We start from the raw sequence: 72,089 nt of genomic DNA, 5'->3' as shown, positions 1-72,089 counted from the left end.
GCGCTAAACTAAACTGAACTTCTACACCTTGGGACTGCACAGGCTCTTAAGGTCCTTCAACTTAAATGCCCTTACACGTGGTCATACATAACATAGAAATCACACTTGGAAAGGGCGGACAATTAGCTAGAGCAACGGATACTGTAGTGAAACTAAATACAACTTCTAAGCCTTGGGACTGCACAGGCTCTTAATGTCCTTATCCTTGAGATACCATTCAGGTATTATTTTGGAAGCATGGGGATAGAGATCCTTGTATGCATTCTTGATAGTCCCTTCTGCAACTGTGGTTGCAATTGAGATATCTGCATGTGCAACATCAGTCAAACTACATATACAGGGCTAGAATAAACAGCAAATATTTATATATCTAGAAAGCATCTTCAGCATATCCAGATCATCATTGTTTCTTGCACAACCATAAAAAGAAGGTAAATGCCCAAACCTCGCAGTGGTTTCTTTGCATCCGTAAGCTGTGTTAGCATGTATATTATTGCTGCAGCAATTGATATAGGACTCCTCCTGCAAAATAAGGAATAAACATTTATGTTGTTATTTAAGCAATGAGATAGGCACATAGAAGCCTTTGGCTAGTGATCTAAGTGATGACACCCATTTTCCCTCATTTCTTTTTTGCAATCAGCTGTTTAGAGCTCCAATTTTCTCACTAGAAAGCCTTAGGGAGCCTTTGCATATCTTTCCCATTAAAGATAAAGAGTTAAGCATTGTTTTAGAGGTATTGGAAAGAGTGGAAGAAGTTCAACACTGAATCTTGAACTCACATAACAAAAGCCTCTATCAATTATGCAAGACCCACCAGCAGTTTTCATTTATTTCAAAAACTAGTTCTCTAAAATCCAGAAGGGAATGCAATTTGCCATTATCAAAATAAAAAGAGGCACTGATGTGAAACAGAACCATTCTTGTCCCGCTGCAGAAAACGGATTTTCACTTAGAAACTGAACATTCATATCAACAGTCGACTTAACTAATTATTACTAGTGGCTAAGGCACTGATAGTTAATACCTTGAGAACTTGATTAAACAATAAACTGCAACCAAAAATACTTCTGTACCTTATATCAAACTCTTCTGACTTCTTGACCGTTTCTTGGACAGCCTTAATCTCTTCATGGTTCATACCAATGTTAGAACAGAAACGTCTCTGACATTCATGCATGGTCCATGTCAGATAATACACAAACATTTATATTGTATTGAAGGCACTCACAAAGAGGAGCAGACCACAACAGTTGGTCTCACTCACCAGATAGTCTCCAGCATGTATAGTCCCCATCTCCATTGATTCTCCCATTTCAACCTTCAGTTGTTTCACAATGAATTCTTTTGCTCGGCCAATATCCTTCTTTGTAGGTCCATTGGCGATTGAGCATATTTCTAGTTAACACCCAAAGGTTCAGAGAAGTTTATAATGAGGACTAAACCATTTATCTGCATAATCAGATATATCATGGCAAATACCTTTTACAGTACGTGCTTTGCCTTCTTGCCGACACGCAATGTAAATACAAGCAGCCACCAAGGCCTCCAGATTCCTTCCTCTCGTACACTTCTGGTCTTCCAACCTTTTGTATATCTCACTTGCTCGGTCCTGCAGAAGATTAAGGGAAAGATGCATGTTAAAACGGCAATGAAAATAAGACTTAATCTTACATAATGAAGGAGCAAATATGTTCCAATACGATAGGGTTTGATAAGGATAAAATTAAAGATTGATTCCCATAGAAGGGATTAAATAACTACTGCCTTGGTCCTTAATCCACGCCTATATATTTCACTTCCATATATTCACCCCTTGTTGTTAAAACTCAAATGCTTGACAAAAATAATAGTGTCACATACCATGGGATAACAAGAGTAAAAAGTGAGCAAATTGGATCCATCATCACCACCACCAGATAGGTTTTCATCTTTTAACGATCTTCATACTCTTTCAGGCATATGAATCAGAAATTAAGGAACTAATAGTGACAGAGAGGTGTACAGCTACTTAGTCATATTTATTGTGTTTCAATTGTGGCATGGGAAGGGGCAGGTCCAAGAGAAAAAAATTAGGGGCCACTGGAACTTTCCATCTCCACGATAATCAACAGTATGACAGAAATTATCATGGATGCTAATGGTTGTTGTCAAGGAAGGACGGAAGGACAGCTCCCTCCCAGAGATGTCCTGTGGTCCTGACAGCGGTGGCTGCATAGGACGCCTAGCCTTTGCGTTATGATTTTCAAAATATCATATGCAAGATCATCGTACGCATGGGCAGAGACCATCAGATTGTGATGCGAAAGTTATCTTCTTCAAAAGCAGAGAAGACTAGAGGGAAGAAGGTAACAGTACGGTACCTGGAATTTCAGTATAAGTTTTTGAAAGACTTGGATTAGCATTTACCACAATAAGAATTACCGACACCTTAGGAAAGTATTGTGTTGAAGATGAAGCTCATCTAGTAAAGTAAAAATATAATGCTAGGCAAACTAGTAAGAACCAGAGATCTAAACAAGCAAGCAACAGCAATTTGAAAATTGCCCTCGAGTTTCTTATGCAAAAAAAGAGAAACAAGAAAAATCTAACAAAACAGAAGCACACCTTTATGGTAGAAACAAGGCTCAACCTGCAAAGAAGGAAAAAGAAAATTAGTTCAGCTGATGCACACAACGATAGAAAAAACATTCGACTAATTCCACAGAAATATCAACTGCATTCTTAATCTTAAACTTCTCAAATATAAATCATGCAAAAGGACAAAACACAACTGTCTTAAGATTATTACTCATGCTCTCAGAACAATCCCAACAATAAGTAATCTGAAATCAATATAATCACTTAGCTAGCAGTCCAAATGCCTAAGAATGTAAGGCATGCACAATGGTTATCTCAAATCATCGGGAGTCATGTATAAATGAAAGAGAATTGTTATGATAACAGCAAACTAATCAAATCATCATATCACATCTTACAAAGGACTTCCCTCCAAAACATAAAAAGCAGAAGAAAAGATTAGCTGCTCCTCTTTTAAGCCTTGTTATAGTGTTGTGGTTAGAGCTGGAAGCAAAAAACAGCAACAGCGGCCTTTGGAGAACTCTATTAAAAGAGATGGCGCCACTAAGGTGGTCCATTTAACTTGGATTGCTATGCATAAAGTATGTCTTACTCATTGTAGCAAATGCACATTTGTGAAAAGCATTACTCTGTATCCTGGCAGTTTTGGTGTATTTCCGAATCTTTTTGGAGTGGATGGATTAACGCCAAGCAACTAAAAAGGAGGCTATCAGTAGCTGGAGAGGATAAAAGATGAATCCGCAGCTCAAAGTTCTGCAGACCACCATCTCGGTGTGCATAATAAGGACTGTGGAGATAGTATATACCTTAGTGTTTTGATGTAATATGATAAATGTTAATCATTGTAATGCCTTATTGAACTTTATTGACTCCTTGCACTATAGCAGGCTTTAATCATATACAACTGCTTTTGGATGGTTAGCCATGGATGGTTTCAGAAGAGGTAGGGGTAGGCCAAAGAAATATTGAGGAGAGGTGATTAGACAGGACATGACGCACTTACAGCTTACCGAGGACATGACCTTAGATAGGAAGGTGTGGAGGACCCACATTAGGGTAGAAGGCTAGTATATAAGTCTCGTTATCTTTCCTTATTAGTAGGCGCATTAGCGCATTATAATTTCTTGTGCTTTGATTTATGTTATTATTTGCTACTTTCTGTACTTTGATTACTCTATTTTATCTGTGCCGCTTTCGTGATTTGCATTTCCATATCGCTTTGAATTCCTTCATTATCCTGTTTTACTGTGTCGCTTGCATTATTTCATTGCAATATCATTTTAAATCTTTTAACCTTATCTGACCCCCTTTTTATGCTTCTATTGAGCCGAGGGTCTCTCGGAAACAGCCATCCTACCTTGGTAGGAGTAAGGTCTGCGTACATTATACCCTCCCCAGACCCCAAGATGTGGGATTTCACTAGGCTGTTGTTGTTGTTGTTGTAACTGCTTTTGGCAATAAAAATAGCTTTTAAGAAAGCTAACTAGGAGAGTCTCAAGAAAAAAGAAAGCTAACTGGGAGAACAGAAAACTAATGTCATTATTTTATTTTATTTTATTTTATTTTATTGAGAAGGTAACATTTTCTGTGTATATAAAAACATCAGCACAAAGATTGTGCTAGCAACAAAAATAAGCTGCTGCATCAGGTCACCAAAATTCAAGAAAGGGTAAAGCCATTTTTGGTCTCAATAGCCAATATCACACAGCACAGCAGTCCAATCAACCATCATACTAATATTTTCTTACATTTAACTCGGCCTCCAACCAGAGTTGACCGCTTAAAATATCAAGAAATCAAAACCCAAATGAAAGTACCCTCTCCCTCCCAATTTTTCAGGACCAAATCATACTAGTAATTCATTTGTTCACAATTAAAACTTAAATATTGCAAACTAATAAGTACTCGAAGTGTAGTTTACATACAGATGTCTAATCTAAGCTAAGCCAACTAGGTTAGTTACAACATGGGAACTGATTGTCACTAACTTCTAGCTAATTGATATTAACCAGCTAACTAATTAACTTAGGATAACTATTGCAATCCTCCTCTATCTAAATAGTAAAAAAGGAACATTTATAAATGTCGGTATTAAAGTTCAATTAGTTTACACATCAGCCATATTAGCAATGGCCTTAAAAGCCATACCGACTGCGTGCTCAGGATCACCACCGCAATTTCTCAAGACTATATCAGACTAGCTTTATTCATTTGGTCAGAATTAAAACTTAAATATTCCAAACTAATACTATAAGTTGTAATTCTCCTTGTACCAAATGCTCCTTCCGTCCCAATTTAAGCGACTTACTTTCCTTCTTGGTCTATCCCAAAAAGAGTACTTTCTATATTTACTAAGTTGATAATTCATATACCATACATAGCAAGTTTAAAACCACAAAATTCATATGACATTTTAGTACTACATTACACACGTCTTTAATTTCAAACCACAAGGTTGAAAAGTATCCTTGCATTTCTTAAACTCTATGGCTCTGTGCCAGTCAAACCAAAACACTTAAATTGGAACAGACGGAGTAGTAAAAAAATTCAATTAGTTTACATGTCAGCCATATTAGCAATAGCTTTAAAAGCCATAACAAGTGCACGTTCAGGATCACCACCCCTATTATACAACCAAGCTAGAGATAACTAAAACCACAAGATTAAAGGACAGTTTGGTACATTCTACATATTATTATTGTTTAAGACCACAGAATTCAAAAATCTTTCTTTTACTTTCTTAAACTACGTGTCAAGTCAAATTCAGACAAACAAATTGAACCGGAGGGAGTAGTTAAAAAAAAACTCGTAACATCTTTAAATATCGGTTAAAGTTCAAATTAGTTTACCTATCAGCCATATTAGCAATAGCTTTAAAAGCCATAACAAGTGCACGTTCAGGATCACCACCTCTATTCTGCAACCTAGCTAAAGAACCATCTCCATTACTCCCATTAGGCCCTTTAGAAATAACAGTACTAAGACCCACATCACCAAGTAAGGGGTTAACGGGTCCACCAACACGGTTAGGGTCATGATCACCCGATTCATCAGCAAATGTACGCCATTCAGATGTCTCATCAATTGACCGAGCTTCCAATACCAGTCCACACTCCGAACATACCGTATCGCCCGCCGCATGGTCAACTACTACCTCCGTGTTACGCTTGCAGTCCAAACAGTATGAATCGCCCATTTCACCCGACCCGACCCGACTGTAGTTGAGCTACGAAATTCGATTTTGGGATCTTTTGTAAAGTAGCTGTGGATTGGGGTACAGAGAGAAGGGATTATGTGCTGTTTATGGAGCTGATTGCGACCCGACCCGAGTTGAGTACGAAAATTGGGAAGATTCTATTTGGGAACTTTGTAAGAAGCTGTGAATTGAGCCAAAGTGCGTGACCCGACCCGACCCGATTCTAGTTGAGCACGAAAATTGGGGAGATTCGATTATGGATTTTTTTGTAAGGAGATGTGGATTGAGGTTAGAGAGAGAGAAGGATTGTGAGTTGTGTTTATGGAGTTGATTTTCTCTTTCTCTCTCTAAAAAATCTGTGTTGCTATCTAATGGAGGAGAAAATGTGGTCAACTGGATATTTATAAACCGAAAAGCTGAAGTGGGTCGGTTCGAAATGGTCGGGAAGTCCTTCATGCATTAAAAAACGTGGAGAAAGGTTGTTAAAACCAGGTGAAGATTTGAGGGGAAACAGTGAAAAAGAAAAGGACAAATGTATAAATATATATTTTTTAATTTTGCGATTTAGAACAGATATATTTATTTAAAAAATAATGTATATATACTCCTGTCGTTATAAAATAATGCAAATATATCTTTTTTGCTAACGGATTTTTAAAAAGAAAAATTATTTAGCTTATTTTTCAATTAAAAAAATTCCATGTGGCTTTGAAAAAAAATCTACACATTTTTTTTAGCGCGGTAAATTTTTTTCTGATGGGTAGGGTCTGATTCATTTGAAAAAATATCTCTGTGGTTTTAAAAACGAACTAAACTCGATCCATCAGGCTCAAAAAATTACCTAACCCATAAGGAAAAAGAACATTATCTACTCACTTAACACTTAATAAGGACAAATCTAAAAAAAAATAAAAAATTAGACACTCTTTTTTATCCGAAAGGACTACTATTTTGTCTTCTGATTATCATACTTCAATGTGCTATTACTTGTTTGTATTGAATTACCAAAGTACATAGAGGAAATTGCTCAGATATTTTCCGGAAGATAAAGAGAAATTGGAGGTCGAAGCTTGAGCCCATTAGGCCACCCAGCCCAGTTCAGTTGAAGTTGGGTTTACGCAAGAGCTTATCATAGTTGGGCTGAATTAGCACAGACCTGAGACAATCCCCTATCCAATTAACCCAACCAAAGCCCGTCTTTCAATTCTACTAGGGCAATTTGCAGGATTACCCTTTGCCGGGGGTGGTCTTTAATTTTTGTCCTTCAAATTAGTGATCTTTAAATTTTGCCCATCTCTAAAAATGTTTTAATTTAGGGTTTGAACCTCCGCTCAGTCAAAAATTTTAAAAAAATTAACAAGATAGAGTTTGGATTCGCAAGGCAAAATTTTAGCCTTAAGGCAGAATTTGTCTTGCGAAACCAAACATCTGAGTTGCAATTTTTTACTTTTGCAGAATCAAAGGTGGCCCTAGTTTACGGTCAGATGAATGAACCGCCGGAAGCTCGTATGAGAGTTGGTTTGACTGCCCTAACTATGGCGGAATATTTCCGAGATGTTAATGAGCAAGACGTACAGGGAGGAAATACAAAAAAATAGAAGAGAAAAGTCATACAAAGTTATATACAAATCACTACCCCCTTTTTTGTATTTCCTTAATTGAATATAGCTTCATAATAATTCTGCAAAGCTTCCGCGTAATTTCCTTCGGATTGAGCCGACATCCGTTACGGTCGTCATTCAATTGAAAGAATCTCCGTTCCAGAACCGTACGTGAGATTTTCACCTCATACGGCTGATCCCATGATCGTGAACCGATCTTACCTGGGATCGCAAATCCCAAGTTTGTCTATGAAGAGCGGATCTAATTGTATTAGTGTCTATAATTGATTAATCTACAGCTATGATGTATCGTGATATGTATAATAGTGGGGGATTATGGGACAAAAAATAAATCCACTTGGTTTCAGACTGGGTACAACTCAAAGTCATCATTCCCTTTGGTTTTCAAATTGGGATTCGGACTCACAACTTTGGAGTCTTGGGCGAAGGACAAAATTTAAAGACCACCAATTTAAAGGGCAAAAATTAAATACCACCACAAATAAAGGGCAATCCGCGCAAAAAAATGATTCTACTATAGTGTTGGGCCTTGAGTTTGCTCTTGTTCCCTTTTGAAGAAATTGGACGGTTTTCCATTTTAAATGGGCTGATTTTTAGCTTTAGTCCTTCAAAATCGAACTTATATCTAGCGGGATATAAGTTCGCCTAAGTCTTTAAAGGCATGAAATATAACTTGTGGTCCTAGAATATTATGATGCGAGAACATAAACTCAAGCTCCAGCGAAAAGTTGTTTGTCTTGAGGGACAAAAATTAAAGACCAAACACAAAATAGGACAATAAGTGACAATGAACCTTCTCCTTTTGTTATGAGGTTGGGTTAGATTTTTTAAGTGGATCACTGGTTTCTACTTCAGCAAATTGAGGCTTTTAATCCAGTGGTACAAGTGGAAGTCTCTCATATAACAGTTGTAGATTCAAATACCATAAAAGATGTTATTTTGTATTGGATGTTAGTAAGGATGAACATGAGGAGGTTTTATTGGATTACTTAACTTTAAAAAAAAAACGAATATATATGTTTGGGCGGAGCGTGCTAAACCCGATACGAAAAACGAATATATATGTTTGGGCGGGGCGTGCTAAACCCGCTATGTATCACACTACTAGGCGGCTCGCCTGAATGCCGAGTCTTTCTCTGTTGCCACACTCTCTTTCCTATTGCACTCTGATAAGTGTTATTTTCCTTTCTTGTTGCATGATTACTGTGAAAATTAAAAAAAAAAATGGTCATGCTTGTGATGATTCCCAAGGATTCAATATGACTATTTAGGTCTACGTTGCTACAATTCATTTGCTCAGAATTCAAACTTAAAAATTCCAAACTAATACTATAAGTTGTAATTCTCCTCGTACCAAACAGTGTTTTAAAAGGCGGGAGCGTAAGGTGGGGCGTTTTACATACGCCTCGTCCGAGGCGTAAGCCTCGAGGCACGGGGCGTAAGCCCCATGGGTATTTAATTTTTAGTATTTCTTAAAATAATATAATTACAATAAATATTTTTAAATAGGTAAAATTACATAAAAAAAATAAAAGAAAACTGTAAATAAATGAAATATATATGTATGTATATGTATATGTGTGTGTGTGTGTGTGTGAGCGCGCGCGCGCTTGATCCTTACAAAAAAATTATCAAAGCAATCCATTATACACCGCTTATAACTTGTAATTATATATAACATAATTTTACAAGTATAAATAATACAATGAAATAAAAGTTATTATGAAATGCAAAACAATTCTAACATTTTAACTTTCAAACACGGAAAAAAGCACAGTTTCTTAAAACACTATTACTATCATACTATTCATTTTATCTCCCTATAAGCAAATAATCAATAAAATTTATCAAGATTACAATTAAAACATAACTTCTTCATGAACAAAAAATAAAATTATATGATAATTCTGATACATAGGACTTATGACCAATAACAAGTGAAAATGTACAATTCCGCTATGTGTTTTTTTTTTAAAATTAAGTGATATTCACCCTCACGACGTTCTCAAATAGTAAATATCCAATACTACGACTTGTTATATGAGTTACACCCAATCTTCTATTTCTATAGATGAAAAACTATTAAGTATCATTATTTTGTTAAACAATTATGAGGGTGAATGATTTTAATTAAGGAATTTAAATTATAATTTGTGTAAGAACTGTTAGGCGAGCCCTGGGCGTTGGCGTTAGGCGTGTTTAGGGCGTACGGTTGGGCGCTTAGGGCGTAAGCCTCATAGGAACTAAGCCCGGCACGTTAGCCCCAGGGCGTTTTGCCACTGCCCTGCCTTGAGGCGAGCCCCGGGGCGAGTCCTGACACTGCCTTTTAAAACAATGGTACCAAATGCTCCTTCCGTACCAATTTAAGGCGTCTTATTGTTCTCCTCGTACCAAATGCTCCTTCCGTACCAATTTAAGGCGTCCTACTTTCCTTCTTGGTTTGTCCCAAAAAGAGTATTTTCTATATTTACTAAGTTGACAATTCAAACACCATACATAGCAAGTTTAAAAACATTTTAGTAGTACGTTACACACGCTTTAATTTCTAACTAAGCTTGGCAACCGGTTCCAACCGGAACCGGACCGGTAACTAGTTAGGGAACCGGTTTACCGGTTTGAAACTCCAAACCGGAACCGGTCCGGTTTTAAGTGGTTAAAACTTTTTTTTTTGTATTATATATATATATATATTATAGTATTTATTAGTATATTATAGGTATATTTACATATGTTATACAACTTTATAATTAAAGTTTAAATATTTACTGACTAACAGGCTAATAGCAAGTCAACAATACGGAATAGTGTTTTTCGTATACATATATATGTATAACTTAATATACTTATATATATGTATAACTTAATATATATACTATATATATGTATATATATGTACTATATACTATATATACTTATATATAGGTATAACTTAATATATATATATATATATATATATATATATATATATATATATTATAAGTATATTTTAGGTATATTCCTAACTTAATAAAAGTAAAAATATGAACACAAGTAAATAGAAGAAAGTTCAATGAGCCATATATTTTATTCATTCTTGGATAACATTTATTTGCAAGTTGTATTTTTTTTTTAACTTGCAAATAATACATGAGTTGTACAAAAATAGTAGAATAATAAAATCACCAATTTTGAACCATTTCGTTAATTTCCCCCACATCATATTCGGTCATGGAAATATCTTCAAAGTCTTCCATTTGGTCCGGTCCACTAGCTATCAAATCTTCAATTTCTTCCTCTTCGCCTTCCTCCGCTTGTAAGTTTTGGTTGCGTCGCTCCGATCTAATCCAATTGCGACTGCACACTAGTACTTGCAAACTAAAGCCGGATAATGAATGTCTATGGTCTCCAATTTGCTGTCTTCCTTGGCTAAATGCGCTCTCCGAAGCCACGGTTGATACTTGAGCCATAAGGATATCTCGAGTCATTCTTGAAAGTACCGGATAGTTTGCCTTGTACTTCTTCCACCATGCTAAGACGTCCAAATCATCTTGTTGGTTGATACCCACATTTGGCTGCATCAAATAAAAGTTATATTCATCAAAGTTTGCAGTAGAAGAAGAAGTTGGCTGTGAATGTAAAACTTTTAAACCCGACAAGCCTTTTTTGCTACTCTGAGAAGTAGTAGGGCGTGGAGCAACGGGTGTAGCACGTTCTTCCAAACTAGAATAATGAGTAAAAACTCTTCTAAACTCATCATCAATAGCGAGATCGCCTTCAGCTAAAGATGGTTGAACTCCCTCTTCAATTTCTAAAAATGTGTAAATTTGACTAACCAAATTTTTAGTAAAAGACAGTTTTAAACAAAGATTTAAAAGAGAACCCAATATAAATAAAGTTGGGATGGGAAAAAAATACTTCTTAAATTTGATTATTATTTCAAAAATAACCACTTGATAATCGGGTTTATATTTATACTCTTGTAAAACTCTAGCTATTTCCGCTAAGTAGGCTAAAATTCCGATTACCGTGGGATAGAATTGTCTAGAAAAAGCAAGAGTTGCATTATAAAAAATTTCTAAGAGGTCAACACATTCTTTAACATCTTCCCAATGCGCATAATTTAACCAATCATCACTATCAGTATTATATTTGTTGTGAACTTGTTGTATGGGAATCTTATACTCATATGCTTGTTGTAGCATAATGTAAGTGTAGTTCCACCTAGTCTCAATTTCTACTTGAATTTTCTTAGGTCTAAGGTTATTTTCCACACAAGCATTCTTAAAATCTCTAATTCTTCCCCTATTAGCATTACAAAAAAGAAATGCAACCGCATCTCTAACTTTTTTAACAGAATCATCAAAATGCGCAAGATCATCTTTAACAATTAAATTTAAAATGTGACAACTACATCTTACATGAAAAATATTTCTTAGCGGAGGGTTTAGTTATCTTTTTATAAGACTTATCGCCTTTGTATTATTAGAAGCATTATCTAAAGCAATACAAAGTGTTTTTCTATAAATGTTAAAAAATCTCATATTAGTAGACATTAAATCGGCTAAAAGTTTTCCATCGTGACGACCTTTTCCTTCGTCATATAAAAAAGCTATAATTCTTTTTTGCATAACCCAGTTGTCATCAACCCAATGACATGTAATAGCAAAAAAATCTAAATGGTTAATACTAAGACCCAAATCAGCGGTAAGACAAACATTACAATTTAAAGAATTAAATACATGACGCAAATAAAATCTATATTTTTTAAACAAATCTATAACATCGGCTCTACAAGTACTTCTAGGAATACCCTCAAATAACGGATTATAACAACGTTGAATGTAAGTAACAAACCCCGAACCCGAGGGAAAGGAAAATGGTAAACAATCATAAGCTACCATTTTAGCTATTTCTACACGTTCTTTTTTTTTGTCATACTTAAAATTTCTACTGGTTCGTGGGTCTATCGTCATTTGAATCCCCCCACATTTGAATCTGTTTGCTCTCCCCAAATATCCATATCTTTGGTTCTCATATGAGCATTTAGTATACTCGTTCCACCATTCTTACCAGTTCCTTGCTTAAAACTAAATACTTGTCTACATATGTTACATGTAGCTGATTGGTTTTCCCTATTCTTAGTCATAAATTTCCAAACTTTAGTTGTTGGCTTACGAGTTCTAGGCGGTTTGTCTTGTGTATGTGATTGTGCAGGAAATGTATCTCCTATGGGATTTTCGGGGGGGTTGTGTTTCATCATCATCATCTAAGTCTTCATCAAAAGTGTCGGTAAAATGTTGTTGCATTGCCTCATGACCTAAAAGTGGATTATTTCCACCAACATCAATACCTAAATTAGGTGTTTCTTCCACAAAGGTTTCCTCATTAAGCGCACCCCTAACAATACGACTACTACAACCGGCACCACGTCTTAATCTCTTAGACATTATTAAATAGAATTAATTTAAATCACAATCAAATAAATCACAAGAAAATAAATTACAACAAATTAAATTGCTAGAATTAAATTGCGTAAATTAAATTGCGAAAAATAAATTGCTAGAATTAAATTGCGAAAAATAAAGATAGAGTTGGAACGAAGGTACCAAATTGCCGGATTAATTTCCAACAAAATGAAGGCGGCTAGAATTGCAAATTCACCAAAGCTACTTCGGATTGTTGCAAAATCACCAACTCCACCAACAATATTATAATTGCAAAATTAATAATTGAAAGTTGAAACTATAATAAGACTTTGTAGCTAATTATTGCAAAGTAATTATAATTGAGAGATTGAGATTTGAGAGAATGATGAAGAAAAGTGAATTGGTGTGAATTAAAATGAAAATGAAGAAGGGTTTATATAGGGGTGGAGATGGGTTAAAGTGTTAAAAAAAAAATTTAAGGGCCAAAAATTAACAAAATGACCGTTTGGCAATGGCCATTTTTGCAAATGGACCGTTGCCAACGGTCCATTAACGGACATTGTGCGGCCCAACGACTCTTTTTTTTTTTTTTTTTTTTTTTTATAATTTTCACCGGTTAAACCGGTCCGGTTCCGGTTTCCAAAATATCGGAACCGGACCGGTAATAAACAACACGGTTAACCGGTTCTACCGGTTCCGGTTTAACCAGTCCGGTTACCGATTTTAACCGGTTAACAGGTTTATTTCTAACCACAAGGTTGAAAAGTCTCCTTCCATTTCTTAAACTCCGTGCCAGTCAGACCAAGACACTTAAATTGGGACAGACGTAGTAGTAAAAAAGAAACATTTTTAAAAGGTTTAAAGTTCAATTAGTTTACACGTCAGCCATATTAGCAATAGCTTTAAAAGCCATAACAAGTGCACGTTCAGGATCACCACCCCTATTCTACAACAGAGCTAGAGATGACTAAAACCACAAGATTAAAAGACAGTTTGGTACATTCTACATATTATTGTTGTTTAAAAGATCACAGAATTCAAAAATCTTTCTTTTACTTTCTTAAACTGCGTGCCAAGTTAAAATCAGACAAACAAATTGAACCAGAGGGAGTAGTTAAAAAAAAAAAAAACTCCTAACATCTTTAAATATCGGTTAAAGTTCAATTTAATTTACCTATCAGCCATATTAGCAATAGCTTTAAAAGCCATAACAAGGGCACGTTCAGGATCACCACCTCTATTCTGCAACCTAGCTAAAGAACCATCTCCATTACTCTCATTAGGCCCTTTAGAAATAACAGTACTAAGACCCACATCACCAAGTAACGGGTTAACGGGTCCACCAACACGGTTTGGGTCATGATCACCCGCTTCATCAGCAAATGTACGCCACTCAGATTTCTCATCAATTGCCCAAGCTTCCAATACGAGTCCACACTCCGAACAAACCGTATCGCCCACCGCGTGATCGAATACTACCTCCGTGTTACGCTTGCAGTCCGATCAGTATGAATCAGCCATTTGACCCGACCCGACTGTAGTTGAGCTACGAAATTCGGGGAAAATTCGATTTTGGGATGTTTGTAAGGAGCCTCTGAATTGAGCTAAAATGGAGCTTGGTTTTGATCCGACCCGACTTTAGTTGAGATACGAAATTGGGGGAAATTCGATTTGGGATCTTTGAGAGAAGGATTCTGTGTTGTTTATGGGGCTGATTGCGACCCCGACCTGATTCTAGTTGAACACGAAATTTGGGGAGATTCGATTATGGAATTTTTGTAAGGAGATGTGGATTGAGCTAGAGAGAGGAGGATTGTGAGTTGTGTTTATGGAGTTGATTTTCTCTCTCTCTCTCTCTCTAAAAAATCTGTGTTGCTATCTGTGGTCAACTGGGTATTTATAAACCGAAAATCTTAAGCGGGTCGGTTCGAAATGGTCGGGAAATGGGGACAACATTTCCTTCATGTATAAGAAAACGGGGAGAAAGGTTGTCAAACCAGGTGAAGATTTGAGGGGAAACGGTGAAAAAGAAAGGGACAAATGTATAAATATACCTCTCAATTTTGCGATTTAGAGCTGATATATTTGTTAAAAAATGATGTATATATACTCCTGCTGTTACAAAATGGTGCAAATATATTTTTTTTGCTAATGGATTTTAAAAAAATTAAATCATTTAACTTAATTTTCAATTAAAAAATGCCACGTGGCTTAAAATAAAATCTACCCAATTTTTTTAGTAGACATATTTTTCTAACGCCACATGGTAAATTTTTTTCTGATGAGTAGGGTCTGATTCATTTAAAAAATTCTCTGTGGTTTTAAAAAAAAAATAAGTCTACTTATTTTTTTAAACGAACTAGACTCGACCCATCAGGCTCGAAAAATTACCTAATCCATAAGGAAAAAAAAAATTGTCATGTGGTTTTAGAAAAATATATCTATTCAGAAAAACGTGTAGACTTTTTTTTACAAAAGCCACATGGTATTTTTTTAATTAAAAAATAAATTAAATGATGTTTTAAAAAAATTTCGTCTGCAAAAAAAGTATATTTATACTATTTTGTAATGACAGGAGTATATTTACACCATTTTTATAATGGGGTATATTTGCACCTTTTCCCAGAAGAGATGAAATGAGGGGAAAGGTGCTATGAACTTTAGAGGAAGACTTCAGCCTTAAGGTGCTAATAATTGGATTTAAGATTTTGTGTATGAATAAAAATTATCGAGTTCTATCAAATTTGTATTTGAATTTCTACTTTCTACCTCTACCTTGCACATAATTCAAAGCTTCAAGTCACAATAAACATTCTGAAATCCATAGGGAAAGGAAAATATTTGTAAAATCTTATAGAGAGAATCACATTAGATATTGTAATGAAAATGTGATTAAAACGAAAACAATAATGATAAAATTAGAGATTCTCAAATATGGAAATGCAAGAAAGTAGTGTACTGCCTATAGTCTATGACTTTGTAATACTCCCTCCGGATCAAAAAGAGTGTCCACTTAGTCATTTACAGACCTTCTAAAAAAATATTTACTCCTAGACAAAAATAGATAATTTAATTAAACTATCCCTAATTATAGGTATTGAATTTGATCACATAACACTTAATGGGGGTAAATCTGAAAAAATAAGATTAAGTGGACACTCTTTTTTATTCGAGGACTACTACTTTGTCTTCGGATTATCATGCTTCAATGTGCTATTACTTGTTTGTATTGAATTACCAAAGTACATAGAGGACATTGCTCAGATATTTTCCGGAAGATAGAGAGAAATTGGAGGTCGAAGCTTGAGCCCATTAGGCCACCCAGCCCAGTTCAGTTGAAGTTGGGTTTACGCAAGAGCTTATCTTAGTTGGGCTGATCTGAGACACTCCCTATCCAACTAGCCCAACCAAAGCCCGTCTTTCAATTCTACTATAGTGTTGGGCCTTGGGTTTCCTCTTGTTCCCTTTTAAAGAAGGGAAAACTACGTATATATACATATTAAGGAGAAATATTTACGAAATGTGATGATAGTTTTCTTTATTTACAAAATATAAAGAATAATTACAAAACTTGACAGTGTATGAATATGTATGAATATCGTATGAAATCAAGTATATTGATACCAGATAATTTTGTTTTTTCTCTGCAGAGTGTATGATTAGTGTATGAATACAATATGTATATTCATACAATTTTCATACACGATTCACACATATTTTTCATGCTCACCGGAAAATAATAAGATCTGGTTGTGTTTGTCCATTCTGGCGTTTCGCCGTTGAAGCAACACCATTTAGAGCACCACGCCGCCACCCCCACTATCCTCTTCCCTCCGCCACCAGATCTCCGGCATTGCTCCGGCGTTTCGCCGTTGAAGTACTGCTGCCACCCCCGCTATCCTCTTCCTCTCGCACCAGATCTAGCCGGTTCTCTACCAAAATTCCGGTGGATTCCACCTTCGAAGGATGGACAACACCCTCGCCGCCAAGAAGACCATTAAAAGTGGTGTCGTTTGGATTTGTAATGTTTTTTTTTGTTGGTAGAATGTGTATGTGTATATGTATTGTAATGTTATGTTTTGTAAATAAAAAAATATCGTCATGTTTCGTAAATATTCTCCCTAAATACGTACATATGTGTAAATTACCCAAGAAGAAATTGCATGGTTTTCCCTTTAAATGGGTTGATCTTTAGTTTTTCTCCCTCAAAATCGAACTTATATCCCAGTAGATATAATATCTAGTTGGGTATAAGTTAGCATAAGTCTTTAAAAATGTGGAATATAACTTGTAGGATATTATAATGTGAGAACATAAACTCATGTCCCCGCAAAAAAGTTGTTTGTCTTGAGAGCCAAAAATTAAAGACCAGCACAAATAGGACAGAAGTGCAAATGAACCTTCTCCTTTTGTTATGAGTTTGGGTTAGATTTTTGAAGTGGATCACTGGTTTCTACTTCAGCAAATTGAGGCTTTTTATCCAGTGGTACAAGTGGAAGTCTCTCATATAACAGTTGTAGATTCAAATACCATAAAAGATGTTCTTCTGTATTGGATGTTAGCAAGGATGAACGTGATGAAGTTTTAGTGCATTACTTAAAAAAAAACGAACATATATGTTTGGGCGGGGCGTGCTAAACCCGCCACGTATCACACTACTAGGCAGTTCGCCTGAATGCCGAGTCTTTCTCTGTTGCTACGCTCTCTTTCCTATTTCACTCTGATAAGTGTTCTTTTCCTTTCTTGTTGCATGATTATTATGAAAATAGAAATGGTCATACTTGTGATGATTCCCAAGGATTCAATATGACTATTTAGGTTTACGTTGCCACAATATTGTTCTATGAAAGTGAGCAGTTTAGAAGTTCGGTCCAAAACTCTTTTGTAGGCAGCTCTTTAGGCAGTGGCTTGAAAGTAATCTCCTGCAATCACCCACCAAGATCAGAGCTGAGATGATTCATGTTAGGGGTGCTTATCGGGCGGATAATTACACTTAACGGTTCAGCTTATTGGTTATCGACTTTTAAATGTACTAATCCACTATATCGGGCGATTATCGAACGTTGTATCGGCTAAATATAAGAGACAATGAAAATTAAAATCCAACATGTATATTGCTACTATTTCTTCAACTACTTTTGATAAAATACATTTTCCTACCATTTCTTAAGAGTTTTGTCCCGCTTTTCAGTATCTAGTCAAGTTCTGGAATTTCTTTGTAGCAATTTAATTGATGTGCTCTAAAAAATTCAGAAAAAACATCAAGAATTCCTTTGCTAGAGGGAATAGAATAGGGCACTTAATGGGGCTTTAGCTTTAGAGTTTATACTTTATATCTAGGGATAAAAATGTAAATATGATAATTCTAAACGAGTTAACGGTTTACCCAATAAGAAAATTGAGTAATCCGCCCCCGCACTAATAAGCCATTAACAATAAAATTTTAATCCATTCACCAACCATTAATCCAATAACCCAATACCAATAAGCCAAATTTTACAGTTTGACTATCAGTTACGGTTTGGTTTTTAACCGCACTAATTCATACTAGCGTGATTAGGTCAATATCCATACCATCACTTCCATTTAATGTAAAATAGTATAGAAGCTCAAGGTGAGAAATATCAGTCTCTTCCTTTCCTCATTTCTTTCCAAGATTTATCAATCTAATAAAAATAGAAAGTCAAAATTTAATCAAATGAATTAGCAATTCAAAGTGACAAACCGTGCCTTCCAAAAAGATTTGTCGTTGAAAATGTAGGAAAAGGTTAATAATCTCAATTCGTGAGCGTGGATGTAAGATTAGAATTCAATAGTATAGTACTAATTAAAGCCGTAATCCAGGGGGTATGGGTATCTATCTTCTTTCAAAATTGTCTCTTTCCGGCGACATTTCAGGATGTCTTTTTTTCTCAAAATTCTACAACAATGTTGTCCTATTTGGAATTACTAGTTCTTTGTTTTCCTCTTTCTACAGAGCCTTTTTGTTTCTTTTAATTCAAACTTTCGAAAAAGAAAGTAAATCAACGGTGTAAATATACCTTTTAGTTTTGTGATTTAGAGCAGATATATCACTCTTTAAAAAAGTGATGCATATATACCCTTGTCGTTACACAAAAGATGCAAATATACCCTTTTCGTTGACAGATTTAAAAAAAAAACAATTTAGCTTATTTTTAATTTAGAAAAATCTCACATGACTTTTAAAAAAAAAAATCTACTCATATTTTTAGTAGATTTTTTTTTTTAATAGCCATAGGATATTTTTTTTGGTGGGTCGGGTCTATTTCGTTTAACAAATAATCTCTGTGACTTTAAAAAAAATAAACCTACCCATTTTTTAAAACGAACCAGACCCAACCCACACAAAAAAAAAAATTACCACATGGCTTTAAAAAAAATACGTCTACTAAAAAATGGGTAGACCTTTATTTATTTCTAAAGCCACGTGACATTTTTAAAACTAAAACATAAGCTAAATGATATTCAAAAAAAAAAAGATCATCAGCAAAAAGAGTTTATTTGCACCATTTGTGTAACGACAGGGCTATATATGCACCACTTTTCCTAATGAGGAATATATCTGCTCTAAATCGTAAAATTGAGAGGTATATTTGCACCTTTTCCCAAAAAGTAAATAGTTTTCTTACATGTTTTTCATATTTGGTACGTAAAATATATTATGTTAAAGGTAATTATCCATGATTCAGACAAATAATATGCAAATGAAGAGATGTTAAGTGTTAGAGTTTGTCCTGACCTTATTTGAATTTTACAATTACTGATTTTTTTATTTTTTTCAAAAGAAAATTATAAATCTTTTATATTTGGATAACTCCTTTCTCGGAGAAAAAACTTTGGACTTCTATAATGATGATCCTTCATTTCAACAATAGCATAATTGCATCTACAATTTAGTCGTTAGGTGAATTTTGCTTAGAGGGAGATTATTTTTTCTATAATTTTAATATTTTCGTTGATTTTAGTTTCTCATATGTAGTTCAATTGACCAAATTCTATTAAAGTATTATGCATCTTTAGTTTTTTTAATTGTCTGATTTATTGTCGTTCAAGATTTATAATTATAAGTTTTCGGAGCGCAGATTTGTTTAATCCCAACAGGAAAGGCAGGGGATGGGTGGAGATGGGTAGGATGGGGTCCATGAGGATGAGGCAATTGGCATGTAATATTACTTAAAAAAAAAAAAATTCCTAAATAAAATATTTCAACAAATTAAATATAAAAAAAAATAAAATGTTTTCCTCAATACCAAACACGCACAGTAATCAAAATTAGAGCATAGAGGGTGCAATTAATTTCACACATAAATAAACAAATGCAGTAACTTTTTCTCAAAAAGAAAAAAACATTTTAAGGTGGGTTGGAAATGCGAACTTTTGTTGTTGTGGATCACATGGTCATATACAAAGTAACGTCATGGCCAAATATATTTGTTTAGTTAAATTATTCTAATTGGACTTACTTTACGCTCCCTTCGTTCACTTTAATAATAAATGAAATGCCTAATTTATTAATATATTCATATTAATTGGTGTATATTTTTATTGATTTCAAAAATAATTTGAAGTGAGTAATTAATACTATGTGTTAATAGAAAAAAATAAATTGTTTTATCTTGATATGTTTAAAGTGATAAGTAAAAGTGAAAATGTAGCCAAAATTACCCCTGAACTTTAAAAAATAGTTCATCCATACCCTTCGTTATACTTTAGGGCCAATTATACCATTACAGTTATACTATGGGATCAATTATACCTTTATGTCTAACTGCTGCCACGTGGCATCATCCTAGCCCTTCAAAATTATTGTGCCCTCAAATAGTTTTTTACCTGCTAAAATAACTCAATCCGACCCGATTTTTTTTTCCAGCAAAAATAATACGGAATTATTTTTATTTTATTTTGCTAGAAAAATTATCCGTATTATTTTTGCTGGAAAAAAAAATCGGGTCGAGTTGAGTTATTTTAGTGGGTAAAAAATTATTTGAGAATAAAATAATTTTGAAGGGCTGGGATGATGCCACGTGGCAGCAGTTAGACATAAGGGTATAATTGATCCCATAGTATAACTGTAAGGGTATAATTGACTCTAAAGTATAACGAAGGGTATTAATGAACTATTTTTCAAAGTTTAGGAGTAATTTTGGTCCTTTTCCGTTTAGAATATTAGATAAGTAAAAGTGAACGGAGAGGAAGTATAAAAGAAACAATACATCAATCTACCGTCACAAGTATTATCAAATTGTAATTTTAGATCTGGCACAATCTACGAAGCTATACACTTATACTGACATAAGACTTTTGCTAATCGATAAAATTAATATGATTTGAAAAGTAATTAATATGATTTGAAAAGTAATTAATACTGTACAAGACGCCGCCAACCTTGGTTTTTCGATGCCTCGGTTGATGATTACTTCTCTAAGAATTTTAAAGTTTTTCCTATATTTTTTAAAACTATTTCTTAATTCATTAAAGTATCCACGCATCGTGGATTCGTGGTCTTCTATGTTCTCCTTGTGAGTTTTTTTTTTTTTTTTTTAAGTATCAAAATCCTATAAGCACATGATCACACCTAAACCAAAAGATAATTAAAGATGTCAAAAGCATATTTGAGTCGGTTCAATGAGTTAATAAATTGATAATTACCGACGAATAAATCAGAAAAGACATAACCCATAGAAGATTTCAACATATGAGTCTATTAATCCTTAACCCGTTCTCGATTATGAACGTCACACATTTTACTTATTAATAAACGAAAGGAAAATAAGGCCTTTTAGTTTTGCTCCTTTGAAAGATTAGTTTTTGGAGATATGTTTGAAAATATATTTCAAAAGACACTCCAAACGCCACTTAAAAAAATTTCTTTGCAATAATTAATGAAGCTAATAATTAATCGATATGCTAATTACTTCTCTATATTTGCTGCATATAATACTTGTGAAGAAGTCAACATTACTCGAGATTCTTATTCTTTTTCTCCCCTTTTCTTTAGAAGTTGATAATTACTATTAGGTACATATATTTGCTTTGAACAACATGATAAAACTTGTTCTTAATGGAAAAAAAAAAAAAGTGTCAACAATAATACACGAAACATGCAACTTCGTGGGATGTTTGAAATTTACAAGAAAAGAGAATTAGGTAAGTGTCTTTACTCTTTCGAATTGCTGCTTTTGTTACTTTTAAAGCATAATAATATAAATCATGTTACATTATGGTTGTCATAAACAGTTATGTAGGAATCACTTTAGATTCAACCTATATTTGCCTTTAGATATTGTTGTTCATGTATTGTTAATATACATACTCCATTTCATCAATTTTTTCTGGTATAACCATCTCATATTTGATATTCATTGATTCAACTATTCAAATTCGTATGTTGAGTATGATCTATTAAAAGGAAAAAGAGTCCTATCTCAAATTTTATCAATCAAATTTCACATTAAGTTGCAAGATTATGAGATTATTACTTCCACATGACCAACCAAATTTAACATACTTCCTCTATCCCAATTGGTGTGGTACTTTCGCTTCTCGAGAGTCAATTTGACTAATTTTTCAAGTTAAATTAAATTAGATCAACTCAATATTTTACAATAAAAATTTAGATATGGGCTTAATAAGGGAAAATCTAACTTCTAGAAGTTTTTTTTTTAAAGATATTTTGATAATTTATCCTTAATGAAAATCTGCATATTACTATTAACTTGACACATTGAAATCCAATCGCTTAGCACTTAATAAGGGCAAATCTGAAAAATAAATTAAAATAAGTGTCCACTTATCCTTTTTTATTTTCATTTAAAATAAGTGTCTACTTGTATAATCAAGAAGGAATTAACTTATTTTCGATATTCAAATTATATAAAAAATTTATCAATATTTTGAATTATATATTTTTTTATCATTTTGCATGAGACTAACTGTAAATTATAGTTTTAAAATATCTAACAATTTGCGGGATTGCCCTTCGCTGGGGGTGGTCTTTAATTTTTGTCCCTCAAATTATTAGTCTTTAACTTTTACCCTTAAAAGCCCAAATTCTGCCTATGGGCTGCCTTGCGATTTTTTTTTTACTGAGTTGGAGTTCGAACTCATAATCTCGGGATATTAAGCGAAAGACAAAATTTAAAGACTACCAATTTGAAGGGCAAAAATTAAAGACAACTCCAAATGAAGAGCAATCCGCGCGCAAAAAAAAATAAAAATTGCCCTTATTAAGCCCAATATTCTAGAAGTTAGTTATGGGCTTAAAAAAAGTCAATACTCTAATTTATTTGATTTATTTAACATGGCAAGAAGATAAAATCATACGGGCACTAATTTTTCATGTTGGAATCAAGTTGCTATTTTCTATTTTTTTTTTCTTATTTAATTTTTCTACTTTCCCTCTTTATTCTACGTAAAGAAGAAGATTCAAATGAAAATAACACCTTAAGAAAAGCATGCAAACATTTCGTTCACTAATTTTGTATGTTAGAAATCGAGTTGTTATTTTTCTCATCATTTTTCTCCTTCTCCTCATTTATTTTTTCTTTTCTTCATTTTTTTAAATCTTTTTTTCAGAGCACCTTTCCCGTAATTATAATATATTTTTTTAACTCTATTCTCTCAACAAAAAATCACACTCTCGAAACAAATATTGTGTTACGACAAATGAGAAGGTATAAGTAGAAAGAGGAAGAAAAAATGTTTCGGTGAAATTCTCATGCTTGGATTCATGGTCTATCAAAACCCAAAGTAAAAATGAATAATAAAAAAAAAATTGTTGGTAGCTTATAATTTTTCAATACTGCAAAAGAACAAACCGCACATGTAATACAAAATTCCTAAGTTATAACCCTGGAAATTTAAGTATATCTAGATCGTAATAGCTGCTAAAAGACGGACAAAATGAAGAAAAAAGAGTTGGGACACAATTAATTTCGATAATAGATAGAAGATCTTTTCAAGTGCTAACTGTTTGCCAGAGCAAGCAAAAGAACAAAAGAACATACAATCTAAAACTTGCAATAAGGAAAAAAGTGATTAGAACGACTAATAATAAAATAAATCAAATCAATATTATAAATAAAAAATAACGTTGGAAACAGAACAATCCCAACAGAAAATAAAATAATAGCACTCACTCAAATCGCTGAAAGAACAAACGAAATTATTACTTAAACTAATGAAAAGAAATGAGGGAGTAATTATTACTTAAATAAAATTCGACTTAATACCTAAATAGCCTTTTAAACTTGACATATTTTATCAAATTTGTGTGGAACCAGATACTTTAACTTTGACAAATATCTCTTTTTAAGAGTCCAACGACAAAAACATAAAAGCGCAGCCTCATAGGCATTAGGCACACAACACCTTCCTTCCAAGTTGTAACATGTTGGGAACCAGTCTAAGCCAGCCAGCTAATTAATAAACTCTTCTTTTTTAAATTCCCTTACCATTTTTACACGCTTTTGACTCTCTAAAATCAAAATATAGCACTCGCTTATATTATTTTCTTCCCTTAAATTGACAGCTCCCAATATTGAAGATTCCAAATAGTACATCACCTTCCCTTTTAAACCTTTCCTCAAGTAAGCTCAAACTTCACACACCCTTTTGTGATATACATAAAAAGTTTGTTTCTTTACCTTGTTTCAGTCCAAAAAAGTTCATATTTTTAAGCTATTTTTGTTCAAGAAAATGGTGCAATACCATAGAAATCAGCAGTGGAAGAAAGGGGAAGTTTGTTTGGATGAAGAGTCACAACCCTTTGGTTTTGTTTGTGAAAAAACTGGTTATTGTAAAAGAGCAAGACTCAAGCTTTTGTTTCTTGTTCTTCTGTGTTTCATCTCTTTTAGCTTTATTTTAGCTCTTCTTTTCTTCACATCTGCCCCTACTCTTTCTCTTTTATGTAAGTGTTTCTCTTTTTCTTTGTTCTTGTTGTTACTTTGCTTTCTTTGTTTGTACTACTTTGTTTTTTTTTCTTTTTCTGATTGTTCTGTTTTGTGGGTTTCTTGCAGATTCATTTGGTTTTGAAGATGAAGGGCTTGTTTCTACATCAGATGTATATGCTTCTGTTTGTTCCTCTGTATCTAATGGTAAGTATCACTAAGTACTTTGTTGTTTCCTCTTTATTTTTGTCTTTTTCTTAGGTATGTCTCTCTGTGTTGTTCTGATACCTCTTCTTCTTCTTCTTTATCTTCCCTTTTCTATATATTTTTTGTATATTTGTTACAGCAATACTGTGCTTTTTCTCAAAATTTCCCTGTTCTCTTTATTTCTATCTTGAGTATATTTTAATACTAGGGGTTTTTTTGTTTTGCTTTTTTGATAAACAATTTTTGGATTTTATCATATTATCACTGTCTGTGGTTATGGGCTCTAGACTTTGTGGTTGCTTCTGCAGAGGAAAGCAAGTTCCTTTTTCTTTTGTTTGGTTTTATAGCATCTATAAGTATGCTTTTAGGTTTTCACTCCCTTTTTTTTAGCTCAATATTTTTAAAAAAAGATTTAATCTAAATAGTCGTCCAGCCAACCACTTAAACTAAATATAGTCGGCGGATATATAATGTGTGTTTAACCGTGTATAATCTATGTATACTGGCTATGAAAAGTAAACAGTGAATCCGGCTGGCTATTTGTGTAAAAATCCTTTATTTTTGTGTGTGTTGTAATCTAATCATGATTTGGAAGGCTTAAACAAACTTGTTTTAAGGGGCTGCATGGCTTTCCTTTTGCTATTAAATCCCTTATGGTTTTTGATATTAATCTAACAGTTAGAGCACTATATTTAGTGCTTCCTTATTGAGAGATTTTTCTCATCAAAATGCAGGTTCAATTTGCTGTGATAGAAGCAGCATTCGTTCAGATATCTGTGTAATGAAAGGGGATGTAAGAACAAATTCTGCTTCTTCCACAATTACTCTCTACAGAAACAATGGCAATGATGAGATATTCCAACATGAAAAGATTAGGCCGTATACTCGGAAATGGGAAAAAAGCATAATGGACACCATCGACGAATTAGACATTGTTTCAAAGGGAGAGAATTCTGCTATTCATCAGAAGTGTGATGTGAAACACGAGGTACCGGCTGTGTTCTTTTCTACTGGAGGTTACACAGGAAATCTTTACCACGAATTCAATGATGGGATTTTGCCTCTTTACATAACTTCACAGCATTTCAACAAGAAAGTTGTATTTGTCATCCTTGAGTATCATGATTGGTGGATTTCAAAGTACGAAAACATACTTCCTCACCTCACTGAATATCCTATTATCGATTTTAGAGGCGATAATAGGACTCATTGCTTCCCTGAAGCCATAGTTGGTTTAAAAATCCATGACGAGCTAACTATTAATGCTTCATTAATGGGAACCAACAAAACCATCAGGGATTTTCGACACATGCTAGACGAAGCTTATTTGCCTCGAATTAGAGGTTTGATCCAAGAAGAGATGATTGAAGAAAAGCGGGATTTGAAGAAACCTAAAGTGGTCATAATAGCTAGAAATGATTCAAGAGCGATACTCAATGAAGATTCATTAGTTATAATGGCAGAAAATATTGGGTTCGAGGTGGAAATTTTGAGGCCTCAACGAACAACTGAGCTTGCAAAAATTTATCGATCTCTTAATTCTAGTGATGTAATGATTGGAGTTCATGGTGCTGCTATGACTCATTTCCTCTTCATGAGGCCTGATTCGACTTTCATCCAAATCGTTCCACTAGGAACGGATTGGGCAGCAGATACTTACTATGGACAACCAGCAATTAAATTAGGTCTCAAATACATTGGCTACAAAATTCTTCCACAAGAAAGCTCTTTGTATAATGAGTACGAGAAAGATGATCCTGTTCTGATGGACCCGGAGAGTGTGAACAATAGAGGATGGGAATTCACGAAAAAGATCTACCTTGATCGTCAAAATGTGAGGTTGAACCTTCGGAGATTCCATAAGAGATTGCTTCGTGCCTATTACTATTCTATTGCAAAGAAGAATGGTCGTCTTCATCATCAAAATCAGTAATTCGTTTCCTTCTTTGTGGTTACTGGTCGGGATTAATATCAGTAGTTATAGTTCTTAGAGTTGTACATCAATATTCACAAGAAAAAAAAAAAGTAAATTTTTTGTAAAGATCACTTGCAACTGTTTTTGTAAATCAAGTAGGAAAAACATATTCCCTTTGGTATATACTTACATTCATTTCAAAGATTAAAAAAAATGTCTTGCTTCTTAAAGTTCTATAGGTGTGATTCTTTTGCAATTTATATGTCAATGTGAACTTCTTGTGTCGTGCAGATTTATACTTCCTTTAGTTTTCAGACATGGCTATTGTGTTTCTTGAGTTAAATGTGTAGTATCAAGTATCAGATTGAAGTGATGAGAATTTAGACAAACATCTGTGCTGTAGATAATAATGTTACTGAAGTTCAATTGGCTTTAACTTGATGATTTTTCAACCCTTTGGGTTGTGTTTATTAGGAACTTTAGCCCTCCATTTTTTGTACTTCTGGCAAAGATTGGCTGTCTCATGGTTATAATTTATAACTGAATTATTTTCCCCATGAAAATGCTAGTCCTAAGTTGTTATATACATCACTGCATATGTGTAATCACGGGTCTTCATATATCTGAAAGCATCTGTTATCTCAGTTGGCACTAACAGTCCAGATAACTGGTCTAGTTTATGAACTTCCCATAATACGTATCTTTTAGTCAGCGTCTTGGCGATGTGTACCATCTTCCTAGCGGGCATCACTTGAATGCATTTCTAGTAGTGAACTCTACAATTTTGCTGCTTTTTTGAAATGTTTCCAATGGTGATGTTTCAGTAGGAACTGATAAATCTTGCAATACTTTTTTTTTTTTTTTTTTGATGAAGCTGATAAATCTTGCAATACTGTTGTAAGCTTGATAGTTTCCCAGGTTCAAAATTTTCTTGATCTCGGAGAACAGTACGTCTGTATGCTCTATGCTAGTACATTTTTGTTGAAATTTTCTTCCTTAGCGTCTGTCTTTGTTCTGACATTAAACAGATATTATGAGTTTTACAAGTATAAATTAGGTAACTAGACTTTTATGGATGGTCTATGAGTTGTGATCGAGGAAACTGTTGTTGTTTAAAGTCGTGTGCAGTCTGAAAGAGAATTTGAACACCAATGTTCTCTAGTTTGGTATTCAATACTCACTGACTCGACTAATTTAGATTCATGCCGCGTAAAACTCATTAAAGGGGGAAAATGCTCCCCAATCAGTACATTTAGAACACAAATCCGACAATGTATCAGCTGGCTATGGATCAATAAATTATTTTTATTTCCTTTTGACAAACCTTATTTGTTTATATCTGTTCTTTCTACTTTATCATTAGTATAGTTGGCATCTCATCCCACTTAACCATGCAGTTTTTAAGAATTGTCCCCAAAATATGGCAAAGTTTTGGTCTACTAAAATGGAGTAAACAATTGCCCAGAACAGAATATGTTAGCCTAAAAAGCTAAGCATTTACAATTAAAATAAAAATGATAATGCAGATACAGAGCATCTCATGTTCCCCATACGGAGGCTTATGAGTTTGCATTTGGGGCACTCAACATTTTGAAATGTGGTATGGCAGCTTTACTACTACTTAATAAAGTTTCTTGATAATAAAAATAATTGTTAATTATAACAGGAGGATCTTTGGTTGGCAATTGGCGGAAAATACTTCCAATTATGTTTCCAGAAATTCTGCTGCAGTTAAAGTATATTATTAGCGGAGACAAAATATGTTAGTGATTCTTTTTCATTTGCTTAAGCTTCCGTGAATAAAGTTATCCGATACTTATACTAATTCCAACTTATTTACCCTTTCAATAAAATGAATTATTATTGTCAAATGATCTCTAAAGATATGCTCAAGTAATTTTCTTTCGAAAAGAATAAATTTGTCCCAATAATAAAAGATTGTTAACATGGATTTGAAGGGAATATGTAGTTAATAGTTATTTCCCCCGTTTCAATTTGTATGTATTTTGATTCAGACTATGAGAGTCAAACTAATTAACTTTCAGTTGTGAATTTGAATAGAAAATCTTTAATTTTTTTGAAATAAAATTTACAGAAACTACATAAAAAAAATATTATAACTAAGTTACAATAGTTAACAATTCAAATAACTACAAAATATTTGAAAAAATCATGATCATAGAAGAGCCTTGACAATTGTGTTTTGCTTTCAAGATGCCACAATAAAATAAAATAAAACATGTAACATATAATTTTCCTTAATTAAGTACTTTTAAAATGATACCCTTTCACCCAGATTAGTTGTCATGTTTCACTTCTCAAGACTCAATTTGACTAACATAGAAGTTAAATCTGATTAGATCAACTCGATATAATTCCAATAGAAATTTAGATATTAAAAAATTATACAAAAAGTTTCCAAGTTGCAACTTTTCTCATATCACTAATAAATTTTTTTAAAACATTGATCAAAGTTTATATAATTTGACTTTTGAAAAGCGAAACATAAAAACTAATTGGGACGGGGTGAGTCTTATTCATTTAAGAATTTTATGTTATGTTCATAAAAAATGATTTAAGACATTTTTCTGGATTTACGAACGTGGTACATTTTCTACCTTTTACTTTTACCTAACAGTTGAAACTTCCCGCTGACTACCGGCTAAAAATTTTATTCTCGGCCGCCGTGAAATGGTGGAGCTAAGGCGAAATAGGGCGGAGATGGAGACAACAATTGACGACAACCTTGTACACAACATCCTGTCTCGTCTTCTGTTAACAGAATCACAGGAATCCAATAATGATTCGAGTAATTCAATAGCTAGAACAGGAATTCAATGGAAGAATTCGAGTGAATAGCTCAATTTGATGGAAAAGATAGAAATGAGAGAGAAAGTAGAGTTCTTGTATTAAGAATCAAAGTAATATCAAGGAATGATTACAATTGTGGAATCTTGAACTACTTATAGCTAATTCTACAAAACAGCTCATAACCAACTCTAACCAACTTCCCCGCCAATGACCTATTCGAAATATTTCTAACTAACTCAACTAATTAATGGACTAACTAATTGCTGATGTGGACAGTAAACCTCTGAACTGTTTCTGCAGCTTCTAATATCATGTATCAGTACTCCCTTCCTTAAAAGATCCTTGTCCTCAAGGATCAAAACCAGGAAATGTGGTCTGCAAAACTGTACTGTATTCACAAGTAACAACATCAACTGGGAAATCCACAATTTAACCAAAGCCAAAATGGAGGTATTTTCAGAGGTTATATCATCAATCTTATCTTCATAAACTGCTGCCACAATTTTGTAAATGCTTCCCGAAGTAATTGCTATGTCAATTCTATAACAAAAGATGTCATAGTTTCCAGTAACGTCAAAATTCACCATTGGCTTAACTGACTTGATGTTAAACTCATGGTTAGCAATCAATAAACCTCCAATGTTGATATTATTTTGTTTCTTGGTCTCAACTTCAAATGTTTTACACTCATCTAACTCTAGTTCCTCTAGCTTTTCTTCCATCAATTTAAACTTGCTGTTAAACCCATGGTTAGTAATCAAGATACCTTCAATGTAGCAGATTTTAATGCAGATAACACTAAGTTTCCCTTCTGAAGTAGCATGACTGTTTATCTCATCAGAGAGAGCTACTAAAGGCCTTTTAATCTCCATAACATGCTGTTCATCACGTTCCATTTCCTTGATTTCATCTACAAGCATTTCTATGTGAATTTTTCCATCAAGTGGTTTAACTCCAAATGCTTCACACTCATCTAACTTCAGTTTCTCCAGCTTTTCTTTGATCACAATAAAGGAATGCTCATCATCCAGAATGTTATTCAATTCAGGCACGCCCATACCATCAACCCACGATTCTACAATTAGTTTAGGTGTTTCTTCTGTTATTAGGACGAACGACTTCTCAATCTTTTCCATGGTGAGGTTCTCATATCACTCTCAAAGATGACCCATAAATTGCGAGAAGTCATGACCTTGGAAAAAACTAAACCAAAACGAGCTTGCCATGAGAGCACTTTTTTCCAATCACTATAAAAAGATCCTGTACCCACACCACTCCCATTATTCAAGGAAAGCCAACCAAGATGCATAGCTTCCAAAGCTGTCACATCACTCTCATTATCCACATAGAACACATCAAGAAACAAGTCTTTAAAAGCTTCTTCAGTTTCATTATTTCTTTCAATAGTGTCACTATATGGAGAATCTACATTTAAATCTCTTTTAGGCATTTCATTGAGAACCTTGAAGGTATATGATGTCTTCTTGACAGAAGTTTCTTGTGGGTAGAAATGAGAAAGACTAGAAAGTTCAAGAATAAGCAATTCATTTCGGAAATCTGCCCTTACATTATTTTCTTTAATTCTAGTCAGTTTTAACCCACAATTATTGAAAAGAGAACTGCAAGGAGAACAAGGAAAATATAATGCTTTGGTACTGTTTTCATGACCATCAATAGGGTTTGATACCTTCAAGCACTCCAATTCTTCCTCATGATCAAGGGTCGATTGAGATTTCGCAGCCGCTACTATTTTAAGTTCTTCTCGTTTGGCCATTCTTTCTAGAAGAACCATCATCTTTTCTGCTCCAACCTTGATTCTTTCTATACTCTCGTCAATTCTGTTGAAGGTCTCCCTAAGTTCTTTATCACCTGCTGGTGTGGATGAGGGTTCAGCCACGGTAACAGCAGGTCTAAGAAGCGGTGGCTCTGATACCAATGTTAACAGAATCACAGGAATCCAATAATGATTCGAGCAATTCAATAGCTAGAACAGGAATTCAATGGAAGAATTCGAGTGGATAGCTCAATTTGATGGAAAAGATAGAAATGAGAGAGAAAGTAGAGTTCTTGTATTAAGAATCAAAGTAATATCAAGGAATGATTACAATTGTGGAATCTTGAACTACTTATAGCTAATTCTACAAAACAGCTCATAACCAACTCTAACCAACTTTCCCGCCAATGACCTATTCGAAATATTTCTAACTAACTCAACTAATTAATGGACTAACTAATTGCTGATGTGGACAGTAAACCTCTGAACTGTTTCTGCAGCTTCTAATATCATGTATCATCTTCCAGCCTTAGCCTGTGCAAATGCCGCATGTATTAACCTCAATTCCCCTAATCTCTCCTCTGCTCTCTCTCTCAACCATTCTCTCCAGGTTATCCACTTCTCCTCTCAACTTATTACAATCAACCCCAATTCACTACTTTCAACGCATAGTATAAATTTATGTACTCCCTCTTGATAAAAAAGAATGTCCACCTAGTCATTTACACACCCTTTAAGGTATTGAATTTGCTCACATAACACTTAATCTGAAAAAATAAAGTTAATTCCTTCTTTATTTTGTCGGTGGACACTTTATTTTGAACCAAAATAAAAAGGCTAAGTGAACATTTATTTTGAACAAGACGAAAGAGGGAGTATAATTTAAAAGTTAGGGTCCAGACCTACTAATTATTACAATGTTAGTGAATTATTATACTACCTCCGGATCAAAAAGAGTATCCACTTAGCCTTTTTATTCTTGGGTCAAATAAATGTTCACTTAACCTTTTTACTTTGGTTCAAAATAAAGTGTCCACCGACAAAATAAAGAAGGAATTAACTTTATGTTTCCAGATTTTCCCCTATTTACTCAATGCAATAAATAAGCAAGAGTCTTATTAAGGATAGTTTAGTCAATTTTTTTTTTGGTAGGAGTTAGTATTTTTTTAAAGGGTGTGAAAAAAGTTAAGTGGACACTTAGTAGGCGTTTGGCTGTGAAAACAAAAAATTATTCACTTTATTTGGAATTTTGAAGTTGGAGTTGTGTTTGATTATAGTTTTTGCAAAGAATATTTGGTTGTTTGAATGTAATGAAAGTGAAAAGTGAAAACAAGTTTTTTGGTGTTTTTCAAATTCCAAATACAACTTCAAGTTATATTTGGAATTTTCATAACCAAACATTAATTTTCAAATAAAGTGAAAAAAAAATTCCCAAAAAAAGTGAATAATTCTCATGGCCAAACGGGCCCTATTTTGAACCGGAGGGAGTACTAGATTCAATGCTAAGAATCTTAGAGGTTGAAGACATATATAGTTTAATAGCTTGTATGGCCAAACTACTCAGAAGTGAAAAGTGCTTATTTTAGAGAATTAACGCGTTTCAATAAGCTTTAGTGAAACAATAAGTGTTTTTGATTAATATAAAATGTCGATTTTCCACAAAAGCATTTTTGTAACCTTAGCTAAGCATAAATTGCTGCTTTAATCTTGCAAAAGAACTTTTCAAATTGATTGGCCAAACACAAATGTTTTTTTTTAGAAGTACTTTTCGAAAAATACTTTGAAAAATCACTTTTTAAAATATGTAGATGTGGAACTTGGTCAAACACAATATAAATCCTAACTATGAGTTACAAAGAGTTCTTTTTTGCTTGCATTTCTCTAGAATGAATGAGTTATAAATTAAATTCTGATGTAGGGTGCTGTGAAGGAGGCTGTTGACAAGGTTTTAGCTAGACCTCTTCGACCTCAGTTCGTCATTGCTTCCATTGGTCCTTCTTTTAGCTTGCAGCTAGCTCGCCAACTCGTACGTGGTCTTCTATCTTTTAATTAATTATAAAAACCATATTTTTAAGCAAAATTGTAAATTCTCTTTATTCTATTTACATTTCCAGATGTTATATGTTGCTGTCCTGTCAAAATTTTTGTTCTTGATTACATCATTCCACTCATAGTTTTTTACATTAGAAATAAGCTGATTATGCAGTTGTATGCATGGCGTGTGCTCTTGTTTTGCAGATAACTGGAAAATTTGGCTCCAGTATTCCAACAATTACTCTAGTATCTCAAGGAATTTTCGGTCGCAATGCTGTTAGTGATGAATTTGTAGAGGTCAGTTTAGAGGCTAAGACTAAAAATAAGTTTTGGGTTAAATTTGTATGCTTTTTGTTTATGAGAACTGAAGTAGATATTCTCCTGGTTCAATGGGAATTTATCGAGAATGATGAGGGTCATCCTAATGTTGGGAATGAGAACCGGGGAGTTTTACTAACTGTGGTTTCTTGGCAGGATTGAAAGTCAGTTTGATCCCGTTGTTATCGAAAACTCGGGTAGCATTTTGCTCTAATATTACTCTTGACATATTTTAGAAATAAGTCTGGGATATTGAGAGGATGCTGAACTTTTACTGTGGAGGTTGATATGTCAAATCACGGAATTCAGCTTTATAAACTTCCTACTTGTGATATGAAACAAACTATTAGTTTTGATCTAAATGGAAATTGTGCTAACTTGATTCGTAATGGATTAAATTGATTCGGTAAGCACAAATCTCAGGGAACTCGAGCACTCATGATTGATGAACTTGTGCTCAATATCAGGGAACACTCGTCCTCTGTTTCTGGTTCTGCATCACCGGTGGCTATTATGTTATTTTCTGTAAGTCGATTGTCTCGTTATCTTTACTTTTGTCTTCCCACCTGAAAGAACAAAGTTTATATCTCTACACGTCAAAGTGATGACACCTAATGACGTTGTGGATAAAGAGGAAAAATGTATCCTAATGTCAATGGAATCCGGAGGTGCATAACACGCACGCCAATCAGTTTACATTGGATGGCGTTAAAAGTTGGAAACACTTTGAGGAATACCTAGCTTTCTGCTCTCTATCTGTAATTCGGTTTTTTTTCTTCCTTTTTTGGTTCATTTTAAATCTTATAGAAGTCATCTACATGTTGGTGATAGGACCAGGAAACTGATATGAAACCTGTTCTTCAAAAGTTGGGTGAGTTTTAACTTTCTAATCAACAAAGCTTCTTGCTTTCCTTTCATGATAAAATATATTTTCTCACATTCAATGCTATCATAAATCACCAAGGTTCTGAGAAAAAAGAAGGAAGCATTGTCTCCTCAATTTTTTTTAGAAACATTACGAAGATTCAAGTTATATTTCTGTGCATTTTTTACTTTTTGTAGATCATATCTTTTGCCCAGAGACTGCCATTGTCGGTGAAGGAGGTTCTCAGTTCTTATACCAAGGGGAAACCGCAGTAAACCACTCTAATAACGTTGAATACAGCTTCGCTAATGTTGCTCTTTCCTTTCTCAGGGATAGAGGCAAGCGTCCTGGTATGCATTGCTTCTCTGCTGAAACTTTACAATTGAGCCTAAAATTGTGAACTTCTTTTGAGATATTATTGTTTCTTTAATTAATGAAGTTAATCATTTTAACTTCTGGAAAATGTAGTGTTGATGCTTTTCTTTTCCTGACAGTTATATCAATGAAGGGGAGCCTTGGCGTAACTGGTAAAGTTGTTGCCATGTGACCAGTAGGTCACGGGTTCGAGCTGTGAAAACAGTCTCTTGCAGAAATGCAAGGTAAGACTGTGTACAATAGACCCTTGTGGTCCCGTGCTTCCCCGGAGCCCGCACATAGCGGGAGCTTAGTGCACCAGGCTGCCCTTTACAGTTATCAATAACTATAATTGAAAGTCTGTAGATGTTTATTCTACTTAACACTGCCTAGTTTTCTTGTTACTCTGTCGAATTTCTGGGATGTTTATTATTGCTTCCATTTCTTGGGATAAGCAGGTGTAGGGGAAACTCAATTTCATGTATTGCTATCCCCCGGCATTTCCCAAATTGGGCCTACATACAAGGCTGTTGCTGTCACGGAGAGACCTAGAGACTGTTCTACTTGGCTCACGGCAGAGAGGCACAATTTGAAAATCTTGATGGTCTGACTATGTTAGGTCAGATCTATGATGAGATAGGATAGAACAACTTGTAATGTAAATTGCAGTCAGTTATTTAGTTCCAACTATTTGAGTAGCTAGTTATAGAAGGAAGTAATTTACACTTGGTTTGTCCAAAATGAAAAGGAGAGGAAAGGATAGAGAAGAGTAGTATATTTGAACACCGCCTCATAGTAATTTGTCGTTTTTCCTTTTGCTTTGATACTTCCATCATAGCTAACTAGCTAAGTCTTGAAGTTGAGATAATGCTGGGATCATGGAATGTTAGAACTCTATCTCTCTCTCTGACTCTCACACACAAAGAGGCACTGGCATCAGGCGAAAGAGCACGAGAAAAGAGGGCTGGTGGGTTTAGGAAGATGCACATTGGCATATTGGTCTTGGACATGTGTGGATGAGCACATCTTTCCCCATGGCTAAAAATCAGTCCTCCATCACTTGTGTGAGTATCTTATGATAACTTAAGTAGTACTTGTATGTAGAGGAAGAAGGAAAGTTCTACGGGATTAGTAAATGGCTCTGCTACCACAGGAAGTCAAGATATATCAGTTTGCAGCATTATACTTTAGATATTGTGGTCTATTAGTATTTTAAATTTGGAAAAAGTCCAAATATGAGAAATGGTTCATCCATGCCCTCTGTTAATAGTTTGATTCAAGATTGCCTTTGCTGGTACTAATTGGCTTATATTTACCCTTATTGACTAATGGAAAACGATCAAAGACTAATTAGTCTCTAATTGGACTGATTAGCACCAGAATTTGCCACATGTCAAATTCATATCCCGCAGGAAAAAGAGCTATCCTCTTCCCCGCCCTCAAATACTCACAAAATCCAATACCATTCCACCTAGCCAGTTAGTACAAATCGAAGTTTGAAGATCCCAGACACTATTCACGCCAATGACAATGGAGGTCAGGCGATTGCTATGGAGAATTTACACCGTAAAAATGATTCTTCACACTCAAATACCCTGCCCCAAAAAACCCTCGACAAACTGACTGTCAGATGTTACAGTTTTTCTGAACCAACAGGCATCAGAATATCCTGAAAAATCCAACACCTTAAGTTCCTAAAATTTTAGCAACTTTAACTAGCCAAACACTCGGAATCGACAAATTCATCAAAATGCTTCAACCACTGGAGTTATTGTTCATTATCAATTTCAAATCCCAACCAATTTTAATACCAATTTGACAAAGAACACTGATGAACGGTGAACCTCCCCCACCTACTGATAAACCAACCTTAGCAGCTTTGTTGAAGTCATTTTCAACCTCTGTGAACAACCCAGGCAAAGCATACAACAAAGAGAGAATATCCCACAGTCAATTTCTCAAGAAATACGCTTAGTGAATTTAGCCTACAATTGCAGATTCACATTGGTAGGAAAATTCTCTAGTGGAAGATCAAGCTTGATGATGTGGAAGAAGTTTCATTTCCCAAACGACATTGACTTATTATGCCCGTGGTGGTGGACGGGGTGGTAAAAGGGGCAGGGCGTGAAAACGGGTGAGCCACATGTTGAACGCTTGGTCAATTCCTAGTGTTAATCAGTCAGATTATATACTAATTACTCCCTGTGTCCCAAAAAGATTGTCCTCCTTTCCTTTTAGTCTGTCCCAAAAAGATTGTCCTCTTTCTATATTTAGAAACAATTTAACTTTATGAGATAATTTACAATCATACGAATATCTAAGGCTTGTTTTGGACCACACATTTCAAAAGTCTTCCTTCATTTCTTAAACTTTGTGCCAAGTCAAAAGAGGACAATCTTTTTGGGACGGAGGGAGTACTAATCGTTTCCCGTTAGTAATAAGGGGAAATATAGCCCAGTTTTGAAACGGCAATGGCAGTTGTAAGCCAAACTATTAAAGGAGCACATGGATGAACCATTTCTCTAGTTCAGGGGAAAAGTTGACTCTTTTCCTTTTAAGTTTTAACATATCCACAAGTGAGACAATGTAAATTAAGGCCATAAGGACTTCATGGCAATATGTTTGACTCTTTGTCCCATGGAAAAGGTATATTCAAAGTGCAGCAATGTAATCAAATTATTTTGCTAATCTCATAGGACATTCCTAAATGGTTTAGAATTTTTTTTATATGAAGCCTAATTGCTGTTGAAGGTACTACCTAGTTGGAGATAGTTGTCTTGTTTACTTAAACATGATTTGGTTGAAGTATGGTGAAAACAAAGAGTATTTGAAGTTGAAGTAATGCATATTTAGAACTTCTAAGTTGTCTAATTGATGCAAGATACCTTATTTTTCAAAAGTGTTTAGTTAAATAGCTTCAATTCAGTGTAAAATCATTCTCAAAAATAGCTTCAATTCAGTGCATATCAAAGCAAGGAACATAATTCTCACTTTTCTTGCTGATTTAACTTCCACAAGCTTGGAGGTAATCTTTATTGTTCCGCTCTCTATATTGGAGTTGCTAAAAGAAGAAAGTGCTCTATTGGGATGGAAAAAGCAAGTTGGATATATGTGCAGGAATTCCATGAGGTTTTAAGGTAATTTATAATGCTCCAGACTTGATCCCTCTTCTGATGTGCAACTCACGATATTCGAATCTTCTAGAATACGTTCATGGAGAATTTTATCTTAACTTTTTTCAATGCTCATGCATTATGGTTCTTGGACATTCAAACACCCTTCTTGTGGTTTGACTGGAAAGGCTATTTTTGCTTTAGCAAGTATATTGTAAAATTATCTCAGCTTTGTATTCAGTTCCAGTCTTAATTTTCATCGCCTTATTTTGTTTGGGAGGTGGATAATGTGTCAAGCATGCTGGTAGATGTATGTATTGTTCTCTAGAAGTTCCCATGGTTTGTGAATAGAAGCAGGGAACCATCCTATTTTTTGGTTTACTTCTTATACCAGTGGCCCGTGGATAACTTGTCAATACTTAGTTGAAACCAAACATTGTTGAGGGCCTATTTTATGCTTTGTCTGTCCCTTTTCATTCTGTTATTTAACATAATAGTTTCTGCTGAGGGGATGCGGAGTATATATATGTTAATGGTGTTGGTATCAGAAGTGGAGATTCCTTCCGATTCTACATTGCAAATACTGATGTTGCATGCGATTCTTGCAACAATGCATCAAACAGCTTAAGATGTTTGAAGCGACATCTTGACTACCGAAATGATGATAGTCATTCTAGTAGTGCTAATGTAAATAGTCAGAAGAAGTCAGTTTTTGGTTGTATTATGTTGTGCTGTGGTCGTCGCGATTATTTTGTTCAACTTGACATTGATTGCTCACCATTCACGGAAAACTTCCCTGGGATTACTTTTGCTGGAACTTTTTCTGCTGGAGAAATTGCACGTGGAGATCTAAGCTCGTATGGACCGGCGTCTGAAGAACACAGCTCTGTACGCTGGTGTTTGCACGTGTATAGCACTGTCTACCTGGTTATGTCATACACCCCTGCATTGCCATTGGCATTATAAGTGCTGGCATTAAAATTTACAACTGTAGTGACATTTTGCTGTTTTCAGTAGGCTTCTGTTCCTCTGGTATTGGAGTAGAGGCAGAATTAATATGATGCATTGTGGTTTTACCATTATTTTAAAAGGCAGTGTCGGGGCAGGGCAGTGGCAAAACGCCTCGGGGCTAACGTGTGGGGTTTAGTTCCTATGAGGCTTACGCCCTAAGCGCCCAACCGTACGCCCTAAACACGCCTAACGCCCAATGCCTAGGGCTCGCCTAACAGTTCTTACACAAATTATATTTTAAATTTCTTAATTAAAATCATTCACCCTCATAATTGTTTAACAAAGTAATGATACTTAATAGTTTTTCATCTATAGAAATAGAAGATTGGGTGTAACTCATATAACAAGTCGTAGTATTGGATATTTACTATTTGAGAACGTCGTGAGGGTGAATATCACTTAATTTTTTTAAAAAAAAACACATAGCGGAATTGTACATTTTCACTTGTTATTGGTCATAAGTCTTATGTATCAGAATTATCATATAATTTTATTTTTTGTTCATGAAGAAGTTATGTTTTAATTGCAATATTGATAAATTTTATTGATTATTTGCTTATAGGGAGATAAAATGAATAGTATGATAGTAATAGTGTTTTAAGAAATTGTGTTTTTTTCCGTGTTTGAAAGTTAAAATGTTAGAATTTTTTTGCATTTCATAATAGCTTTTATTTCATTGTATTGTTTATACTTGTAAAATTATGTTATATATAATTACAAGTTATAAGCGGTGTATAATGGATTGCTTTGATCATTTTTTTGTGAGGATCAAGCGCGCGCGCGCTCACACACACACACACATATACATACATACATATATATATGTATATATATATATATATATATATATATATATTTATTTACAGTTTTCTTTTATTTTTTTTATGTAATTTTACCTATTTAAAAATATTTATTGTAATTATATTATTTTAAAAAATACTAAAAATTAAATACCCATGGAGCTTACGTCCCGTGCCTCGAGGCGTATGTAAAACACCCGCCTTACGCCCCTGCCTTTTAAAACACTGGGTTTTACTTCAACAAAGCGGAGGCGAATCCAAGATTTTAAGAGGATGGGTTCACCATTATAAATAAAATTTAAAAAGTAAATGGAAGTGCATTTAGTGGGGTTCGATCCCACAATCTTAAGAGATTAAACCCAATCCTTAATCAGTGCTCCACCTAGTATAGTTTGACCATGTGTTCCTTCAGTTAATATTAGATATATTTTAGGAATTATATATATAATATACCGAGTTTAGTCAGGTGACCATGTGTTCACGTGACCCAATTTTAATGCATAAATTTGCCCCTACAACAAAGCATCGGGGCATGTTTTACTGTCAAATTTGGCTGTTTTGTTGGTACCCTTTTGTTGTCAGTCATATCCTTGTAAACTAAGTAGGTGTTTGGGAATAGATTGAGTGATATTTGAAAAATTGTAGTACTGTATTTGAAGTTGAAATAGAGAATGGTATTTGGAGGTTGAAATTTTGTTTGAACATGCATTTCCCTTGAAAAAAAAAGTTGAAATTTTGTGAGTGGGAAAAAATTTCACTTGAAAAATTGGTTAAATCAATTTGAAAAATTCATCTTCAAAAACTAACCAAAAAATCATTCTTATTCTTAAGTAAAACCAAACAATATTTTGTTTAACAAAAAGAAGTCATGTCCAAACGGGCGCATGATATCTCGGAGTGTGCCAAATTTTTCTTGAGCTAACTTTACAATATAATAAATTCTTGCGTTAGTCAGTTTTGTGCAAGCAAATAATTTGTCTTAAAAGAAGATAATGTTTTTGCATTTTCAAACTTTACTTGATTTTCATCTGTTCTATTTTGTGTTTGCTTAACAAAACAAAGAAAGAAACTCAGCAAAACTTTCCTTTCCTTTCCCCTTTCCATAGTTACCAAACACGTTAAGAAGCTAAAGTAAAAGGTTTTCCGACCAAAAAGGAAATTACTATTGTAAATGAAAGCAGGCAATAATGACATACCAAATATATATGATAATCTAAACACTCTTTTATAGAAAAAAAAATCCATAATTGGGAAAACCCCACAAACCAAAAATGCAAGACGGTAAAGCCATATTAAGGTACTTTGCCACATACGGAAAATTTCTTATTTCCTTTCAATATTTTCCTTCCAAATGAAGTATTATTTCCTTTCTATTATTATACACACCCAAGAATTCAACCTAACCAACCATATATATATATATATATATATATATAAGAGATGAATCCATTTCACATTGGCAGTCACAATTCATTGTATTTGTATAAAAAAACTTAGAAGGGAAAACAGAAAAGGAAAGAGAATGGGAAGAGGAAAAATAGAGATGAAGAAGATTGAAAACATCAGCAGCAGGCAAGTAACATTTTCAAAAAGAAGGGGAGGGCTATTCAAGAAAGCTGAGGAGTTGTCTATTCTTTGTGATGCTCAAGTTGGTGTTATTGTTTTTTCCAGCACAAACAGGCTTTATAAATTTGCTAGCTCCACATCCAGGTATACATATCTAACGAACTTTGTGTTTTCGGGTTTGAATCCTAGGTATGAAAAAAATCCTGATATGCTTCTCCTTTTACGCGACATAAATTCGCATTAGTCGAGCTTCAAAATGGATATGGACGAGAAACCACAAAAGAAACTTGTGTTCTAGACTTTTTTTTTTTCCAGGAGGGGTGGGGGTAACTTTTTTGGCCAACGGGCTAAAGTAATCTTCATCCGCCTAGTTGTAATAGTTTGTAGCCGTCGTTGTATATAATTAGTGTACAATTAGTCTACACAGTAATTGTTCGGAAATTATACAGTTATTGTACAGTAATTATATACAGTATACTGACTACAGCTTGTAAGAAAATAAAAAGTAGGGTTATTTTTTATTGTGAGCTTTGTTAGACTGTTGCGTAGTGTATAACTTCATTTTTTTGTTAGTTGGAATTTTTGTTGAAATGATTTTTTTTTTTCCTTTTGGGAGTGACATCGATCAGTTAAATACGTCTCGAGTTCAAATTAGTAAGATTGTTTACATGATTTTTTATATTATTCTGTTCAATTGACCAGTTTCAATAATGTTAGTAATAAAATTTCTTGCAAATGATAGGTTTTGGCACTTATTACAAATTTATTTTGGTTTTATGTTACATTTTTTAGGGAGAGTGCAATTGCATACCACCATTTACATTTATGACATATACCTAAAGTCTAGTTTCCTATTTATTTCTTTTTCACACTATAATCCCTCTTAACGTACATGACACTATAAGGAGGTGAACTAAATTAATAGTCTAAATTTAGAAAGACATGCTGTAGTAAAATTTACCCAAATAAGCAATCTTTTTATTTTATTTTATTTTGATCAATATAATTCCTTTATGGGAATAACATTGTTGTGCAGCATGGAAAAAATTGTGGATAGATACAACAGTTGTCCAGCAGATTCTTCTGAGCATGCTACAGTAGAAAATGTGGCAGAGGTATTTTAAATACGTTATTAATCAAACATTTAAGTAATTATATGAGTGAATTAAATCAAATGTTTAAGTAGCTTGATTTTCTCTTTCAATTATTGCAGCCTGAAGTGAATGCTTTGAAAGATGAAGTTGCAAAGTTACGACTGGTTACTGGGTAAGCTCTTTTGATTTTACTTAAAGATTATTATGTGTACTAGCTTTGGTAAAGAGTTTAAAAATACACTATAAACCAACTATTTAAAAAAACGGAAAAGGGCCAAAATTACCCCTGAACTTTGAAAAATAGTTTATCCATACCCTTCGTTATACTTTAGGGCCAATTATACCCTTACAGTTATACTATGGGGTCAATTATACCCTTATGTCTAACGGCTGTCACGTGGCATCATCTCAGCCCTTCAAAATTATTTTACCCTCAAATAATTTTTTACCCACTAAAATAACTCAAAACGACCCGAATTTTTTTTTCCAGCAAAAATAATACGGAATTATTTTTCCAGAAAAAATATAAAAATAATTCTGTATTATTTTTGCTGGGAAAAAAAAATTCGGGTCGTTTTGAGTTATTTTAGTGGGTAAAATAATTTTGAAGGGCTGAGATGATGCCACGTGACAGCCGTTAGACATAAGGGTATAATTGACCTCATAGTATAACTGTAAGGGTATAATTGGCCCTAAAGTATAACGAAGGGTATGAATGAACTATTTTTCAAAGTTCAGGGGTAATTTTGGCCCTTTTCCGTTAAAAAAATTGCACAATCAGATCATTTATAATAATAAGACACTTACAAGTAATTGATAATCTATAGAACTGATAATTAATCTGCTAACACATATTCAACTATGTTAATAGTGTGATTTTTTTTTTTTCTAACACTGAGCCTATATAATTTAAATCCTTCATAAAATTAAAAATATTACTACTATGCTTAATTTTTCATGTTTTTATAGGAGGATGATGGGGAAGGAACTTGATGGTCTCGACTTCAAAGAGTTGCAACAATTAGAGCATCAACTAACCGAAGGCATTTTATCTGTTAAGAATAAGAAGGTAATTAATCGATCTTCATCACTAGTCAATATTAATTATGTTTAATAATCGTTCCATTATCTTTTTAAAATATGTATAATATTTCAGGAACAAGTACTACTGGAGCTACTTGAAAAATCAAATCTGCAGGTACACTTTTAGTTAGGAACCTTTTAATTCCTTTATCTAAATGATTTCTATTTACAAATTTGGTGCATCCAAGATTCTTACAGCTTCAATATAAGACTCAGTTTATTTTAATCATCAAGAAATTCCCCAAGACAAAATGTTCTAAAAAAACAAATAAGAAAGGGAGACAATGCGACGCTTTAGACTAAATTACACTAATAGAGTGGATGCAAAAATGCTAAGTGATTTTTTCCTATCTTTTCAAGCCCTGCCGGACAGAGTTACCCGGTTTCTATGCTAGTGGGAGGTAGCAAGTTACCTGTAGAATTAAGTGAGGTGCGCGTAAAATGACCTTGATCACCACAGTTATTAAAAAAGGGGAGCCAATGCGACAAGTTAGGTTAAGTTACACTGGTAGTATAAACAACTTAAATAACTTAAACAAGCACTTAAAAAAAAAAAAAAACTTGATGGCCTGATATTTGGATAATTTTTTTTTTCATTTTTATTTAAGATTGAGGAACTTGGACGTAATTCATGTAATCACTATCCTGAAAATATTCAAGCAGCAAGGAAAAGTTCTGGTGGAAGTTCAACAGTAGTTTGTGATTATGACAGAGAAGAAGATTCAGACACTTCTTTGCGTTTAGGGTAATGTAAACTCAACTTTTTTTACCTTATAAGTTTATTTTAATCTGTTGTAATATTATTTTCCAGGTTACTATTTCCACATTCATTTTTACGAAAGATTGCTTATTGTTATCTTTTAGATGAAGGATTATTTTCCAGGTTACTAATTTTTTCTTTTATGCAGACTATCGGTTGCTACAAGTCAGAAGAAAAAAGTACCAAAGATTGAATGCACTTCTAATTCTGAGAGTTTAATGGTTTTAGATTAATATATCATGATCACAAATTCTCTCAAAATGAAAACCCTCTCTGTTTCTTAGCTTAGATATTTTAGTTTAAGATAGACAAGTCAAATTCACATTTTTCATAATAGCTATTATTGTGTTTTAAGTCTTTATGCAATCTATCCTCTATATAATCCGTTACTAGAAAATTGTAAGACCAGCACATTGATGATTCGTGTCTTTTTTGTTTCTCACACGATGTTCGGTATTTGCTTTGACAACCAATTAATTTGCATTCGCGCGCCGTATAAGACCCATTTAAGGGAAAAGCGCTCCTTATCAGGGATTTTTTTCATCCCACATGCTCGAATCCAAGACTTCTAATTATCATGTGAATCCGTCATGTTTTTGCTAGATTCCTAAGATATTTATTTCACCACGATTGCTTTTCGACATTGATCTAAACTCATTACTTTCGATTTGAACTATGCATACATAAACAAGAAAAATAAACTGTATTCATAATAAAATTACACTATTTCAAAAACCACCAACTCTAGATCCTGAATTTGCCTCTGATCGGGTGCTAACTTAGCAAGCGGACATGGGGCAATATCTGGTTTTGATTAATGCAGAGCTTCTTTTTTGGTCATAATCTTCTAATATGACACTTGAAACATAATACCATACAATGCACTTGAAACATAATACTATACAATGCAAAGCCTGCAATATATCTGATCTACACCGACGATGAGAGTTCATAATCTGGTATTTTGCTATTCCTTCCGTAACTTTTTTGTATCAAAAAATCTTATCCTATTAACGCAAATGACAAATGTCACTATTGTTACACCGACCATCAGTCATGCAGTGGATGTTTTCTATTTACATTTCCATCTCTTAGAAAGAGCAGCTAAAAGATCGTGACCAGACAGGCGCAGGTTTAGGTTAAACCGATAATATAACATCGCCAACAAATTGGGCTAGACAAAAATTACAATATTTCCCCGTTAGTATTCATACCGCCTTAGGTTGGATTTGCTCAAAGTCAAAAACCTCAAACATGAGGCGTCTTACATCTGGCTTCCCATATATAGCATACGAGAGTCCATGAAGAGCTTGTTGAACGGAAGTTGTAGCTGGATTTCTCAGCCTACGATTGTGCTCGAATGCATCCTGAACCTCCTCGCTATATATGATATGGCGATGGAGATTCTTTTCACGCAAATATCTTCCACAGAATTTGTTCATCACTAGACGCCGGTGTCTCTCCTGCAACCATCTCCCGGGAGCATCGAGATGCTTCATAAGTAACCTTTCCGCCATTACCAAATCCTGTTATCAGCAAAGGAAACTATCAACTTTTGCTACAACCAAACTTGAAAGAAAAAAATTATGCTGGTGCAGACTGGGTTGGCATCAGTGTCCATTCTTGATCAACAAATCGTCTTTTAACTAGAGTAAACACTACTAAAAAAAAAAAGAGGAATTAGCGACGAAAAATTCTGTAACTAAACAACAAAATCCGTCGCTAATCCTATTGAGACAGATTATCAAAAAGAATGTAGCAACAGCAATTTAGCGACGGACAACGGGACAAGTGACAAAGTTCCTAACTAATTCCAGTTTTTTTTTAATAGTGAAAGTAGTACTTTTTCCTGTTGATAAACAGAAAAACGGCTTCTTTTTCCTGTATTGAGATTGTGACCCAAACACAAACGAGAAAACTGGAACCAAAAAAAGCAATGCAACCAAAGAAATCTGAGTGAAGCATTACAAGTACCTGGATTTTTTGGCCAAGATACTCTAGCCGCTCAAAGCAAAACCTTGGATGCTCAAATTTGTATTTTGACGGGTGCAAGAAAGCAAGCTGCAGTTTATATAGCAGAAAGAACCACGAATAGGTTAGAGAAGAGATTGCAACATACATGCTACATTTATGGAAAGAGACATGATACTGATATATAAGCAAATACCATAGACACCGAGACTTTAATCAAAACGGAGTAAAAGAATTTAAGGTCTTTCAAACAAGAGAGGAACAATAATATAAAGCCGGGTATTTACAATAAAATTAGATTTGATAATTGACTTCCGGCAGATAGTTAATGTTGCACTGCCACAATAAATACAGAACGCTAAAGAAGAACTGACACCGTAAAGGCATATGCAGTTTGTACTCTACTATCACTCCTTATTAGTTAAACGTCTGCTAAGTTTGAATTTCAAAACATACAAGCAATTTTTTTTTTTTTTGAGTGAGCAGGTTAACAAATCCCTAAACTATCACTGTTTGGCAAGTTTCATACCTAAACTATTAAGTATTTACAGAACTCCTTGAACTACCATGAACTCATATTAAAATACCCCCGGAGGAATATGAAAAGCTATGCAAACATCACGATCCAAAAGCTTCTCCAAAGAGTTCTAAGTGGCAGTACAAGTGGAAATTTTTTGAGTGAATAGGTTAAAACCCTCCTAAACTATCACTCTATCACCATTTTAGTTTACGAGTTTCATACCTAAACTATTGGATGTTCACAGAACCCCCTGAACCTACCATGAACTTATTGCATCACATGGATTCATTTTTAAGACTTTTTTCATCTTCCACGCACCTCTCAGCAAATTATCCCAAGCGTTTTGTCACATATTCAACCGGGGGGTTTTAATCTAAAGGGATTTATAGTCTAGGGGGTAACAAGAATGCCCAAAAGTTGAGGTATGAAACTCGCAAAATGATGATAATTTAGGGGGGTTTTAACGTTTTCGCTCTTGTTTTAATATAGTAATTTGCTCCCTTGGTGACCCGAACCCACAAAAAGTAGTGATATTTACACGTTTCGTACAGATAATTGTGTATCATCCAACTACGGTCTGGAAGAGTAAATACCTGTAAACCGAGTCCAAGTTCGATGTTTCTGGCTTCGGTGATCTCGGGAATCCTATCATTCCTTGCCAATGGGTATCCCAGTTTCTGCATAACTTGAGGTCTGCTGGTATAATCCCATACATTACCACGGAACCTATGCATGCCTGGTGGAACACACGCTCTGAAAATCCTTGGGTGTGCAAAAAGAGCATCCTCCGGAGGCTGTCAATCATAAACATAAAAATGAATAAGCAATTTGAAATCAGATGGTCATTTCCTTTCTTTAAGTTGCAGTTGTTTGCACTGATATATTTGAGGAAGCGATTCATGTTAAGGTGAATAAAAATGCATTGATATGTTTTGAAATCTTTAATGGGTCAGGGACGGAGGCTATTTAAACAACTAAAGATCCATCATCCATGGTAAAAGAATAGTTTGAGTACAAAAACAGAAAAAGTCTTAGTAACTTTATACTAATTCTCATCCAGGAACCTCAGGGAATAACTGCATTTGTATAACAGGATACGTATCATGTTTGTATGTACCGGGTACACTAACCTCTGGCATGTGATTCTCAACTTTTATAATTACTAGTGAAGGGGCACATTTTCTTATTCTTTCTCCCTACTTTTTTTATAAGGTAATTTTATTGAGTAAAAAACCGCATCAAGAGAGTGCCGAAAGTTGCAAACTAAAGTAACAACCTAAACAGATTTCTCACAGATTGTTCAGTAAGTTGATGAAATCTAACATGACTTTCAAATCACGTTCTTTCACCCTACCTTTTACCCTGTTGATGAAATCTAACATGACTTTCAAATCACGTTCTTTCTCCCTACCTTTTATCCTGATTTTCTTCAAGAGAGGCTAATATTGTTGTTTGTTGCAGTATATTAAGTTACTAGAATTTAATCCGAAAAGAACACTTACATGAGAAAGTTGGAGACATATGTTAGGAGTTACTCACTTTGCTTGGTTTAACTTATAGGAAATGCTAGGCCTATCGTTGGACACCAGGGTTCCACTTTTAAACAACAGCAGCAAAAGCATCAGCAGCAAAAGCATTCTCAAGAGTACAGCTAGAACAATATAAAACAGAAATTCGGGAAAATTGGAACTGCAGAAAGATGACAATGTAATGCCTGGAAAATTGAGTGAGTAAATTAGACATTTAGATATGATAAAAGTTCAAGTCTTGCCTTATAAACGGCAACATCTTGCCAGCTAAGCTTTCTGCCTTCAAATTCTACTGAGACATAGTCTACGTCTTCCAACTGTCTCCTCACTTTAGGCTGGCAATCTTCAGCCTCAGGATCCATTCCAAACACTTCAAATAGGACACGATAAACTTCAGGCATCCCAAAACACAAGTATATTGCTCCAAACAAAGCCCAGAACACAGATCTGCCAAGATAATCATTGAATCCAAGCCAGTATAAGAAAACGATAGTAGGTAGGCAGCTAAATAACATCACAAGAAAACAAAATTCATGCAGATAAAAAAAAATCAGGACACTTAAGAGCATCATAAAACAGGTTCTACCAAAAGACAATTCTTACATGGAATATATCTATCACTACTCTAAAAGGGGGAAGACTCAAAAGTAAAATATCGATAGACCAAAACGCCCATATAAGGTTGAAGGCCTTTTGCTCTTAAACTGCACTCTTCATTTCCTTGACATTAACATATGAAGAAAGTAAAAGTATTTTATCTTGCAAATTAGAGAATAATATATAATATTTGATAATAATGTGAAATAAAGAAAGATTTAAACGACTATATATTAGCATGAAACAAAGCAAATCTAAACTTCTAATTCACACAACTAATAACATAAAGTAGACTTCTAATATAGCACCACAATATACATTCTACAACAACTACAGTTCATCCTATTAGAACAGGCTATATAAATCACATTCAAATATATTTTGTGTTGTGAGGATTTATAGTTCAAAATAAAAAGATTTAGAATATGTGGTCCAAAATTATATAATTTTTGCAGCGTATTTGTCCAACACACGCACTTATAGACTAGTTATATTATAGTTCAAAGTATAACATAATCTGGCAATGTCTTCTTTAAAGAAGAATTCTCGTCTGTTCATTTCAATGACCCTCTTGAAGTATTCGGGAAAAAATAGTTAAACACAAAGATGTCACTACTGGTCAGTAACATGGGAAGGTACAACAACAACAGCAACATACCCAATGTATTCCCACAAAGTGGGGTCTAGGGATGGTAGAGTGTACACAGACCTTACCCCTAACTTGACAGGTAGAGCATGAACCAGAATGACTTCTTAATACATAAATAGCTTTATGCATCCTAATCTCTTAATAAGGACATAAGAAGATTCAAAAGTAAATCCGAACTTCTACTTTAATCACTACGCTAGCTCCAAACTAAATGAAGTCTACTTTACTTTTTCAATCAGTATTAATCTTTTGTCAAGCCCCTAAATATGCAATCTTCATCAAAGTTCTTCCCTTCCTAATGACGCCACATTCTTTTCTATTCCGCAAAACTGTTCTGATACTTCTTCTCCACATACTATTATCATTGCACGAAGTTTAGTCATTGCCACATCCTGCATCTAAGCCTACTTGTATCATGGAATAAACCTCATACTTTGGTAAGAAAAACTCATAGTCCATGGTGTTTTGAGGTTGGTCTATGTTCTAAAGGCCAAATTAGCAAGAGCGGCAAGGAAAGAAATTAGAATTTAGGGCTGCTATAGTGTAAGGCGTACACATGGGGATTACTAATAGATTGTTCACAAGCATGACATGATGAAATAAAACTGAACAAACACAATTAAACAGTACCACCTAAAAATGTGCACGAAATGATGAATTAAAACTAAAGGAATACAATTACTGTAATAGAATAGAAACAATTAAAGACGAAGCAAAGAGCCGAGATATCAACTTACTTGACAGGCGGTTCTCTATCCAATCTTTTCAACTTATCCATATCATCATACGGGAAAATCAAATTCTGCAAGCTAGCATTTTTAATCCACTTAGGCATATACCTTTTCCCAATCAATGCATACACTCTTTCCCTCATTGGACCGGGCGATTCCCTAGGGTACCTTTGCAAGAAAAACTCACACATAGCTAATTCAAGAACATACTCTCCTAAAAAACCCAATCTTGAATGCCCTGATCTAACATGCCTAGCATTAGTTCTCTCACATTTAGGATGTTGAAATGCTAAATACAACAAAGTATCGAAGTGTTTCGCAGGATTGTCATCCCCATAACTTTCAGTACTCTCTAAAGGGTACCCTAAACATTGTTTAGCTTCAACTAAATACTCATCAATCCAAGTTTTATCAGCATTATTTAGCCTTGAACATGGTAAACAAGAACTCAAAAGTGGAAATGATTTTAAAGACAATTGTGGACTATTTAAGAATCTTTCAGCAAGTTTAGCATCATCTAAGGGGGGTTTTAAAATAAATCTTTTGGGGGGTACTTTCCTTTTTGGGGAAACTACTTTTTTACGCTCAGCTAATTCTTTTAACAGTCTTTGTGGACTATTTTGAGGGAGCTCTTTTGGGTCTAATGCAACTGCTAAAACATGAAATTTTGGACCAAGATTGGAACTTTTTACATGGGGTTTTAAAGAAAAGTGTGATAATGAAGATGAGAAAGAGAGATCAAATGAGTTGGGTTTGAAAGTTGAACATAATTCCATGGCCATATGTAATGAAAGGGTATAAAAATTGAATCTTGAAGGAGGTTTTTGCAGGGTTTATGGTAGAAGATAGAAACAGAGAGGGGATAAGGCCAGATGATAGGCTGAGGCCAAGCTTATTTTTAGAGAATCGGGTCGGGTTTTGGATCAGGTTTCGGGTCGGGTCGTTATTTTTTGACACCTTTGCATGTCTATACAAATTTCTTTGAAATTAGGTGAGTAACACTTTTGATCCCTTAATTATTACTACTCCTCTTGTCTCAATTTATGTGACACACTTTCTTTTTAATTTTTCAATGTTACATTTCTATATTTAGAAACTATTTAACTTTATGAGATGATTTACGGCGACACAAATATCTAAGATTTGTTTTGGATTATAAATCTCAAAAGTCTTTATTTCTTTCTTAAACTCCGTGTTAAGTCAAGTGGTGCCACAAAAATTAGGTCAGAGGGAGCGGTAAATTCTAATTTTAGTTATGTGATATATTAATAAGTATATGTCACCTTCAATTACTTGAAATGTGAGTTTTTTTATCACTTTACTTAAAACTATTCAAAAAATTCTTTTCCTTGAAATTATGTGAGGAGCACTTTCGATCCGTGGGTTACTAGTAAATTTTAATTTTAGTTCTTGTGATATACTATCACGTATATTTACTTGAAATGTACGTTTTTGATCACTTTTACTTATGACTATTCACAAATTTTTAGAATTATTAGTCGTCCGTCATTTAATTATTCATTTATTATGTTAAGTTTGTCGTGTTACTCCATATTTGAGTGTAATATACGTCTATAACTAGTCCAAAATAAGGGAGAAGGGTAAAAAATATCCCTCTACCTTGGGAAAAGGGCTAAAAATGTCTTTCGAACTTATTTTGGGTCAAAAATACCTTTCCCATTATGAAACTTTTCAAACATGCCCCTCTGTTAACAGAAATATCCATTCCTCAAAAAAAACATTTTTTCACCCGACCCAAACAAAATAATAACTCCTTAGTCCACCAAACAAGACTCAAACGTTCAATTTGAGAATGGTAACACTTCAAAATCTCATGTTACAGATTAGGACAAACATTTTAGGTGCTTCTTGTTGTTAGATGAACTGGGAAAACAAGCTGTGGGCATACTACTGTTTCCATTTCGTGGAGGAAGTTGGAGAAAGAATTATCAGGTGCTGTTTGGGTTTCATCGCTTGCTTGAATAGAATTTTTGCAGTGAGAAGGAATTTATTTCTATAGTGTTATTTAAATCAGGTTCAATTTCTGTTTTATTTTTATCTTTTCATGTTCTTCTGTTTGGTGTTTGTATTGTCTCTAGAACTTTGATTTTGTTGCAGTGAAAATATGGCAATGGCTGTGTATAAAATATGATTTGCTGAGAAAGAATATCTCAAATTTCTATCAAAAAACTGAAAGTTCCAACATAAATTACATACTTTTTTAGTTCTATCCATCCCTAAGCATACTCTATTCGTCTTAATTTTGTTGAAATTGAGATAATATTTGAAGCCATATTGAAAACAAAGTTGACTGGAAAAAGTGAAGAATCAGATTAGGCTTAAAATATTTCATACAACTATCGTCACGGTTCGTAAATATTTCTGTTTAAGATGTATATATACATAGTTGTCCCTTAATAAGCTCAAGAGTGCAATTTTTTGAAACACAAAAAGCTGTCTTTTCTACATTAATTTTCTGACCAGAACAAGTACAAAAATCTTCCAACACACCCAAAATTACATGTAACTGGTCCAAAAAAGCCTCCGCAAATAAGACAAGATCGTCTGCGAAGAATAAATGAGATAAAGAGGGCTCGTGTCTACCCAAATGAATAGGACGCCAAACACCATCTGTGACCGTTTTATTAATGCCATGGGATAACCTTTACATGCAAAGCACAAAAAGATAAGGTGATAATGGGTCACCCTGCCGAACTCCTCTTGAATTACTTGCTGCCCAACTTTTAACAATCACATTAATCATGGCAGTAGGTAACCCAACCTCCACAAGAGTATCGTAAATAAAATCCCAACGAAGACGATCATAAGCTTTTTCTAAATCAACCTTAATCATTATCCACCCCCAATTGCCTCGTTTCCTTCTTATAGAGTGAACAACTTCTTGAGCAATGATAACATTATCCACAATTTGGCGTCCCAGAACAAAACTAGTTTGCGTCCTACCAATCAAAGTAGGGAGACAAACTTGCAACCGATTGGTAAGGACTTTCATCAAAACTTCAAAGACCATAAGGAGCAGACTAATGGGTCTGAAATTAGAAATAACAGAGGGACTATCTTTCTTAGGGATAAGAGTAATGATAGGGGTACACATTTTATCTTCAAATTCCTTGTCATCCACAACCTACTGCACAAACTTACATATAGAGCTTTTAACAATCTCCCAATTGGATTGGAAAAAAGCTGCACAAAATCCATTAACACCCGCCGACTTGAATGGTTTCATCTCAAAAAGAGCATTATGAACTTCATCAACCGAAACCTCTTTATTAAGAGATATCACGTACTCATCAGATATAGGAGGGAAACAACTCCTGGTAGGATAAGGAGGGGCAATTGCCGTATCTGATGTATAAAGTGCACTAAAAAAAAGTCACTTCATGCTTCTCCAAAATAATTTTATCAAAGCACCACTCAGAGTCATCAATCTTCAAACAGTCAACAATAGCCTTTCTGCGTCGTACCTTAAAACGAGCATGAAAATACGACGTGTTTCGATCCCCAGAGACCAACCAGTCAGCATGGGATTTTTGTTTCCAAAATATTTCCTCCTGATTCAGAATAGTTTCATATTCAAGACGCAAATTAATTTCAAGATTAGAGAGGTACCTTGAGTCCCTGGTCGCTAAGTATCTCTCAATACCTTGAAGACGAGCTAAGACGTGCTTCTTCCTTTTAAAAATATTTTCAAATATATTTTCAAAGACATCTTTGTTCCAAACAAAAACTTTATGAGCAAAAGAAGAGAGAGCCTCATTGATATCCGCAGAACAATCCCAATTCACCGCAATAAAATTATGAAAGTCTTTATGAAGAAGCCACGGAGCTAAAAAATGGAATGGAGCAGAGTCGGATCTCGACTGAACACCATTCAACTGCAGCAGGAGGGGCCGATGATCAGATAGAACTCTTGCCAAGTGAACAACCGAAGCATAATCAAACATCAAACACCAATTTAGACTACAAAGACACCAATCCAATCTTTCATTGACTAGTCCCTATGCCAAGTCCAAATGGGACCTTGAAAACCCATGTCAATCAAGTTTGAAGAATTAATAAAATTTTGAAAGTAAGAGCAAGGACGACTCCCTCTAATTGCTCCACCAATCTTCTCATGAGAGAATAAAAAAACATTAAAAAATCCAGCAAAACACCACGGCAAAGTGAAGCGACTAGAAATACGAGAAAGCTCATCCCAAAATATTCTACGAACACCTGCAATAGGACTTGCATAAATAGCAGTAAAGATAAAATCTGACAAGCCTGAAATAGAAATCTTCAAATTAACATACTGAAACGTAAAAGTTAAAACCTCAATATTCAAGCAGTCCTGCCAAAGAAGCCAAATTCCTCCAGAAAATCCATGTGCCTCAACCCGAAAAGAGTGGGGAAAACCAATTCTTTTAATGGCTTTATCCGCTTGAACACCACTGATTCTGGTTTCTAGAAGAACCAATATATATATATATATATATATAGTATTGACTAATCATATCCCGAATACAATTAATCTTGATGGCTGAGCCCAATCCTTGACAATTCCAAATAAATGAGTTAAAATCCATAAACAAGATATAGAAAAGAAAGAATTAGCACATATGTGCATCAACAACTCAAGTAGAGACTTTGTTTCTACAAGATAAACCTCCAGGAGCAGAAATACCATCAATGACCATATCAATATGAGACTTCATAACATCTGTTATCGAGACATTCTCTACATCAGCAGAATTAGGATGTTGAATTTGGTGTGAGTGACCAACCTTTTTAGACCGCAGATCATGAGGTTTGCTACCACTAAATTTGAAGGTGGCCAATTTAGTGGGTTTATTAATACCTCTGTCACGAACATCAAACAAGTTATTCTTTGACCGGAGGTAATGGCGGGCGTGGAGTTATCACCGCTTTATGCACCCGCTCATTTATTAACTCAACATATTTTGATCTGTCCAAATTCATCAATACCCGCCATTTGACATTCCTATTTGCAGTTCACTCCTCTCTATTTCTAACAATTTTTTCTCAATATAACTGTATTCTTTACACAAACAAAAAGAAAAAGAAAAAAATATCAAAAAGAATAGAGAAGTGCATTTTGAATTTATTAGCATACCTAGGACAATAATCTTAAAAGTTTAGCACTTTCATTTAAAACTTTACATGTGTTGTTTTCTGTCTATAAAATGATGATGATATTCATAGAAAATCTAATAATAATATTCTTCTATTTTTCGTTCTTTTTTTTTGGCTAATATACTCTCCCAAACAAGTGCCTGTGTAATGACTTAATATTACTTATAACCTATTTTGCCAAGCTTCTAAAATCAGTTTATTTTAAAAAGTACTTGTTTTTAAAAGTACTTTTCAAAAAAGTATTTTGGCGAAAAACAATTTGTGTTTGGCTAATTATTTTAAAAAACACTTTTGAGTAGCAATTAGTGTTTGACCAAGCTTTTAAAAAGTGCTTCTATGTATATTTTTCTCAAAAGTACTTTTCAAAAAAGTGCTTTTGGGCAAAAACTATTGTTTTTAGCTTTTGAAAAACTGCTTCTGCTACTCCCCAGAAGCACTTATTTTCTCGCAAAAGCTTGACCAAACACCTCACTTTTTTTTCAAATAAGCACTTATTGAAAAAATAAATACTTTTGAGGGAAAAATAAGCTTGGCCAAACGGGCTATTAGTTTAAGCCTTAGGTAGCAATCCCAATGCCCCCAATCAAGAATTAAAAAGTAACTTTTTCTAATTAATTACGTAAAGAAATATTTAATAACTTCTCTCAAAATAGAAACAGTATGTTTGTCCTGAAGAAGTAGGTTGACCAAATACATAAAATGGACTTAAATAGCTTCCACTTTTAAGACAAAGGAGGTTTCATAATTTAAATTTGATGAATTCAAATTTTAAGATTCTAAGTATTTAACTCATTATAATTCTAAAATAAAATCTTAATGATCTCTCTCACACACACATAATATATATATATATACCTGATGCTATGAGCTGCATCCACCCCAATTTCATAGCATAATTGAAATCTTTTATTGAACATTAGAAGTACTTACTAATTCATGATCTCGCATGTACTGAATGAAAACTTCACTCTTGATTATTCTATGAGAATCATTACGTAAGTCTTTCATTTGCTTCTCTTCAATTAAAAAATGATTTTCTCATAATGCATCCTAATTTTTGCCTAATTTTTTTTATAATCAATTTAACTCTAATAAAAAATATACCTTGATTTTATTTCATACCATCAACAAGTTTAGTAATGAGTTTTTTTTCCTCTTTTCCTAAATTTTTTTTGGGTATATATATTCTTCTATGGTTCTTAAAATTAAACATGGTGTGATAATGTATGTTTTGGACCGAGCCTGCATAGTTTTCCTAAAATAAAGCTGAGAATATATAGAGCCCGTTTGGATTGACTTATAAGTTGCTTATAAGCTATTTTCAGTTTTTTTGAGTGTTTGGCTGGCCAGCTTAAAGTCATTTTGTGCTTAAAATAAGCTCAAAAAAATAATTGGGTCCATTTGACTTAACTTATCTAAAGCAGCTTATAAGCTGAAAACAGCTTATAAGCCAAAAAAAATAAGTTAGATTACCCAACTTATTTTTTTTAGCTTATAAGCTGTTTGTAGCTTATAGGCACATAAGCCCATCCAAACAGGCTCATAGTCACTTGGAGCTATCATTTTGAGATCAAAGGCTTATATAAGGAATGGTACAAGAATTGTAGATTACATAGATTTTTGTATAGTTTGACTCGTAAAATATACTTTTGGATTCAAAACATCAATAACGGGCAGGCGCAGGTGTAGGTGATGCAATCTTCAGCTGTTTTTCTTGATGTATGTGTTTGTCACACAGCCATACACATTCGCAATATGAAGAACCATCACCTTTTATTTGACATGTCGCTTGTTCAACAATAGAACCTGTTGCTTGAATACATAATGGCATGCATTTATCTTTACTAGGGGTGCAAATGTTAAAACCGATCGGACCTTTGCAATATTGTAGTCCGTATGCCATTGGAACAAAACTCTTATCTGCATTCATAAAAATTAAAATAAAATAGCAGGTAAGAAGAACATAATATTTATAATATTTTAAAGCATATATAAAAGAGTTAACTAGGACCTGATGCAATAGCAACAAAGAGGACCAAAAGTGAAACAAGAAACTTAGACATTTGCAAGTAGTAATTTAGTATAAAAGCTACAATACTTTTTTTCTTTTTCTTTTTCTAGTTGGTGAACCTTGACTTGAGCCTCCTTTTTATACTTGTTTATTCGACAACAAGATCACTATATTTATGGTATCAAATTATTATATTTATTAGAATTCTATATGTTGGAGGATTATATGAATTTCAAATATGACGATGATCAATCATTTATGAATATAAGATTTGTAAATAATTGTAATAATTATTAACTTTACAAAGAAGGAGTCCAAGCCTTTTGTGACTTTAATTATTTTACCAAAAAAAGTTCAAATTGACAGCCCATGAGATGTAGGATTAATTTCATTAGTAATTGTCATTAAATTAAATATTTATTGCTAAGGACGGGTTGTTTCAAGCTACGAAATCAGGTGAATCCCGAAAGAAAATGTTTCATATTGGTGTGGAAGGGGTTCACATCGAATGACTGAAAAAGGATATCAAAATAAACATGACTAATGCAATAAGGAAAACCGCCCTGTATGGATGGTTGTTTTTTTTGAAAGTATGAACACATAATTATAGATAAAATATATTTTTTAATTTAACGTTTTGTTGCCGTGGTATTTTTTGTACACAGTTCTTAAAATTAAAAAGTTATTCTATGAAAGCTCAACCTCTCACGGAGTATATTTTTGAGTTTTGTCTTACAATAAGTGAACTGTTATAAAATATATATATGAATGTCCATAGAGTCTAGATTTTCCACATGTCCTAAAAAGAATAGGTACATGTACATTTGGTGGCATGTATGAAATGAAGAAAATGAAGCAAGGTACATGTACATTTGGTGGCATGTATGAAATGAAGAAATGAAGCAACACAAGTTTGATTTTAACTCTTGGTGTTGTCATTGATGACTTCATCAAGAGATTTACCATCTCTATAAATAGATGGTTAAGTTCTCAATTTGTATGAGATATCAATAAGAAGTGAAATACAATCTCTCCCTCCTTTCTACAAAGTTATTAGTTTGCTTCTCTTGTTTATTTCCAATTATGTAGTTTTATAACACGTTATCAGCACGAGACTCTGCCATATTGGTCATGTGCTTTAGAAAGATCAAAGCAACTCAAAATTCAGCCAATGATGAAATCCTTCTACTAGTTATAAGATAAGTATTAATTACTTATGCTCTTTGGTTCCTTTGAGCTTGAATAAATATGTCCATCACCTATGATTATAATTACGTGTTTTAGTCTAGTGATGCAGGTACAGTTTTATTTGGATACAATCTCGTGAGATTGGAGAGAAATATATTCTCTATATTTTATATCTAATGGTGCTTCTTTTGATAAGGATGAGTCAAGGTCCTTATTGGTGGACAATTTCACCCCCAGTTACGTATCTATTTAATTCTTATGTGTAAGATGTGTGTATTGTGCTAGTGATCTGCAGGTGACATGGTGATACTCCTCAAAATATAGTCCTGCCATGCGTCAGCATGAGTTTGTCAGAATTGGGTATAAGGATGGCCCGGTACAAGAAATATAGCACCAAACATTCCAGCAAAGTAGAGCCATGCTCATTGCTGGATGTGTTCCAGCTAGATTCTTTGAATTTTACATGAGGATGTCAAAAAAAAAAAAAATCAAACATCCTTTTTATAATCTAGCCATGTTCATCAGGTAACGTCTTTACCTTGTTTATTTTTTGTGGATTTATAACTTGATTATAAATATGAGCATATACAAGCTTACGCTCTGGCAGAAATTGAAGAAAGAAAATTAACCATCGGAAGTGGTAATATTTTGTTGGCTTTGTTGTGATTACAACTGAAGATGTGTTAGAAAAAAAAATCTCTACATCATATGTATACCTCAATTTGCTCCTGAAGTAGCAGTATCTCAAAAGAGGTTATAAGCTATCACTATTTGATATGCTTAAGGCACGTTCAAATGATTATATTTCATTCCTGAAGAATGAGAAAATTTGATAAATGTTGCAAATACGTGTTCATTCCCTGAAGTGAATGTAATAGTATGTAGTAAAGCCTATAAAAGTGCATTTGGTTGTGAAAATAATACGAATCATCTCCAGAAGAAGTAGAATAATTGAGAAGTAATATTCTGAATATTCTATGCTTTACTCCCGAAGTAGTAAACTCAGAAATCTACTCTAGAAGTAGCAAACTCAGAAATTTGTTTTCATGGTACCAGAAGTATTTAAGAAATATTTGATTATAGAAATTAATGATCAAAGGCTCCAGAAGAGCTAATTATTTATTTACAAGTATCATGACACTAGCAATGTCCAAATAATATCTGATTATGATAAAGAAATTGAAGTCTCTTGAAGATGTTATATATGATAATACCATTCATCGTAGATCGTAATTGGTACGATCGGAACACTGTAGTAGACCTGAAGTTTACTAACAACAAAAATGGTTATCATATTGAGACTACAAATGATCGGATTATTAAATATCTTCAAGTTACTATGGTTAAGAAATACACAAGTGAAATGTTACCCGAGCATGATGAGATCACATACCACAATAAATCAGAAGTTTATTGATATACAATTTCATGCAATAGTAAACCAGAAGTTTATCAAAAGAAATAACACTCGTCATGGTAAACTTGAAGTTTACGAGTACATATAATTTTATCAGTTGACAAGACCATTTTGATCGTCCTGATTTAAATCTGATGTGCTAATTGAGTATTAAAAACATATTGAAGAACTAGAAGATTCTTCAAGAATTTGTTTGTGTTGCTTGTTCTCATGATAAGTTGATTACACCAGCTAATATTGGGACTGAATCCCCAAAATTCTGAAAAATATAAAAGGTGAATGTGGGCCCCTTCACCTGTAATGTGATGTCTTAAATAGATGCATCTATGAGACGGTCACATGTATGTTTATTGTCAACTGACAGTTTGACATTTATGAAGTTGCTTGCTCAAAATGATTGAGTTGGAAGCACAATTTTCAGAATATGTAATCAAGACAATCATCTTGATAATGCTGGTTTATATCTAAGTTGGTTTGGCATTAGATGCCTCCATAATACAGCTAAACCATTGCTTATGAGAACAGAGTTTCAGATGTTAGTCTGAGATATGATATATTGCATACAATAGCACTTATATGCTTCAGATCAATAAATTTTGATAAATTCTCCCCTCATATTTGGTTCAGGGTCAGGAACTAGATATTTCCATCTTTTAGCATTTGATGTGTGGTACATGATTAATGGATATACCATGATACACACAGATGGATTTTCCCAAAGAAAATGGGGACATATGTCACTAAAATAAGGGGGAGAGAATAAGCAGCTAAGAAATATATTGTGAATTATCATCAGTATGATCCTCAAATAATTCAAGTCAAATGCTGGAAGCATTTGCTGACCCAACTATTTCATATTTCATCTGCAAAATGCTCCTAATGTCCTTGAAGGACAGAGTCTACAACATGCATGGAGCATGGTAGATCAATCGGTTCCAAATATAATAATCCTTGAAAAAAAAGGAGGGGCAAATGATCATAATAAGGAGGCAAAGTGCTCTTGAAGAGCCGACGACATAACACTTCATGAAACCTTATGCGAGGTTAAGGTACCTGAAAATAATGAAGTGATGAGATCTCAGTAAGTTATGTCGAATTGCGAACCGATACAACATGATATCTTGTCGACAATATTTTGATACAATATAGCGCAATATTGTAAAAGATTGTGAGGATCTAAATTCTACGTCTATTAAAGCATGCTGACTTAGAAATTATTATCAAGTGAAATGACGCATCTTGGTAAGCATAAAGCTTATTTGACCTGCTGTCCAGACACCAGAAGATGTCATATCATTTAAATAGAAATAGATGTTTTCACATCCTATATGAATTACTTGACAAGATTTATATGAAAATTTCTGAAGGATTCAAAATGCCTGAAGCATATACAAATTCTTGGGAAACTTGTTTATAAATCCTTAAATGGATTAAATGAATCAAGGCTGATGTACTGAAATCGCCTTAATGAATATTTATTGACGAAGGGTACCAATAATATCATGTTTACCCTTGTCTCTATATGATAATCAGAACCTTTCATATTATTATGCAAGTTGATGACTTGAATATTATTGGAGCTCTTAAAGAGTTTCCAAAAGCACTTGATTATATCTGCTGAAATGAGAAAATTGAAATGGTCATGAAGTACCATATATTTGTGCAGTTGATGCATTTATATATCTTGCTATAACTACAGGCATGATATAATTTACTCCAACATGGAGTTATTGAAATAGATCAACTGCATATTGCAAATGAAAGCCCTGACATGAATGTATTTGTCCTAACCAATACTGTCAAGTGTTTTGGACATACAGGGCATTCATCTGATCGATATAAGAATTCAATCCAGATGTGTTATCTATTTCCATGAAGGATTATTGTCATGGCAATCAAATCATAGAAACACAACAACAGATTATGAAGCAAGTCATGATGTACTTGTCTTGATTGCAACAATATTATACGGCGATGATGCAACTCTATCTGAGAAAGGAAGATGCAGATCATCAACCAGTTCGTCAAATGATCATTTGACAGATCTGATAAAAGCTCTGTCAATCTCAAGATATAATAAGTTGGTATACATGATTTGTCACATCATCGTCAAGAATTATGTGATGCTTTAATCAGGGGGAGCAAATACGCACTGTACTCTTTTTCCCTTGACCAAGGTTTTGTCCCATTTGGGTTTTTCTGGCAAGGTTTTTAATGAGGCAGCTCTCAAAGCGTATTACTAGATATGTGTACTCTTTTTCCTTCATTAGGACTTTTTCCCACGGGGTTTTTCCTAATAAGGTTTTAACGAGGCACGTCATCTATTAATGGTTTAAAGCAATCCATGTGCATGTGGTATAACCGCCTTAATGAATATTTTTTAAAAGAAGGCTATAACAATGATGCAATTTGCCCATGTGTTTTTATAAAGAAAGTAATATCGGAGTTTGTTGTACTTGCTGTATATGTTGACGACATAAACCTTATTGGAACTCCTGCAGAGCTCAAAAAGGCAATTGATTATTTAAAGAAGGAATTTGAGATGAAAGATCTTGGAAAGACAAAATTATGCCTTGGTTTGCAAATTGAACATTTGACAAATGGTATTTTTGTCCATCAATCTGCCTATACAGAGAGTGTTGAAACGATTTTATATGGATGAAGCACATCCATTAAGTACTCCGATGGTTGTTCGATCACTTGATGCGAATAAAGATCCATCCCGACCTCAAGAAAAGAATGAGGAAATTCTTGGTCCAGAAGTACCATATCTTAGTGCAATTGGTGCACTAATGTATCTTGCCAATACCACAAGGCCTAACATAACATTTTCAGTTAATGTGTTAGCGAGACGTAGTTGTGCTCCTACAAGGAGACACTGGAACAGAATTAAACACATATTGAGGTATCTAAAGGGGACTATCGATTTGGGCTTATTTTAACTGCAGTCCCGATCTTGTTGGTTATGCCGATGCAGGGTATTTATCTGACCCACACAAAGCTAGATCTCAAACAGGCTATGTATTCATCTGTGGGGGCGCTGCCATATCTTGGCGATCTACAAAGCAGTCTATTGTGGCTACCTCATCAAATCATGCTGAGATAATAGCTATTCATGAAGTGAGCCGTGAAGTTGTGTGGCTGAGGTCAATGATACATCTCATTCGAGAAAAGTGTGGTTTGAAATGTGATAAAATACCCACAATCTTATATGAAGATGATGCAGCATGTATTGTCCAATTGAAAGGAGGATTCATAAAAGGAGATAGGACAAAACACATTTCACCAAAGTTGTTCTTCACACACGAGCTCCAAAAGAATAGTGATATCAACATGCAAAAGATTTGTTCAAGTGATGATATAGCTGATTTGTTCACCAAGTCTCTACCAACCGCAACTTTCGAGAAGATGGTGCACAAGATTGGAATGCGAAGACTCAAATACTTGGACTGAAGTTCTCATCAGGGGAGCTAATACACGTTGTACTCTTTTTTCCATACAAGGTTTTGTCCCACTGGGTTTTTCTTGTAAGGTTTTTAATGAGGTAACCAAAATGTATATTATTAGAAATATGTACTCTTTTTCCTTCACTAGAATTTTTCCCACTGGGTTTTTTTCTAGTAAGGTTTTAACGAGGCATATTATCTATCAATGGACATCCAAGGGGGAGTGTTATAAAATATATATATGAATGTCCATAGAGTCTAGATTTTCCACATGTCCTAAAAAGAATAGGTACATGTACATTTGGTGGCATGTATGAAATGAAGAAATGAAGCAACACAAGTTTGATTTTAACTCTTGGTGTTGTCATTGATGACTTCATCAAGAGATTTACCATCTCTATAAATAGATGGTTAAGTTCTCAATTTGTATGAGATATCAATAAGAAGTGAAATACAATCTCCCCCTCTTTTCTACAAAGTTATTAGTTTGCTTTTCTTGTTTATTTCCAATTATGTAGTTTTATAACATGAACGAAATTTTAATTTCATACTCCTATTTGTAAGTAGTGGTGGCAAATCTAGACAATGAAAATATGATCCATTCCCATATTGACACATGAGAATAATATTTATTTAGACTAACCCTTACATCATCAATTCTAATGCGCTGCTCAAGAATTAAAAAGTCACTTTCTCTTTTTTATTAATTAAAAAAATATTTACTGACTTTTCTCAAAGTAAAAACATTATGTTCGTCATGAAGAAATAGGTTGACCAAGTACATAGAATGTACTTATACAACTTTCACTTTCAAGACAAAGGTGGATTTAGAAGTTAAAGTTGATGAACTCCACCTTTAAGATTCTTAGTAGTTACTCATTGTAATTTTAAAATATAGGTTTAAATCTAGCATCTATTGAAATCTTAATGATTTTGTTCTATACGTATCTATATTATGCATGGGAAGTATCAAATTCGAATGTACTTGATGTTTATGAGTTAGCACTCTCCTCCATTTCAAGATTTATGGTCAAACAATATCAGTGAAAATCTCTTACATAATAAGGCTGAATTTAAAATTTTATAGCCTTTATCCTATTCATGGAGATTTTGTAACTATTCTAAAAATGGAAAGTTTGACATAATTGAATCAATTATTTTACGAGGATCATTATGAAAGTTTTTAATTTGCTATTCCCTTTCCTCCTCCTCTTCTGCTCCTTCTTAGTTGTTGTACAATAGTATTTTTTGAATTTATAACAATTGAAATATAATGTTTTGAAGAAATTTCAAATATAAAAAGTGAGCTCAAACTAAATGGGTCTTGGAAACAATGACTAATCACCATTATTGCAAAACGAATTTGTTAGATTTGTTGTTGGTTTGACAAATTGATGATTGAGGTTTGTTCTTTGTGATATATGAAACTCAACTAGATTTGAGTGTTGAATCGTGTGTTGGATTGTTGAAATTCGAAGAATAATTTTTTTTTTTTTGACAAAAAGAATTTAGACACACATGACTGAAATTTTAGCGAACTTTACATGCACTTCAGTCATGTACGACTTAAATAACATCACAAGAAAACAAAATTCATGCAGATAAAAAAAAATCAGGACACTAAAGAGCATCATAAAACAGGTTCTACCAAAAGACAATTCTTACATGGAATATATCTATCACTACTCTAAAAGGGGGAAGACTCAAAAGTAAAATATCGATAGACCAAAACGCCCATATAAGGTTGAAGGCCTTTTGCTCTTAAACTGCACTCTTCATTTCCTTGACATTAACATATGAAGAAAGTAAAAGTATTTTATCTTGCAAATTAGAGAATAATATATAATATTTGATAATAATGTGAAATAAAGAAAGATTTAAACGACTATATATTAGCATGAAACAAAGCAAATCTAAACTTCTAATTCACACAATTAATAACATAAAGTAGACTTCTAATATAGCACCACAATATACATTCTACAACAACTACAGTTCATCCTATTAGAACAGGCTATATAAATCACATTCAAATATATTTTGTGTTGTGAGGATTTATAGTTCAAAATAAAAAGATTTAGAATATGTGGTCCAAAATTATATAATTTTTGCAGCATATTTGTCCAACACACGCACTTATAGACTAGTTATATTATAGTTCAAAGTATAACATAATCTGGCAATGTCTTCTTTAAAGAAGAATTCTCGTCTGTTCATTTCAATGACCCTCTTGAAGTATTCGGGAAAAAATAGTTAAACACAAAGATGTCACTACTGGTCAGTAACATGGGAAGGTACAACAACAACAGCAACATACCCAGTGTATTCCCACAAAGTGGGGTCTAGGGATGGTAGAGTGTACACAGACCTTACCCCTAACTTGACAGGTAGAGCATGAACCAGAATGACTTCTTAATACATAAATAGCTTTATGCATCCTAATCTCTTAATAAGGACATAAGAAGATTCAAAAGTAAATCCGAACTTCTACTTTAATCACTACGCTAGCTCCAAACTAAATGAAGTCTACTTTACTTTTTCAATCAGTATTAATCTTTTGTCAAGCCCCTAAATATGCAATCTTCATCAAAGTTCTTCCCTTCCTAATGACGCCACATTCTTTTCTATTCCGCAAAACTGTTCTGATACTTCTTCTCCACATACTATTATCATTGCACGAAGTTTAGTCATTGCCACATCCTGCATCTAAGCCTACTTGTATCATGGAATAAACCTCATACTTTGGTAAGAAAAACTCATAGTCCATGGTGTTTTGAGGTTGGTCTTATGTTCTAAAGGCCAAATTAGCAAGAGCGGCAAGGAAAGAAATTAGAATTTGGGGCTGCTATAGTGTAAGGCATACACACTGGGATTACTAATAGATTGTTCACAAGCATGACATGATGAAATAAAACTGAACAAACACAATTAAACAGTACCACCTAAAAATGTGCACGAAATGATGAATTAAAAACTAAAGGAATACAATTACTGAAATAGAATAGCAACAATTAAACACGAAGCAAAGAGCCGAGATATCAACTTACTTGACAGGCGGTTCTCTATCCAATCTTTTCAACTTATCCATATCATCATACGGGAAAATCAAATTCTGCAAGCTAGCATTTTTAATCCACTTAGGCATATACCTTTTCCCAATCAATGCATACACTCTTTCCCTCATTGGACCGGGCGATTCCCTAGGGTACCTTTGCAAGAAAAACTCACACATAGCTAATTCAAGAACATACTCTCCTAAAAAACCCAATCTTGAATGCCCTGATCTAACATGCCTAGCATTAGTTCTCTCACATTTAGGATGTTGAAATGCTAAATACAACAAAGTATCGAAGTGTTTCGCAGGATTGTCATCCCCATAACTTTCAGAACTCTCTAAAGGGTACCCTAAACATTGTTTAGCTTCAACTAAATACTCATCAATCCAAGTTTTATCAGCATTATTTAGCCTTGAACATGGTAAACAAGAACTCAAAAGTGGAAATGATTTTAAAGACAATTGTGGACTATTTAAGAATCTTTCAGCAAGTTTAGCATCATCTAAGGGGGGTTTTAAAATAAATCTTTTGGGGGGTACTTTCCTTTTTGGGGAAACTACTTTTTTACGCTCAGCTAATTCTTTTAACAGTCTTTGTGGACTATTTTGAGGAAGCTCTTTTGGGTCTAATGCAACTGCTAAAACATGAAATTTTGGACCAAGATTGGAACTTTTTACATGGGGTTTTAAAGAAAAGTGTGATAATGAAGATGAGAAAGAGAGATCAAATGAGTTGGGTTTGAAAGTTGAACATAATTCCATGGCCATATGTAATGAAAAGGGTATAAAAATTGAATCTTGAAGGAGGTTTTTGCAGGGTTTATGGTAGAAGATAGAAACAGAGAGGGGATAAGGTCAGATGATAGGCTGAGCCCAAGCTTATTTTTGGAGAATCGGGTCGGGTTTTGGATCAGGTTTCGGGTCGGGTCGTTATCTTTTGACACCTTTGCATGTCTATACAAATTTCTTTGAAATTAGGTGAGTAACACTTTTGATCCCTTAATTATTACTATTCCTCTGGTCTCAATTTATGTGACACACTTTCTTTTTTAATTTTTTAATGTTAGATTTTTATATTTAGAAACGATTTAACTTTATTAGATGATTTATGGCGACACAAATATCTAAGATTTGTTTTGGATTATAAATTTCAAAAGTTTTTATTTCTTTCTTAAACTCCGTATTAAGTCAAGTGGTGTCACAAAAATTAGGTCAGAGGGAGTGGTAAATTCTAATTTTAGTTATGTGATATATTAATAAGTATATTTCACCTTCAATTACTTGAAATGTGAGTTTTTTTTTATCACTTTACTTAAAACTATTCAAAAAATTCTTTTCTTTGAAATTAGGTGCGGAGCACTTTTGATCCCTGGATTACTAGTAAATTTTAATTTTAGTTCTTGTGATATACTATTAAGTATATTTACTTGAAATGTACGTTTTTGATCACTTTTACTTATGACTATTCACAAATTTTTAGAATTATTAGTCGTCTGTCATTTAATTATTCATTTATTATGTTAAGTTTGTCGTGTTACTCCATATTTGAGTGTAATATACGTCATAACTAGTCCAAAATAAGGGAGAAGGGTCAAAAATATCCCTCTACCTTGGGAAAAGGGCTAAAAATGTCCTTCGAGCTTATTTTGGGTCAAAAATACCCTTCCCGTTATGAAACTTTTCAAACATGCCCTTCTGTTAAAATATCCATTCCTCAAAAAAACCATTTTTTCACCCGACCCAAACAAAATAATAACTCCTTAGTCCACCAAACAAGACTTAAACGTTCAATTTGAGAGTGGTAACACTTCAAAATCTCATGTTACAGATTAGGACAGACATTTTAGGTGCTTCTTGTTAGATGAACCGGGAAAACAAGTTGTGGCATACTGTTGCTTCCATTTCGTGGAGGAAGTTGGAGAAAGAATTATCAGGTGTTGTTTGGGTTTCATCGCTTGCTTGAATAGAATTTTTGCAATGAGAAGGAATTTATTTCTATAGTGTTATTTAAATCATGTTCAATTTCTATTTTATTTTTATCTTTTCATGTTCTTCTGTTTGGTGTTTGTATTGTCTCTAGAACTTTGATTTTGTTGCAGTGAAAATATGGCAATGGTTGTGTATAAAATATGATTTGCTGAGAAAAGTATCTCAAATTTCTATCCAAAAACTGAAAGTTCCAGCAGAAATTACATACTTTTTTAGTTCTATCCATCCCTAAGTATACTCTATTCGTCTTAATTTTGTTGAAGTTGAGATAATATTTGAAGCCATATTGAAAACAAAGTTGACTGGAAAAAGTGAAGAATCATATTAGGCTTAAAATATTTCATACAATTATCGTCACGGTTCGTAAATATTTCTTTTAAGATGTATATATACGTAGTTGTCCCTTAATAAGCTCAGGAGTGCAATTTTTTGAAACAGAAAAAGTTGTCTTTTCTACATTAATTTTCTGACCAGAACAAGTACAAAAATCTTCCAACACACCCAAAATTACATGTAACTGGTCCAAAGAAGCCTCCGCAAATAAGACAAGATCGTGTGCGAAGAATAAATGAGATAAAGAGGGCTCGTGTCTACCCAAATGAATAGGACGCCAAACACCATCTGTGACCGTTTTATTAATGCCATGGGATAACCTTTCCATGTAAAGCACAAAAAGATAAGGTGATAATGGGTCACCCTGCCGAACTCCTCTTGAAGGAATAAAAGAGCCTATGAGTTTTTCATTCCAAATTAAATTCGAATTACTTGCTGCCCAACTTTTAACAATCACATTAATCATGGCAGTAGGTAACTCAACCTCCACAAGAGTATCATAAATAAAATCCCAATGAAGACGATCATAAGCTTTTTCTAAATCAACCTTAATCATTATCCACCCCCGGTTGCCTCGTTTCCTTCTCAAGTGAACAACTTCTTGAGCAATGATAACATTATCCACAATTTGGCGTCCCAGAACAAAACTAGTTTGCGTCCTACCAATCAAAGTAGGGAGACAAACTTGCAACTGATTGGTAAGGACTTTCGTCAAAACTTCAAAGACCATAGGGAGCAGACTAATGAGTCTGAAATTAAAAATAACAGAGGGACTATCTTTCTTAGGGATAAGAGTAATGATAGAGGTACACATTTTATTTTCAAATTCCTTGCCATCTACAACCTACTGCACAAACTTACATATAGAGCTTTTAACAATCTCCCAATTGGACTGGAAAAAAGCTGCACAAAATCCATTAACACCCGCCGACTTGAATGGTTTCATCTCAAAAGAGCATTATGAACTTCATCAACCGAAACCTCTTTATTAAGAGATATCATGTACTCATCAGATATAGGAGGGAAACAACTCCTGATAGGATAACGAGGGGCAATTGCCGTATCTGATGTATAAAGTGCACTAAAAAAAAGTCACTTCATGCTTCTCCAAAATAATTTTATCAAAGCACCACTTAGAGTCATCAATCTTCAAAAAGTCAACAATAGCCTTTCTGCGTCGTACCTTAAAACGAGCATGAAAATACGATGTGCTTCTATCCTCAGAAACCAACCAGTCAGCATGGGATTTTTGTTTCCAAAATATTTCCTCCTGATTCAGAATAGTTTCATATTCAAGACGCAAATTAATTTCAAGATTAGAGAGGTACCTTGAGTCCCTGGTCGCTAAGTATCTCTCAATACCTTGAAGATGAGCTAAGATGTGCTTCTTTCTTTTAAAAATATTTTCATAGATATTTTCAAATACATTTTTGTTCCAAACAAAAACTTTATGAGCAAAAGAAGAGAGAGCCTCATTGATATCCGCAGAACAATCCCAATTCACCGCATGCAGTAAAATTATGAAAGTCTTTATGAAGAAGCCACGGAGCTAAAAAATGGAATGAGCATAGTAGGATCTCGACTGAACACCATTCAACTGCAGCAGGAGGGGCCGATGATCAGATAGAACTCTTGGCAAGTGAACAACTGAAGCATAATCAAACATTAAACACCAATTTAGACTACAAAGACACCGATCCAATCTTTCATTGACTAATCCCTATGCCAAGTCCAAATGGGACCTTGAAAACCCATGTCAATCAAGTTTCAAGAATTAATAAAATTCTGAAAGTAAGAGCAAGGACGACTCCCTCTAATTGCTCCATCAATCTTCTCATGAGAGAATAAAAAAACATTAAAAAATCCAGCAAAACACCACGGCAAAGTGAAGCGACTAGAAATACTAGAAAGCTCATCCCAAAATATTCTACGAACACCTGCAATAGGACTTGCATAAATAGCAGTAAAGATAAAATCTGACAAGCCTGAAATAGAAATCTTCAAATTCACATACTGAAACGTTAAAGATAAAACCTCAATATTCAAGCAGTCCTGCCAAAGAACCCAAATTCCTCCAGAAAATCGATGTGCCTCGGAGCGGGGAAAACCAATTCCTTTAATGGCTTTATCCGCTTGAACACCACTGATTCTGGTTTCTAGGAGAACCATATATATATATATATATATATGTATTGACTAATCATAGCCCGAATACAATTAATCTTGGCGGCTGAGCCCAATCCTTGACAATTCCAAATAAATGACTTAAAATCCATAAACAAGATATAGAAAAGAAAGAACTAGCACATATGTGCATCAACAACTCAAGTAGAGACTTTGTTTCCACAGGATAAACCTCCAGGAGCAGAACTACCATCAATGACCATATCAATATGAGACTTCATAACATCTGTTATCGAGACATTCTCTACATCAGCAGAATTAGGAGGCCAAATTTGGTGGGAGTGACCAACCTTTTTAGACCGCAGATTAGGAGGTTTGCTACCTCTAAATTGAAGGTGGCCAATTTAATAGGTTTATTAATACCTCTGTCACGAACATCAAACGAGTTATTCTTTGACTGGAGGTAATGGCGGGCGTGGAGTTGTCACCGCTTTATGCTTCCGCTCATTTATTAACTCAACATACTTTGATCTGTCCAAATTCATCAAAACCCGTCCATATGACATTCCTATTTGCAGTTCACTCCTCTCTATTTCTAACAATTTTTCTCAATATAACTGTATTCTTTACCCAAATAAAAAGAAAAAGAAAAAAATATAAAAAAGAATAGAGAAGTGCATTTTGATTTAGCATTCCTAGGACAATAATCTTAAAAGTTTAGCACTTTCATTTAAAACTTTACATGTGTTGTTTTCTGTCTATAAAATGATGATGATATTCATAGAAAATCTAATAATAATATTCTTCTATTTTTCGTTCATTTTTTTGGTTAATATACTCTCCCAAACAAGTGCAATGACTTTTTTGGTTTCAGAATTTAAATTTGATGAATTCAAATTTTAAGATTCTAAGTATTTAACTCATTATAATTCTAAAATAAAATCTTAATGATCTCTCT

General features: G+C 34.0%; 5 protein-coding genes and 1 pseudogene across 7 annotated transcripts in view; 3 read left to right on the top strand and 3 right to left on the bottom strand.

Moving 5' to 3' along the window:
* The window catches only part of LOC132607412 (transcription initiation factor IIB-2-like), a 6,425-nt gene extending 206 nt beyond the window's left edge, over window positions 1–6,219 (bottom strand). Inside the window, exons 1-7 of the mRNA XM_060321369.1 lie at window positions 5,430–6,219; window positions 2,608–2,632; window positions 1,483–1,612; window positions 1,268–1,398; window positions 1,077–1,165; window positions 446–522; window positions 1–305 (exon numbers count right to left, since the gene is read on the bottom strand). The exon at window positions 1–305 is cut by the window's left edge and continues 206 nt beyond it. Coding sequence (XP_060177352.1) covers window positions 166–305; window positions 446–522; window positions 1,077–1,165; window positions 1,268–1,398; window positions 1,483–1,612; window positions 2,608–2,632; window positions 5,430–5,776 — 939 coding nt within the window. The 5' untranslated portion in view covers window positions 5,777–6,219 and the 3' untranslated portion in view covers window positions 1–165. The remainder of the gene's footprint in view (window positions 306–445; window positions 523–1,076; window positions 1,166–1,267; window positions 1,399–1,482; window positions 1,613–2,607; window positions 2,633–5,429) is intronic.
* Window positions 6,220–24,317: 18,098 nt separating this feature from the next.
* Window positions 24,318–27,015, top strand: LOC132607411 (xylan glycosyltransferase MUCI21-like). Its single transcript, XM_060321368.1, has 3 exons — window positions 24,318–24,732; window positions 24,842–24,919; window positions 25,654–27,015. Exons 1-3 carry the CDS (start codon window positions 24,522–24,524, stop codon window positions 26,850–26,852), a joined length of 1,488 nt encoding a protein of 495 aa, XP_060177351.1. The 5' UTR covers window positions 24,318–24,521; the 3' UTR covers window positions 26,853–27,015.
* A 4,915-nt stretch (window positions 27,016–31,930) lies between these two features.
* LOC132608343 (F-box/LRR-repeat protein At5g63520-like) lies at window positions 31,931–39,149 on the top strand (annotated as a pseudogene).
* A 2,222-nt stretch (window positions 39,150–41,371) lies between these two features.
* Window positions 41,372–44,776, top strand: LOC132605483 (MADS-box transcription factor 23-like). Its single transcript, XM_060318622.1, has 7 exons — window positions 41,372–41,624; window positions 42,517–42,595; window positions 42,694–42,746; window positions 43,544–43,643; window positions 43,731–43,772; window positions 44,266–44,402; window positions 44,566–44,776. Exons 1-7 carry the CDS (start codon window positions 41,437–41,439, stop codon window positions 44,648–44,650), a joined length of 684 nt encoding a protein of 227 aa, XP_060174605.1. The 5' UTR covers window positions 41,372–41,436; the 3' UTR covers window positions 44,651–44,776.
* A 585-nt stretch (window positions 44,777–45,361) lies between these two features.
* Window positions 45,362–51,281, bottom strand: LOC132607410 (ribonuclease III domain-containing protein RNC1, chloroplastic-like). 2 transcript variants are annotated; one of them, XM_060321365.1, is made up of 5 exons: window positions 50,421–51,281; window positions 48,680–48,884; window positions 47,502–47,702; window positions 46,392–46,478; window positions 45,362–45,943 (listed from the first exon to the last, which is right to left on the bottom strand). In XM_060321365.1, the coding sequence occupies exons 1-5, from the start codon at window positions 51,194–51,196 to the stop codon at window positions 45,626–45,628; spliced, it is 1,587 nt and encodes a 528-aa protein (XP_060177348.1). In that variant the 5' UTR covers window positions 51,197–51,281; the 3' UTR covers window positions 45,362–45,625. The 2 variants fall into 2 exon arrangements, with proteins under 2 accessions (XP_060177348.1, XP_060177349.1); XM_060321366.1 differs by lacking the exons at window positions 48,680–48,884; window positions 50,421–51,281 and adding an exon at window positions 48,448–48,644.
* Window positions 51,282–57,140: 5,859 nt separating this feature from the next.
* LOC132607408 (ribonuclease III domain-containing protein RNC1, chloroplastic-like) lies at window positions 57,141–67,554 on the bottom strand. 2 transcript variants are annotated; one of them, XM_060321364.1, is made up of 2 exons: window positions 66,678–67,554; window positions 57,141–57,488 (listed from the first exon to the last, which is right to left on the bottom strand). In XM_060321364.1, exons 1-2 carry the CDS (start codon window positions 67,451–67,453, stop codon window positions 57,485–57,487), a joined length of 780 nt encoding a protein of 259 aa, XP_060177347.1. In that variant the 5' UTR covers window positions 67,454–67,554; the 3' UTR covers window positions 57,141–57,484. The 2 variants fall into 2 exon arrangements, with proteins under 2 accessions (XP_060177347.1, XP_060177346.1); XM_060321363.1 differs by lacking the exon at window positions 57,141–57,488 and adding an exon at window positions 60,947–61,237.
* Between the last annotated feature and the right edge of the window lie 4,535 nt (window positions 67,555–72,089).

Source organism: Lycium barbarum, chromosome 8 (genome assembly GCF_019175385.1).
Source record: "Lycium barbarum isolate Lr01 chromosome 8, ASM1917538v2, whole genome shotgun sequence".
Lineage (NCBI taxonomy): Eukaryota > Viridiplantae > Streptophyta > Magnoliopsida > Solanales > Solanaceae > Lycium > Lycium barbarum.
Note: the sequence above shows the minus strand (reverse complement) of the source record. Positions and strands in the feature narration are given on the sequence as shown.

Excerpts from the sequence above, each read along its gene's own strand:
- LOC132607411 (XM_060321368.1), top strand. The coding sequence starts at position 24,522 with ATGGTGCAATACCATAGAAATCAGCAGTGGAAGAAAGGGGAAGTTTGT. Across the intron at positions 24,733-24,841 it reads CCCTACTCTTTCTCTTTTAT|ATTCATTTGGTTTTGAAGAT; the intron begins GTAAGTGTTTCT and ends GGTTTCTTGCAG. Across the intron at positions 24,920-25,653 it reads TTGTTCCTCTGTATCTAATG|GTTCAATTTGCTGTGATAGA; the intron begins GTAAGTATCACT and ends ATCAAAATGCAG.
- LOC132605483 (XM_060318622.1), top strand. The coding sequence starts at position 41,437 with ATGGGAAGAGGAAAAATAGAGATGAAGAAGATTGAAAACATCAGCAGC. Across the intron at positions 42,747-43,543 it reads AAGTTACGACTGGTTACTGG|GAGGATGATGGGGAAGGAAC; the intron begins GTAAGCTCTTTT and ends ATGTTTTTATAG. Across the intron at positions 43,773-44,265 it reads TTGAAAAATCAAATCTGCAG|ATTGAGGAACTTGGACGTAA; the intron begins GTACACTTTTAG and ends TTTTTATTTAAG.
- LOC132607410 (XM_060321365.1), bottom strand. The coding sequence starts at position 51,196 with ATGGCCATGGAATTATGTTCAACTTTCAAACCCAACTCATTTGATCTC. Across the intron at positions 48,885-50,420 it reads GATAGAGAACCGCCTGTCAA|ATCTGTGTTCTGGGCTTTGT; the intron begins GTAAGTTGATAT and ends TTATCTTGGCAG. Across the intron at positions 46,479-47,501 it reads AACTTGGACTCGGTTTACAG|CTTGCTTTCTTGCACCCGTC; the intron begins GTATTTACTCTT and ends TATAAACTGCAG.
- LOC132607408 (XM_060321363.1), bottom strand. The coding sequence starts at position 67,453 with ATGGCCATGGAATTATGTTCAACTTTCAAACCCAACTCATTTGATCTC.